We start from the raw sequence: 72,089 nt of genomic DNA, 5'->3' as shown, positions 1-72,089 counted from the left end.
GGTTCCTGCTGGCAGCTGGAGGGAAATCTGGGTCCCGGGGTGCCAGAGGGAAGCCGGTGCCAGCAGCTGGCAGAAGGAAGGCCTACTCTTGCATGAATTTCATGCATCAGGCCTCTAGTAAAATATAAATAAAAATAATAATGTGTTTCCCTTATTTCTTCCTCGTGACAACTCTTGGAAGTGGATAGTCTTACTCTCTTTCTTACTAAGAACAGGAAGCTGAAGCTCAGGGTCCCAGAGCCCTTAGGAGGCTGAGCAGGGCTCCCCTCCTTGCTCTGTCTGAGTTCCAGGCCCACACATGTAACTCCTCCTCCCTGCCGAGGGCTGCAGGCCCCTGGTCAATGGGCCATGAAAAAAGTTTGCAACATCTTCCGTCTATTACTATGTATTCTGTTTAATCAAATGTAATGAGGTTTGTGGAAGCAGTAAACTGAAGGGACTTTCAAGTAGGAACTGTATTTAGCTTCGTTAATTGAATCAGTCTAGTTAGTTCAAATAGAACAGTGGCTGTTTGCCCCGTAATAAGGAAATTGAGTTTCTCATAAAGCTGCTAATTCATGTCCTGTTACACTGCAGAACACGTCACAGGTGTGTCCTGAATCCCCTGGCGTCCAGTCTGGCTTTGAGCAAGTCATGACTCTTTTGCTACCTTCAGGCCCAATTGGTGTGAGGGGACAGCAAGGAACCCTCAGCTACTGAGTCGGGCTGGAGGTCCATGACCACGTGGAACCCTCTCTGTGCCAATGAGCATGGGCTACCAGTGGGGAAACTATCTCAGGGAGGAAGAAGGCTGAACGACACACTGGCACGTCTTGCCTGTCCAGTAGCCATTCCCTCTTCTGATAACTGTGCACAGTCCCCTGGCTCCCACTGACTGTCACCAGAACTCACCCCATTTCTCAGTAATGGTTGGTTTGCAAGCCAGTTTTCTCCGCTAGACCACAGAGTGTCTGAGCACAGCACCCAGCACAAGGCCTGGCACACAGTAGGTGTTCATTAAATGTGCACTGAAGGCAGTCTTCCATGCGGCCACGGTTGGTTTCTGACTTGGAGGCCAGCCCTGCACTGAGCTGGTATTTGTTCCCTCCTGAGACCACCCAGGACACGTGTTATTTGCACGAGTGGCAGGACAGCCTGGTGATCAGGGCAAAGGCTGAGCAGCCAGACAACGGCCAGACAACGTGGGTCACATGCTGGCTCCCCGACTTCAGAGATGGATGGCTTTGGCAAGTGAGTGTCTCCACTGTGGCCCCAGTTTCTTCATAGGAGAAAAGGTTTAATAACAACGTCGGCTGAAGGATGGGTGAAGATTAAGCTAATCACACAATGCCTTGGTAGACCAGTAGCAGCAATATTTTCCAGGTGTTACTTCAGAGTCATGATGTCAATGGCTAGGGGATGTTCCCAGAATGCAAGTTCCTGATTTCTCACGCCACTCCCGATCTGACAGGGTCTTAAGTTCCTTCTGTAAATGTTCCCAAATGTCCTGCAAGGGAATATCCCTTTGAAATGCATCCAAAGGCCATTCCTTTAACCTGCAGCTGAGCCATGGAGAGGGAAGGATGGGCTGTCAGAGAGAACTCCAGGCAGCACATGGAAGGGCAATGGTGTGGAGGGTCTCACAGCCAGGTGGCCTCTCACTGAGGTGGGAGCCTTCCCTACAGTCCGGACTCCTCAAGATCCTAAGTGGAAGGACAGGAGGGCTCAACCTCCATTCACCGGCTTCCGACATGGGCAAACCCCCAACCCTTAGGCTGGAAACCGGAGGTAGAGACCAGACTTCTGGAAGCCCAAGATGCTGGAATTCATTGATATTTAAAAACACTTCCCTGCCCTTTTTCATTATACAGTCTAACATTTAGAGACTCCAAAATCACTACTTATTAGTGCAATATAACTTGGAGAGCTTGGAAGTGGTGCTGGAAAGAAAAACACTGCATTAAGAAGCAACAGTCTGAGGCAATGCATATGGTAAATAGAGAATTCTCCATAAACCACTCAACCCTCTTGGCCTGGCCTTTCACTAAAGAATTGCAGGTTGCCGGTGAGAAATGCCGCCCTGTGTTGCCTGAATTCTACAGTTGCCGCTCGCAAGGTTTACTCGAACATTTGATTATGTATATGGCATCATATCTTGATTGCTTTTTGTAAGTGTTGTCTCCCCAGCTCATTTTAATGGGACAGGTTTATCTGAGATCTGCAGCCCCTCTCACTGCCTGGTCTGGGTCTTGGTCTTGGAACATAGTAGGTACTTTAAACGTACTGTATAAATTGATTGGGAAAACTGGGGGAGGATTAGTTTAACTTTTTTTAACTTCTTAGTTATTCTAAGATAAATTTCTGGGGAAACCCCTTTGGAATGCCTCCATGGAGCAATAAAGAGAATACTTTTTAAAAAAAAATTTATTTTTATATTAATATAGCAACACTATGTAACATTTCATAAAACAGAGGTAAGAAAAGAAAGACCATTCATGATGGCCCCACTGTGAAAAGGCTGTTGTTGGCTGTTCAGCGTGTTTCTTATCTGCCCCTTGTCCACCTACCTGCTTCGGCACACTGTCATAGGTCTAAATGCCTTGGTGTCTGTCTGTTATGCTTAACGTTGTGGTTAGGGTCTTGTGGTTTAGACTTGCTAAGTGATGTCTTTGACCTAGACAGTGTGGCTTAACAGAAGCATGAGGAGTTGGAGGGAAGCAAGTGATCCTGAGCGAGTCATTTCCTTCAAGCCTCGATTCAGGCGTCTGTCCAACAGAAGTGGCGAACCATCCTTGCTTTCCTGGAGGCTCTGTCTGCACAGATGGTGGCCCCAGTGGGAAAGACACAAGGGATTATGGGCTCCAAAGAGGCCACTGCGATCCTTTAAGAGACCTTTAAAGAGACAAGGGAGGGGAAAAGAACAAACTGAACATGAACTTCAGTGAGTGAGAAGAGGTAGATTCCAAAGCAAGAGGAGCGTCTAAGGGTGAATAATAGCCCCCGACGTTTTTCTTTTCTCTCTGTTTGTTATTTTTTACTTCAGCTCTCCTTTGTCATTACACTTCTTATAGCAAATCTTTTAATTTTATTTTAGCATTCTAATAGCGAAGAACTGATGTGGAGATCTGTTTGGCCTGAAGAGAAACAGGTGAGGCTTTTGTTTTTAAAGCAATGCACTGTGGTTTTAAAAACTGGGTTTCTGTTGCTAAATCACCGGAGGGCCACATTGGTGCTTACATGGTGAGTCTGGAGAAAAAGGACATTTTGGAAGGCATTTTTACATGGAGTCTGTTGAGAAAGGGCAATGGTGTTCTTTTAGGCATCAGTGAATCAAGTTTAGGTTAAATGGTGGAGTATGGTGGTGGGCTGGTAGAAAGGATTCTCCAAATTGGATTTCAAATTCAGTGGTCAGTTCTGATTAGTAGTATTTTTATTATTTTAAAAAATACAATATATCTGATTTTGCAAACGGAACTTATTTGCATTAGAATTGGATGGAGCAGGTCTGGATGAAACCAAATATATGACCCAAAGCAAATGCCAACAATATGAAGCTGAGACAATCCTGTGAGTAGTCACCGTATAACTCTGTTTTAAGTTCTTTAAAAAATAAATTAGTTAAATAAAACATTCCTTCATTTCGCCCTCATAACAACCCTGAGGCAGCCTTCTTATTTTCTTTATCATGTAGATAAGGAAACAGGTGAAGTAATTTCCCAAGGCCTCTCAGCCACAGAGAGGGCAACCCAGAGCCCAACCCCATCACCCCAGAGAATAGCCCCCCGCAAACGTGCCCAGAATTATAGACACCTGCATCTCACTGTAGCCCCCTAGTAATTGTGATGCTCCCATTGCACACATGGGAGACGGGGTTTGGTTCAGGGAGCGTGGGTAATTCCCCTGAGATGCCGTGGTTGGCGGGCAGCAGAGCCAGGCCCCATGCTGGACCCTGCTGGATTTCCATGGCCCTGCTCTCCTCACAGACTCCCCAGGCCAGTTGTCGGCAAACTGCGGCTCGCGAGCCACATGTGGCTCTTTGGCCCCTTGAGTGTGGCTCTTCCACAAAATACCACGTGTGGGCGCGCATGCACAGTGCGATTGAAACTTCGTGGCCCATGAGCAGAAGTTGGTGTTTTGTGGAAGAGCCACACTCAAGGGGCCAAAGAGCCGCATGTGGCTCGCAAGCCGCAGTTTGCTGACCACTGCCCTGGGCTAAGGACCCTTGGAAAGTCTGCCCCCTTCACACTGTGGGAGAAACACCCCCCTGCTTCCACGAGCATGTTGGTGATGGCGGCAGCTAACTCTGAAATGCTCTGGATGTAAAGCTCTCTGCCACTTAGAAATCAATCATCAAACTGTTTCTACTTTGAAATATCTTTTATTCTCAGGGGGAGAAATTTGCTAAAGATGGTTATCCCATAGGATCTGCTCCGTCTTGAGGCGTTCAAGGATCCGCAAAGCCAGGAAAGGCCTTCAGGGCGTGGTTTCCCACAAAACTCATGTTGAAATTCCCAGGTGATTGTGTCATGTTTGTCTGGGGGCCCGGGGTGAAGGGTTGGTTCTGCCTATCCAGCGACCTCAACCCCTGTGATGCCCAGGCCCACCGGACAGTTCAGGGTGGCGGGCGAGCTCCTGGCCTAGTCAGGGGCAGCAAAGGGCTTGACAACCAATACACGGGGGTTTCCATTCTGACTCTGCCAGGTGCCCCCTAGCTGGCCGACCCTGGACAAGTGCTTTGATCCCCCTGTGCCTTATTATTATTATTACTTGTCTTTCCACGGTTGTGGTGATAGTGCCTACGCCTCTGCAAGTTGGCTCCAGGGGTTGGAGCAATGGTGTGCACGGTGCCTGGCACAGCAGAGATGCCACATCCGAATCTAACGTCCAGTGGAGGAAGATGCAGCTGCTAGTCCAGCAGGTGCCTGGCTGGGAGGCTCTTAAATCCACGCGTATGTGAGGCCAGTTACCTCGCCGTACATTTACAGGGTGTAGAACAGTACATGACACAGGATTAGAACTCAGTACAATTACCTGCTATTACCATTATTTTGTTTTTTAATTCTCACCTGATGATATTTTTCCACTGATTTTTAGAGAGAGAGGAAGGGAGAAAGAAAGACAGAGAGAAACATTGATGTGAGAGAAACACATCGACTCGTTGCCTCTTGCACACGCCCTGATCAGGGCCCGGACAGGGAGCCTGCAAGCCAACTGAAGTACGTGACCTTGACCGGAATCGAACCTGGGGCCTTTTGGTTCACAGGCTGACGCTCTATCCACTGAGTCAAACCAGCTAGGGTCCTGTTGTTGTTATCATCATCATCATCATCGTCTTTATTCAGAAAGCATTTTGAGCCTGACATTCAGCAAAGGGACCAAATGGCGGTGTAAGAGGGAGCTGCTGCATTCCTTTTCTTTACAAAGTGTCATTAAAAGGTGCCATTGCCAGGACTGGCAGCTTCATTAAGGAGTCTGTGGATGATGGTAATGAGGCTGGCACATTTGGGATTCCGATTGACACTTCTCAAGACAGAGGCAGAAGCCGGGCTGGTGCAGCAGTGCCAGGATATGGCTCGAGATCCGGGAAGGGCTGGGAGCCTGCGGGCGCGCACGGAGAGAAGCCGGGTGGGAGTGTGGGGCCCCAGGGCCCGCTGAGCTCATTCTCTTCTTTCCGGGGCCTTCATGCTCATCGTTTCACTGCTCTGGGACTCAGTTTCCCAAGCCGTAGTGGAGACACCTGCTCAGCTGGGAGTTAGCTGGGCTCCCTGTAGGCACTGGGGCTAACACAAAAGAAGCAGAAAACGGGGCTTGTCAAAGGAAGTGTCAGCATCAAATTTCTTCTCTAGATGGATGGCATTGGAATTGGTGTGGATGAATCACAGGGGGAGCCTGGGGACCAGTAGGGATGCTTTGTCATAACCCTGGCAGCAGATGGTGGGTGTGGGCTAGGCCTGTAGCTGGGAGGGAGGGGGTTGGACATGGCTACCACCTTCACCCAGAATATGAGGACCACTTCCCCATTAATGATATTCTGCGTCCCATGCAGAAGCAAAGCTTTGTGGAAAGAAGCAGTGAAGGACCACCTGAGCCCGGACGCTCGACGAGACTGAAGTGTGATGATGTGGGTACTGGGACATGCCCATCTGTCACTGTGAGCACTCAGGACACCTGGAAGCATGCAGGCCAGAGCATCTGTGGGTTGTCTTCGAAATCCTGAACACGGTTCTGGATTGTACCTACCCTCTCCCTCCCTTTCCTCCTTCCCTCCCTATCTGATTGTCTTCTTGCCTTCTTTCCGTTTTCTATTCAAGCAATATTTATTTCTGTCTGCTCTGTGCTAGACACCAAGGGGACACACAATCAGTTTGATGCCCTGTGGATCCAACTTTGGGAACCACTGGCTGAGACCGAATGCACCCAATGCAGCGCCATGCCTGCAAGTCTGAAGCAGAAGCGGTCTCACCAGCGAGTCCCTGTAATGCAGTCATGACAGCATCGGGTTTTTAAATGGGAGCCATCACTCAGGGTGGTTTTAAAGATTGATCCCAGTTCATCCTCCTGCCACTGCGACACCTGTCAGTCAGGCCACGGCTGCCTCGGCCTTTCTTGGATTCAGATGGGAAGGTGTTTAGGGAATAGGCTTGCACTCAAAATGGAAATAGGTGTTTTACTCTCCCTCTTAACGCAATTACTCTGCGATGGATGTCTTGCTATACTTAAGGGTCTGTCAGCATTTACATTAAGAAGCCTTATTTTCTAAGGCTTAAAATGCCATTAAAATCTGTTCGACTGGGTTGTTCAAATGGTCAAATTATCCAAATTTCTTTTAAAAAATCCATTTGGCTCTCTACTCATTGGTGAAAATATGCGCATCGATGTTGAGTCTTGGTTTCCGAAGCCCTGAAATGTTTCCAAGACTAATAAGTTGACACTTTTCCCCTCCCGGAGTGGGTGTCTCTGGCCATTTTGAGTTTTCTCTGTAAAAGCCCTTTTTGTTTATAAGGAGGTGCTGTGAATCGGGGCAGGAGTCAAGGTTGTATGGGGGTATTTTCAGGATACTTGGTGCTTTTGGATTTTTGAAGAGAAAGAAAAGAGTGAACATGTGCTGAGTGTTACTGGGTGCCAGGAACTGTGCCTGGATTAAAATATTACCTCATTTAAACGGCACAATAGCCCTTGGAGGATGAAACTCATCTCCTCTTTACAACTGAGGAAGCTGAGGTTCTGAGCCAATATGGTAGACTCGTGGGTCAAGATCAGCAGCCAAGCCCATGACCTTTGCACTCTACCACATCCCGTCATCATACATCTTTGAGATACTCATGCTTATCTGAAAGGTCAACCAAGACCCAAAATCAAAGTCCAAACATTTAAGACACTTCACTGATTCCAGTGGTTTTGATGGAACTTGATTTTCCCAAAGTGGGTCTTACTCTTGGCAAGCCACCCTCCCTCCCTTTCCCTCACCAAAAACATTCATTGAGCAAGGACGGTAATGAGCACGATTATCATCACACTTAAATAATTGTATTGATTTATGCAGTAATTTGCAATTAATAACTTCTGATTAGAGCTGTCACACACGTCATTTGGTCTGTGATGGAGCCCTGTATAACCCCTTGAAGCTAAGATCCTATTGTCCTAGGATGATTCCAGCTCCAACAGCTCATCCTGCTGTTCAAGCGGAATCATCGATAGTTCCATCTTCCAGGCTCAGAAATGTTCTTGTTCGGTTGACAGTAGGTATGGCCACTCTGTGCCGGGGACACATCTAGCCTTGGCTGCTGAGCAAGGCTTTCACTGCGCATCCACCCAACTGACCTTTGGGGAGATTTCTCTAATTTCTGTTACTTTTCTGATCAATTCCTCATGACTGGCCAATTAAGCATTCTCTACCTATTACAGTTACATTTTTAAAATATTGATAGCGCCCTGTCCTGCATGCTTTGTATCTTCTGTGATAGGGATGGAGGGTGCTCAATAAATATCTATTGAACTAATAGGCAACGGAATGAGTTGGAAAGAACATTGCCCTTTTCTTCTTCCCCCATCAGGCCTATTCCAATGCTTTTCGTCTTTGAGGACCCAGCTGTGAGGCCATTTCTGCAGGAGGCGTTCTGTAGTCTCCCAGGTTACCAATTCCACTCTGCCTCTATCTGTTTAGGTACTTACCCCAAAGTGTGATTTTACTGCATTGCGAGTGGTCGCTCCCAGTGCCCGGCACATAATGGTGCTCATGTACAGCATGAATGGGTGAACGATGCCTTCTTGAAGCATCTACTTCTTCACTGTGGTTTTTCTAATAAGCTGGGCACCTCGGGGAACTCTCAGACTGAGGCAGCATTCAATTTCCTGTAACAGTCATTTTAAATGACAATAATTTTATTAAAACATTCCATGTAAATCCTGGCAGGTAGTAAACTGTACTAATTATTTCACTCGCAGGAGCTGGCTGGAGCTGTACATGCTAATAGTGTTTCCTCACCTGAAACTCAGGTAGACATTTGGCGAGTCACCTTCCGGTTTTAGGTCAGGGGCAAGTGCTCCAGGGCAACCAGGACGTGAAAGGCTCCGTGAAGCAGTGGTTGTGGGGGCTGGGGGCATGGCCTTTGGATGGAGAGCTACGCATTTGTTATCTATTGCTGCGTAACAAACGATCCCCCAGCTTCGCAGCTGGAAGCAACGTACATTTATGACCTGCCAGTGCTGTGAATCGGGATGCCATGTGGCTTACCTGGTGCCTCTGATTCAGGGTCGCTCACAAAGCTGAAAGCAAGTGTCACCTGGGATCGCCGTAGCTTCAAGTTGGGATTGGAGAGAATCCGGTTCCGAGCTCACTCACATGGCTGTTGGCAAGAGTCAGTTTCTCACAGGCTGGTGGGTCGAGAGCATCAGATGAGGCCTTGATTCTCAATGTACATCCTAAGGACCATCCGCCCCCCCCCCCCACGAACCTTCCGGTTGAGAATAGGATCACAGTTTCAAACTCACCTTCTCACTGGCTATTGGTCAGAGACATTGGTTCCTTGCCACATGGGTCTCTCCTGCTCACTAAGGCAGCTTGCTTCCCTCCGTCTGAGGAGAGAGAGAGACTATGCAAGACAGAAGCCTCAGTCTTGTAAGCAAATCCCGGAAGTGATATCCCATTGGTTCTGCCACATTTTTATTCATGAGCAGTGAGTCAGTAAGTCCAGCCCACACTCCAGGCTTGGGCATGCACAGCGTGAATACTAGGAGGTGGGGGTCATTGGAACCACCTTAGAGGCTGTGAGCCATGACATGCCTGGGTCCAAACTCCAGCTCTTTCTTTTAATCTCTGAAGGTCTTTAAAGATGCCACCTAACTCTCCTCAGAATCAGATTCTTCATCAACCCAGTGCTGTCCATTTTAGAAGGTGGTTGATAGGATGGAAATGATTTTGGTGAACCACATAGCAGGTGCTTGCTAATGGGTCCTTAGAGCTGTTATCAGGCTACTAAACCTTGGCAAATGCTGGGGGGGCTTGCTCCCCAATCTACCTCCTAAGGAGCATTAGCTCCCATGGGCCTTTCTGTTGAGAACAGTCTCACAGTTTCAAACTCACCTGATAGCGAGTTACTTCCGTGTCTTCTTTTTTCCTCTGGAAGGTGGTTCACGGCAGTGAGGACGGCGTGTCCCAAAGTCCTGAGATGGGTGGTGGTCGCCCTCTTACTGTTCGGATTGCTGGTCAGTTAATATTCACCCCATGTTCCTCCCATGGAGGGCAGTTTACCTTCCATCCCATTGGATTGGACTTGGACGGTGACTTGCTTTGCCCAGTGGGATCCTTGTGTGGACAGGACATGAGCCGAGCCTTGAGGTGCGCTTTCTCAGAGGAACTCAGCTTCCGACGCCTCTGCTGTCAACCTGAGCGGGATGAGTCCCGAGTAGCCCACTGGCCCCAGAAGGGGGAGGAGCACTTGGAGCAGATCTACTCAGCCAGGCCCAGACCTGCAGCTCGAGTGGATCTACCCTGCTGACCCGCTGACCCGCAGACCCACGCGTGTGAAAAGTGATTTTGGCATGCACGCCTGAGCTTTGGGCTGGCCTGGGGTGGCTTCTGGAGCTGAAGGTGGCTCAGGGAGGCTGGGGTGGAAATAGACATTTGAAAAGTGGTCAAGACGCAGCTGAAGAGAAGCAGGACCCGGATCCCCTTGGGCCTGGAGGGCCAGAGTGGAGGTTTGGGTGTTGCCTCTCAATGCGCTGGGAAGCAGCAGGGAACGGCATGTGGAGAACACCCTGCAGAAGGGTGAGCGTTCCTCTCCCAGAAACCCACACCTGCACGAGCGTCGCCTGTGCGTGGTGAGCATCCCTGTCCCTTTGCCTCCCACTCCAGGTTTGCATATGGACCTCAAATGCTTCTTTCCTATAAAGTTCCATGTAGGTGTGTTACCACTCTCTTCCCTTAGCTCCCATCAACTTTGTCCTTTTATTGAAAAATTCTCACCTAAGCATATGTTTATTGACGAGAGAGAGAGAGAGAGAGAGAGAGAGGTGTGAGAGAGAGAAACACTGATCATTGAGTAGCCTCCTGTATGCACTTCAACTGGGGATCAAACTCACAACCTAGGCATGTGGTCTGGCCAGGAATTGACCCTCCCCGCTTTGTTGTATGGGGCAATGCTCCAACCAACTGAGCCACCCAGCCAGGGCTCTTCTTTCTTCCTTTCTTTTTGGCCAGGACCTGCCACCCAGTGCAACCTTGCTTTAGGTCTGTCTCTGTCCCAGCGTGGGACGCCCTGAGGGCAGGGAGTGTGACTGGGTCCTCATGCAGATGCATCTCTGTGTCCACAGCCCTCTGCCTCCTTGCGGGGAGGCCTCACTCAATATTTCCTTAGTGAATGAGTGAGCAGTCTCGCTGGCCTTTGTGGTTAATTATCACACAGCATATAATTCAACCTGCCTGTCTCCAGCTTCCCCACCTGCAAAAGAGGAATAATAGTGGGCCCCCTTCCTGGGTTGTGATGAGGATTAAACAGGCTAGTATGGGTTGAGCCGTGCCTGGTAATTAGCAGGCATTCAAAAATGTTAGATCTAACGTGTTGGGAAGCCTGCTAATAAAAGTCCCGCAGGGACTGTGTCCTTTAACTCTGCGGATACCTCCTGAACCAGCTGTCATTAATGTTTCCAGTGTTTTATTTACATTTATTATTATCAGCCAAGGGGACTGAGCATTAAAAAGGTGGAATTACTGGCCAAAGACACTATCGCTGAACCAGGACTTGAACGCACGTCTGTTTGCACTAAAGATGAACTTCTTGGCCACTGCATTGTCCTGTCTCATGACAGGCAGCCATCTTCAAAGCACTCACCTGTCCAGCGAAGGCCTAGCCAGGGCCTGGGCCTGGGTACCTCCCAGCACAGGGGGTCTGGCTCTCAGCACATTGGCTCCAGGTCCCCTCCCAGTAGATAGTTTATCTTTGCACAGGGGGTCTGGCTCTCAGCACATTGGCTCCAGGTCCCTTCCCTGCTAATCCGCTCCTCCGGCCCCAGAATATGTACAGGGTGTGGTGGTGTTTTTTTCGAATCTGAAATTGTGATACGTAATATAGTAATAGTCTTCGTTAATGCAAACCTTACTCTCCATTTCCTCCTCCAGAGAATTCATCTTGAATTGCGCTCGTCTTGAATGAGGGGACCCCTTCGGGAATAGGCCTACATCCCTTGCAAGAGAGATAATCACCCTACAAATGACTTAACCTGCCTCTCAGGGCTTCCTGGGGAGACCAAAAGCAAGAATGCAGATTAAGTGACTCAAACCAGTGTCTGTCCACAGTTCTGAGCCGCACTGGCCATTCCTCCTGGCCTGTGACTGACACTCCCCGTGTTGGTCTTCTCACCCCTGGTTCTCTCTTCTTGCTGCTTGTGGGTTTCCAGGCTCTCTGTGAGGCTTTCTGTCAGATGACACCTTGAGGATCCCCCGAAGTTCAATTCACCCCACAAGGCAGGGCCGCGTGCACCTGGCTCGACCTCCACATTCTCATCAAGGGGTTACTCTAGGAAGCTAGGGATGTGCTCGCCCCTCCATAGGGGACCCCGAGAGGTGCCCTCTGCAATGTGCGTCCATGTGGCTGGTCTGTGACTGCTTTTTTGGGGGCTAGAATTGTGTAGGTTTATGAAAATTTCCTGTCCTGGCCAGCCCCTAAGCCTCTGCAGGATGCCAGTTGGTGATTGCTCCTTTAATCTTTCCCTCTCCATGACCCAGCTCCCCCTCCCCCGAGGGTCTAAGGCAGGGGTGGGCAACCTTTTTGACTCGAGGGCCACAATGGGTTCTTAAACTGGACCGGAGGGCCGGAACAAAAGCATGGATGGAGTGTTTGTGTGAACTAATATAAATTCAAAGTAAACATCATTACATAAAAGGGTACGGTCTTTGTTTTTTTTAGTTTTATTCATTTCAAACGGGCCGGATCCGGCCCGCGGGCCGTAGTTTGCCCACGGCTGATCTAGACTGTGGATTCCTGACCCACAGAAACCACACTTTTCTTACTAATCTGTTGTCGTCTGTCCTTGGGGGGGAGGGAAGGAGCAGGACTTGATCCGATTGATTTCACAGAAAGCCACTGCGAAGAGCTGCTGAGGGTGATGCTGTCCTCACCTTTGTTTCCACGTGAGGAAGCGAGCCCCAGAAGGCCAGTGAGCGGCCCAAGGTCCCTGTGTGAGGAATCCGGCTGCAGCACGGAGCAGGCGACCCCGCCTTCCCGGGATCCCTGGATTAGGTGACGGGAGGCAGCGCTCTCGACCTGTGGGCCCGGCAGGAGCATCTGCAGACCGTTTCCCACGCGTGAGCTTGCTGAGGCTGCCACCACACGGTGCTGCAGGTGGGGCGGTCAAGTAGCAGGATGTGTCTCCTCACAGTTCTCTGCTTCTCTAAGGACACCAGTCCCAGGGGATGAAGGCCCAACCTCATGTCCCCATTTTCACTGAATCAGCTCTTTAGAGACCTTTCTCTAAATGTGGTCACATTCTTAGGGACCGGGAATTAGGACTTGAACCTATGAATGGGGAAGATATAATTCAGCCCATAACTCTTCGCCCTCTGCACTTCCCCCAAATGTATGTCCCTCATTAGTAAGAAAATGCATTTATCCCATCTCCAAAGCCCTAAAATCTTAACCCATCTTAGTCCAAACTCTCATCTAATTATCACTGACGTCAGGCTTGGTGAGAATCCAGTGATAGTTCAGCCTGAGGCAAAATTTCTCTCTCTCAGAGAACCTTTGCAATCAGATACGTTTCCGTTTCCCAAACACAATAGTGGGGCAGGCGTGGGAGAAACCCTCCCGCTCTCAACGGGAGGAATCAGAAGGAAGAAAAGGGTCCCCAGTCCCCATGTCCTACATCCAGCATGTGAAATTCCATTCGATTTTAAGGCTCAAGAAGTATCCACTTTGGTTCCAGGCTCTGTCTGCTGGGCTCACCAGGCCCATCTGGGTCCCACCTAGGAGCTCCCGGATGGCGTGTAGCCATTTCCCGCCGTCGTCCTGGCCAACACCTGCTGTTTTCCTGAGAACTCACCTGGTGCCACAAGGAGCTCACACACGTCAACTGGTCCAGTTCTCTCTCAGCACAGCCCTAAGAGGCCAGCTTGGCGGTGGCTGAGCAACTCCATCCCTCAGAGGAGGAAGGGAAGACACAGGGAGGTGTGTCCCTTGTCCAGGACCACAGGCTCTTCAGTTCAGTTGCTGGGATCTGATCCAGGCAGCTGACCCCAGAGCCTTTGCCCAGCCAGACCTTAGCCTCCCAGGTGGGGCTCACCAGCCTTTGGTCATCTCTGACCTGCAGCGTCAGGGCCAGGTGCTTATCTGTTTATGTGTTAACTAGAGGCCCGATGCATGAAATTTGTGCAAGAGTAGGCCTTTCTTCTCCAGCTGCTGGCACCAGCTTCCCTCTGGCACCCAGGACCTGGGCTTCCCTCCAGCCACTGGCAGGCACCTGGGACTCAGGCTTCCCTAGCAGCCCAGGCTTCGTCCAGAAGGTCACCCGGAAGGATGTCCAGTCTAATTATCATATTACACTTTTATTATTATAGATTTCTCCACCCCCAGAGGGAGTTAGATGAGTGAGAAATCCTTGCCTTAACTTTCTCTGAGTTCCCATGTCTGGCACACACTACGCTCAACAAATATTTATTGGTGATGAGAGAAGGGGAGGGGATTGCAAACAAAACAGACCGATTTAACTCAAAATCACCTTAGAAGGGCCCCATGTGACAGGATTGGATGGCCTCGGCCCTCCCAGGAGCCCCTGGAAACTTCCTTCCATTCGGAATAGACCTCTTTGCTTTGCTTTGCAGAAAGTGCTCCCATTCAGCCGATAATTAGTGTGTCTGTAAGTGGAACCTACTCCAGAAGGAACAGAAAGCCTCAGAGGTTGTATCATGTCATTTATAAGTCCGGTGACCCGCTGCCCTGCTGTGATTCATGGAGCCAAAATAAATGATTTGCTGAAAAAAAAAAATTAACAATCCTTCCGCCGGTAGAACCTCTTAATTCCTGCTACGCGTGTCAGCATATTGTGACTGGAAGCCGTCAGCTTCCAATGACTACCGTTTCCTGTCTCAGGCGCTCCACGCTGCGTGTCAGAGCTATAGGTTGGCACTGATTCTGCAGCAAAGTTTCCTCCTCCGCTGGTAAATTTAACTCTTTCTTTCCTTGTTATAAATATATGTTAATGCCCATGCTTCCCGGAATGCCTAGAATACCCTGACCTGCCTCCCTCAATACACGGGGAAAAATCCACCCACGGTGGTACTTTTTCTCCCAAAGCCGCTGTCCATTTTACGGGGCATAATGTGTTTCGACAGCTGACAGATTGGATGCAAAATTATTTTTACTTGGCAGAGTGCATCGAGCGCGGATTATTTTACATAAAGAACGTTAGCACCATGTTTTAACAAAGCAAACTACATTGCGTACCCTTCGTGTGGATAAACAACCTGGCCACTGAGTAGAACCTGTTGACATGCTATTCAATAAGTGGACATACTGCAGCCATCTTGTGCTCTTGCCTGGGATCCTGCAGCAAATAGGAGTTATCAATCCCGCAGTGACTACACCTGTTTGTGAGATGCAGCGTGGCAAGCAGGGAAACCGAGTTCCATTGACAGGGTGAATAGATCAGTGGCGAAATGTATGCTAACCGTGCCCAACAAATCACGAATAAAGGCCTTGGAGTGGCTGGAGCGGCCGCATGGAATGACTCATCCTTTCCTCGGTAAAAAGCCTTTCGCTGGAGACTGACCGAAGAATTTTAAATCTCTCATTAGCTGTAAGTCCTTGCTCCAAGTGTCCCTAAATGGGATTAAACCCGCGCCGCTCAGATTTCCTGAAAGGCCTGCCCCTTCCACCTGCTCGGTGACGGAGATGGCGGCTCAGGCTGTGTTTCCAGGAGAAAGGGGTGGGTTTGCCTCGAATCTCTGCCCAAGATGCTAGCGCAGGGGTCCTCAAACTACGGCCCGCGGGCCACATGCAAATACAAATATTGTATTTGTTCCCGTTTTGTTTTTTTACTTCAAAATAAGATATGTACAGTGTGCGTAGGAATTTGTTCATAGTTTTTTTTTTTTTAAACTATAGTCTGGCCCTCCAACGGTCTGAGGGACAGTGAACTGGCCCCCTGTTTAAAAAGTTTGAGGACCCCTGTGCTAGCATCTCATCCCTAGGGGTCAGCTTCTATGCCCTGATGACTTATTTCATCTCTTGTGGAAAGATCTGGCTTGGGGACAAGCACGTCCGAGTGGACTTGGTGACCGACCGTGCTGGAACCTCCATGCCGGGAGGGGACTCTGGTTCCGGAGGAGACTGGACACACTCCCCCTGCCCTATTCCAGGGGCTACTTTCCACCCCTGGGACTGCAAGGGCAGGGGGCAGGGGACTGGCGCTCTGGGCCCGACTTCAAACACTCAGGGTGGTTAACACAAGCATCCCACCCACTCCCCCTCCCTCTCCTCTTCACCTTATTTGTTCTTTTTTCAATCTACAAGCATTTATGGGGTAAATATTTTAAGCGTCTTGAACATCTTCCCTGTGGAAGTTTAATTCTTCTTCTTTCATTCAGCAAACTTGCTACCGGTTGCTGCAACCGGCCAGACGGGCTCTCCGACTGCAGTGCTGGGAGCGTCCCAGGTGCGTCTCGTTGCATCTGTTCAGCTTAGCCCTGGACAAAACGCCAGCTCCTCACTGCTTTAATGTTCTGTTCTAAATTCCCAAGCCAATGGATCGATCTTATTGATTTGGCCATTTACAGATGGGGTTGCTTTGAGTTGTTTATTTATGCACTTTGCCCATTTAGGGGGGAGATTGTGTTTGTGGTTCATTGGTTGGGTACCTTTCTGTCTAAAGGCTATTTATATTGTTTCTAATATATTTCTAGTGAACATTCCTCTGCCTTTTAATTTTGTTGATGATGGTATTTGAGAGAGAAATTTTTAAAGTTTTATACAGTCTGGTGTCCTTAGAATTTTTGTTAAGGATTTTGCCATGACCTTTATGCTTAAGGAGTCTTTTTGCTCACCCAGAATTTTACTATCTGCATATGTTTTCTAGAAGGCCTTCTGTTCCGTTGTTATTTTAAATTTGAATTTAAATACAATCTACCTGACATGAGTTAAATTTTTCTTCTTAAAGCCTATCACTTTCTAACTTCACCTATTGGATCATCATCAATCTCTTTCCAATTGGATTTTTAATACTGTGTTATTTTTATATGTGAAATTTGCACACATGTGCACTCACCTACACAAGCCTTTTCACAATTAGCCGTTCTGGTCATATGCTTTCAATTGTTAGTATTATTGTTTTACTAGGGGTCCAGTGCATGAATTCGTGCACCTTGAAAGGAACTGTGGTCTGTGAGGCTCTGGTGGGCACAAGGGTAGGTCTCAGCCTATCCTCCGCCCCCACCTGGCCTCTCCCACCACGGCCCCCAGACTTCTGTCTGCTGGCAGCCTCACTCCCTCTGCCGCCGCCCCTCACACGTGCTGGCAGCACAGGACCCCCTTGCACCCATTGACTGTGCAGAGCAATTGGGGCTGGCGCCAGCAGCGGGTGCTAGCGGGGCCGACACCATCAGCGGGACGAGTGGCAGCTGCTGCCCCAACCACCCCTCAGGAGCAGGGGGAGGTGGAGAAGCCCTCAGGGGTGATCGGGGCCAGCAGCCACCCCTTGCACCCGCTGATGGCGCCAAGCTATCAGGGCTGGTGCCAGGTGCCAGCAGCAGGTGAGAGCACCTGGTGGGACCACGGCACACAGGAGCAAAGAATTTTCAGTAACCACCTGAGGCTCGCCCTGCTCACCTGCTCTACCATCCCACCATGGCCGATGCCCATGTTCCACGCTTTGCCTCCTGCTGCTGATGCCCACCATGTTCCATGCACGCCCCCTAGTGGTCAGCGCACATCATAGTGACCGGTTGTTTGATTATTCCGCCCTTCGATCTATTTGCATAATTAGGGTTTTATATATATACTAGAGGCCTGTTGCATGAAAAGATTCGTGCAATAGGCCTTCCCTCCCCCTAGCTCCCGGCACCAGTTTTCCTCCGGCACCCGGGACCCAGGCCTTCGCTCCAGCCGGAGCCGCCTTCAACCCTGCGCTGCTCTGGCGGGAGCCGCCTTCAGTCTTCGCTCTGCTGCTTGGTGCCTACGTATGCAAATTAACCGCCATCTTTGTTGGCGGTTAATTTGCATATCTCGCTGATTAGCCAATGGGAGGCATAGTGAAGGTACGGTCAATTATTATTATTAGATAGGATAGATAATAGAGTCAGTGTAATGTAAGGCATCTTCCTTACACATTACTTGTTTGAAAATTTCTTAGACGTTTTCACCTAAATCTTCCTAATGAAATTTAAAATCATCCATTTCCCCTGTCCCTGATCCAAAAAAATGAGTATTTTTGATTGGAATTGTGTTTAATATTTATATTAATTTGGAAATAATGAGCTTTCTCTTTCAAAGCAGTGGGAGCTGGGATTTTGGAGCAAACTTTGGGGAGTGCTGAGGAATTTCAACATGGGATTGGGGGCAGCAGCCATGTGAATAATGGACAACTTGGGCAAGAGATGCCTAAAGAGAAGTTTTAAGAAGTTGTGTACTAGAACATAAAACTGCTTTGGCATTTTTAAGGCACAGTAGTAAAGATACTGATTCCTCCCCCCCCCGCCCCCCGCCTCATTCTTTCTAGATGTTGTGTTTCCTCTGAATGTGATGTGTGCTAAGATGGCTCCCAAGGTAATCTGTAATCTGAATTTGTCCTGGGTTGTTTATCTGGCATCTGGTTAATTTATTGAACTGGATTAAAGCTATGGGTATTTTCTTTCAGTTAATTATATAAGATATTCCAGATACATTATCTAATGATTTATAAAATGAATGATTATGAATGATGAATGAGCACATTTCTTCCTCTTTATGACTTGTATAACTTGTATTTATTTTTCCCTCCTCAAGACATTACTGGAATATGCAGAACAATGCCATGTGTGACTGGTTGGAGCTGGTGTTCTTGCATTGTCCTGGATGTGGATGGGGAGAGTGGGGGGTGCAGGCATTGCATGTTATATTGGCTGCTGTTTAGGACACATAGTCTTTAGAATATTAAGAAAGTATCCCTCTAGTCTCTGAATGCTTCAACAGATTTTTTTTCTTAAGACATGGGTGCTGAATTTACAGAACTTATTTTGGCATCTGTAAAGATCATATTATGCATATAATTTCTTCCAACATTGGCATCTTAATTCATGGGATACATTAAATTAATAAGCAGGGATACATGAAGCCTTCTTTATATCCCTAGTAAAATACCTAGAATTGCCTTACTGTGCACTTGGATTAATTGAGCTAGTATTGGATGTAGGTACTGCCTGTGGTCTCATAGTAATGTAGATGTCCAGTTTTTGTTTTTGTGCCATCCATTGTCAGCTTTTGTTGTAAGTGGGAAGCAACTTTATAATGTGAATGAAAAATTTTTCCATTATTTTGTATGCTCTGGATAAAATTATGTGTAACAATAATTATCTATTTCTTGGTGTTATTAAGAACTAGCAAAATTACTTGGCCTAGAGGTCATTTGGGAAGATAATTATGTTAAAAATTCTTTTTCCATGTTTCCCCCATAGCTATAGGTTTATTAAAGTTTTCAAATTCTTCCTGGATTAATTTTTGTTACTTCAATTTTTCAGAAAATCATGTATCTCAGAATATTTTTAGTTGTCTTTATATGGGGCTGTATATTCTATTTTTTATTTTTAAGTCTCATCTGAGATAATATCTAATTTCTCATATCTAATTTTGCATATCCTATATAATAAAGAACTAATATGCTAATTAGACAGGACAGTGGAATGACCTTCCGGAGCAACCTTCCTGAAATGACCAGTGGGCGGGGCTGCGGGGCCGTGAGGCAGCTAGGGCTGCAAGGGCCAAGCCCCTTGCATGAATTTTGGGCATCGGGCCTCTAGTTAGTTTAATAAATTTGATTTAATAATGGCCTATTTTATTTTTTTCTAAATCCTAGTTCTTATAATTATTTGTTAATGCTATTATAGCAATATATAATTAATTAATATTTGATTTTACTGAATATATTTCTTAGCCTCTTTTACCCTTATATTTATTTTGTTTTTCTTAAAATAGCTTATTTTTAAGTTACATACTTTGTTCAAAACAACTTCTTAATTTTTTTAATTTTAATATTTCTTACTATACTTACTGAAAGAATTTGGGTTAAACTGCATGCGTTTAGTGTTCAGTGGTTATGATCCACACTCAAACAGTCTTTGTCCTAAACCACAGTCTCTCTGTCCTTGAAGTATTTATTTTGATTAATTACTCAGTCTTTTTCAGTATGTCTTCAGATCATATTTTCCAGGGGGAATAGAGTGGTGGTATACTTTCTTGCATGGCTGAATAGCTTTCTTTGTCCTTCACACATGATCACTTGGCTGGGTATAAAATTACTGAGTCATGCTATTTTCTTCTCAAAACTCATTAGACATTCTCACTTGCCTCTTGATATGAAATATTTTGAAGTCTGACAATAGCCACATTTTAATTTTCTTTTGTAAGTACCTTGTTAACTCTACCATCAGCCCCCGCACCAAGTTTGTAGGAAAAATTTCCCCAGAGATTCAAAATTCCTTTTGTATATGTTTCTTTAGAGAATGGTTGGTTGGAATAATTTGAGTCTTTTTGAAAAGAAAAACTCAGGTATTTTCAACTCTGAATTTTTCTGTAGCTATTTTCTCAGCCTTTCAGCTCTGCGAATCCTGGTCATGTCCTCTGAAATGCCAGCTTTTCGAACAGTGAGTTTTTGCTCTCTATTCTCCACATCTTCATCTCCCCTCACATGATTGGTATCTCTTGGCCTTCTCTCTTTATATGAGGGATCGGCAAACTTTGCTGTGAAAGACTAAATTGAAAGTATTTCAGTTATGTAGGCCGTTTACTCTCCGTAGCAACTGCTCTACTCTGCTTTGGAAGCACAAACACTACCATACACAACGGGGGAGCAAATGAGCAAAGCTGTGCTCCTTCCAATACAACAGCTGCAAGCTGGATTCTGCCCGTGACTGAGGTTTGCTGCCTTCTCCTCGAAATTCCTGGATGGACTCTTTAATTTATTTTCTGTTTACTGATCCAATTTTCTGCTGTGTAGAACCTGGTCTTTGGTTCCTTCGGCGAAGTATGGCCTCATGAATAAGTGTTCTGCATTCCCATGGCTGACGTTAAATCTCAGCTCTTCCATTTTCTAGTGTTTCGAGTTGGGCCAGATATTTAACTGCGGCGAGTGCCTGAGTCCTCTAGTCTGTCAGGTGGACATGACAAAGAGCCTACTTGGAGAGTCCTTAGAAGCAGCGACTGAGCTAATAGATGTCGCGCACGTAGAACAATGTCTGGGACATCGTAAACCTTTGGTAAGTATTAGCTCGTATTGATTTTTTTCATAATTTTTTTTTCCAGATCTCTTTTTAGATCTCAGGCTACATCTGAACCTGCTATGATAAAAAACATGTATTGCTCATGTTTAGTGCTTTCTATATGGTATTGTACTTTAAAGAGATCGCAAATCAGATGATTCTAAAATTCCCCGAGTTTCCTGTAATAAATGCCTTTCTCAGGTATGCTTTTCATCTCGTTTTCACAGCACTGGTTCCCATTGTTCACACTTCATCTGGGCATGGCTTGTTTTGTTTCATGTTTTCTATTACTTGAGTAAGGATGGAGCTTCCTCCCACGATTATTCCTGCTATTTCTAACCGAATCCTCTTGGATCTTAATCCAAAGGCCCCACTGACATGCAAAGCCTGTTGCAAAATTTTCGGTAAAGAGCAGGCAAATGCTCTACCCAGCTTCTGCTGGCCTCATTATAGTTTAACTGGGAATATTTTCCTGTCCTTGTGCTGGCCACGGTGCATTTTTCAGAGGGGAGACGTGAGTCATTGACCAACTTTTCTTAGTCACCTGTACCCTTGGGGTGGGCAATTTGTCTTTGAGCTGAGTCTGTTTGCAGTGATACCGTGAACCTGTAGTAGGTATTCGCTCTTATTTTTGTTTTTCTTTATGCATATTTCCATAGCAGGTAGGGCTGGGCTTAATCGGGAAGAGCTCCATGAACACCTGGATGGCTTGTTTGGTTTCATGTTTGCTATTACTTGAGTAAGGATGGAGCTTCCTCCCACGATTATTCCTGCTATTTCTAACCTAATCCTCTTGGATCTTAATCCAAAGGCCCCACTGACATGCAAAGCCTGTTGCAAAATTTTCGGTAAAGAGCAGGCAAATGCTCTACCCAGCTTCTGCTGACCTCATTATAGTTTAACTGGGAATATTTTCCTGTCCTTGTGCTGGCCACGGTGCATTTTTCAGAGGGGAGACGTGAGTCATTGACCAACTTTTCTTAGTCACCTGTACCCTTGGGGTGGGCAATTTGTCTTTGAGCTGAGTCTGTTTGCAGTGATACCGTGAACCTGTAGTAGGTATTCGCTCTTATTTTTGTTTTTCTTTATGCATATTTCCATAGCAGGTTGGGCTGGGCTTAATCGGGAAGAGCTCCATGAACACCTGGAAATCGCTCAAATGTGCTTCTTGATGAGACACAAAGGCAAATGGAAAGAGCATGAGCTGCAGAATGGAACAGAAGCAGGTGAGAACGCTGAGCTCTCATTTTGCCGAGTGACTTGGGGCGAGTCAAATGATTGATTCCTTTCAAGTATAAAAGTTGGGATGACAATTTGATGAAGATTTAATAGAATATTAAGTGGGAAGGGCCCACGCAGATGCTCGTTCAATATCCCCAGGATTGCTGCTGCTTCTGCCGTTTGCTCCTTCCCACAGACCGAGGGACACTGCGTTCAAGTCTTTGATTTTTAATCTACAGAAGTTGTGCTGTAGATGAGGATCATTTATAATATGAAATCATCCTTTGTGCACATGTAAAGGTCATTTGTTTAGATAAGAACATTCCCCCAAATATATTAGAAAATATATTGAAACGACATAGAACTGCTTCCATTTGCTCTCTTGACCATTAACCATGTTCATGTCACCTGGTTCAAACTAACATAGCTAGGTTGTATTCATTTGTGTGCTTCTGGTATTATTTTATTATGTGAATAACATAACCTGATTCACCTAATAATTTGGAGCACAAGACTATGCTGGACCTTTTGGAATTGGTAGCGGGGATGAGTTTAAATACCTGAGTTTGCATAATTCCTCTAAAATGACGTTGCAGACCTATTTCTGGAAGTCCATGACAGAACGGATGAAACACAACTCCCACTTGAACTCGGACTCCACTGCTTGAGTGGCTGAGTGACGCTGGATGACTCTTTGACATCGCTGACTTCTCAGTCCTCACTGAATCCCACCACTCAGGCTTACGCTGAGGGCTGAGGAGATAACATTCTCACAGCCCTACGTTAGTGCCTTGTCTGAGCGGAGACTCAGTAGATGGTGATGACTCGCTAGTGTCATAGATCCTGTTGTTATAAGGCCAAGGGCTTTGTAGAGAAAGAGCAGGCTGTTAAGTGTCCTTAGACACCACCCAGGAGGAGAGAAGACATTGGTGCCCAGCCCTGGGGAACCAGAGGAGAGGCCAGGCCCTTCCGGGACAGGTAAAGTCGTGACATTCTCAACTGTCCACCCCACAGGAGGACATGGAGGTCTGCGGTGGGAGTGGGCTTTTAAGGTGATTCCCCATGACCTGTTCCTCCCGGTAGTCACGTCCCTGTGCAAGCTCCTCCTGTTGAGTGTGGGCTGGACTGGTGAGTCCCTTCTAGCAAAGACCATAGGACGAAGGGGATAGGATGTCACTTCTGGGATTAGGTCATTGGAGACTGAGTTCCATGACACTTGGGCACTCCCTCTCTCATCTCCTCACTTGCTTACTTGTCAGAACCCAACCACCGTGCTGGGAGCTGTGGGGCTGGTCTGACTGCCCCAGATCTGGCTAGGAGCAGGGACGACCTCCACCCAACAGCCAGTGAAGAGCTGAGGTCTTCGGTCCAACAGCCTCCAAGGACGTGGGTCCCGCCAATAACCACGGGAGGGAGCTTGCAAGTGATGCTTCCCCGTGAGCCTTAGGGGACGGCAGAGGCTGCTGCCAGCGTGGCTACCTCCTGGAGAGACCTGGAAGCAGTGAGTCCAAATAAGATGCGCCTCTTCTTGACTGTTAGAAACTGTGAGTTAATGGGTACCGCTCCACGCCACTGTGGTTGGGGCGATTCGTTAGGCAGCTACAGATAAGGAATACAAAGTAGCTGGAAACACAAGTGCCCCTTTTGTGCTGACGATAAGGTCTGGGTAAAGGTGGCTTTGAGACCTTCCTGTAGGCAGAGGCGGGTCTGGCCAACGGTTAATGATGGCGGAAAAGAAGGTCTCGCTGAGTGGAGGTTCCGGGGCCTGATTTTGGAGGTTCGGGCATGTAAACAACAGCAGATTGGTGTTGACTGAGGTGGGGACCCCAGAGCTTTGTAACCCATTTCACCTAAAACTCCTCCCCTCTGGGACACACCTGGGAAATCACAGATCTGGAGGAGCGAGCAGGACCACAGACACTTGCCTGGGCAATGCTGCCTCCGACAGCACAGTGGTCTCAGGTCTGGCCAAGGCCCTGTCTCCTTCTGAGTTTTCTCATTTCTTGGTTGGTACTCCCCCCTCCTCCCCTTTTTTATTACAATATAATTTTATTGATTTCAGAGAGGAAGGGGGAAGGAGAGAGAGAGACAGAAACAATGACGAGAGAGTCATTGATTAGAATCAAAATCTTTTGACTTGCCCAAAGTCACACGGCAAGATGAGAGCTCAGCGTTCTCACCTACTTCTGTTTAATTCTGCAGCCCATGCTCTTTCCATTCGCCTTTGTGTCTCGTCAAGAAGCACATTTGGGCGATTTCCAGGTGTTCATGGAGCTCTTCCCGATTAAGCCCAGGCCTACCTGCTACCGGAGAGAGAATCCTGCACGCCCCCCACTGGGGATCTGGCCTGCAACCCGGGCACATGCCCTGACCAGGAATCAAACCGTGACCTCCTGGTTCATAGGTCGATGCTCAACCACTAAGTCACATGGGCTGGGCTCGTTTGGTACTTTGAATGACAGACTGTCCAGGTGTTCTCTGCCCCACAGGTCTACCTTTTATCCTTTTCATTCTGTGTCACGTGCTAAACTTGCTTCTCAGCTGGAAAGTAGCCTCAGGGGCCACATGGCGTGGTGGACAGAGAGGGGCTTGGAGTATGACCAGCCTGGGATCGGGCCCTGGCCCTGGGGCTCACGGACTGGGCAGTCTTGGGGAAATGGCTTAAACGTCAGAGCCCCAGAGCCCTCAGCTGGCCAGGGGCTGACGATGCATTCTTCCCAGGGTTGCTCTGAAAATTAAACAAGACAACATGTGCAGCTCAAGAGCCGGGGAGGTGCTCATTGCTCCTCACCATCAGCAACGTGGTTGCCCCGCGTGTCCGGATGATGTTGATCTGGTGTCTGAGGCCCGGAGCAGGTGCAGGGGTCACTCCAGTGCCACTCTGGCTGGTGAACGCCGCACTCATCGGGGCTCAGCCCAGCCTTGGGACAGACTCACGGGGGAAAGGCAGCCAGGCAGACCCACTGGGAGGCCTCGCTGTGTGACAGCCAGAGCCAGAGCCCGGCTGCTGCCAGTGCAGAGGGAGAGGCTGGGCTGTGAGCAGGAGGGGTGGCCTCCTCCCACTGGGCCCTGGGTGCCTGGAGCGCAGCCCGCCGGCAGGGGAGGGGGTTCTACACACGCTGTCACTGTCATGGTGGCCTGGTCAGCCAGGGCTGCATATCCCCCCTGAACTGATCAGAGGACCTACACGCAGTTATGTAGGCCGTTTACTCTCCGTAGCAACTGCTCACCTCTGCTTTGGAAGCACAAACACTACCATACACACCGGGGGAGCAAATGAGCAGAGCTGTGCTCCTTCCAATACAACAAGCTGCAAGCTGGATTCCGCCCGTGACTGAGGTTTGCTGCCCTCTCCTCGAAATTCCTGGATGGACTCTTTAATTTATTTTCTGTTTACTGATCCAATTTTCTGCTGTGTAGAACCTGGTCTTTGGTTCCTTCGGCGAAGTATGGCCTCATGAATAAGTGTTCTGCATTCCCATGGCTGACGTTAAATCTCAGCTCTTCCATTTTCTAGTGTTTCGAGTTGGGCCAGATATTTAACTGCGGCGAGTGCCTGAGTCCTCTAGTCTGTCAGGTGGACATGACAAAGAGCCTACTTGGAGAGTCCTTAGAAGCAGCGACTGAGCTAATAGATGTCGCGCACGTAGAACAATGTCTGGGACATCGTAAACCTTTGGTAAGTATTAGCTCGTATTGATTTTTTTCATAATTTTTTTTTCCAGATCTCTTTTTAGATCTCAGGCTACATCTGAACCTGCTATGATAAAAAACATGTATTGCTCATGTTTAGTGCTTTCTATATGGTATTGTACTTTAAAGAGATCGCAAATCAGATGATTCTAAAATTCCCCGAGTTTCCTGTAATAAATGCCTTTCTCAGGTATGCTTTTCATCTCGTTTTCACAGCACTGGTTCCCATTGTTCACACTTCATCTGGGCATGGCTTGTTTGGTTTCATGTTTGCTATTACTTGAGTAAGGATGGAGCTTCCTCCCACGATTATTCCTGCTATTTCTAACCTAATCCTCTTGGATCTTAATCCAAAGGCCCCACTGACATGCAAAGCCTGTTGCAAAATTTTCGGTAAAGAGCAGGCAAATGCTCTACCCAGCTTCTGCTGACCTCATTATAGTTTAACTGGGAATATTTTCCTGTCCTTGTGCTGGCCACGGTGCATTTTTCAGAGGGGAGACGTGAGTCATTGACCAACTTTTCTTAGTCACCTGTACCCTTGGGGTGGGCAATTTGTCTTTGAGCTGAGTCTGTTTGCAGTGATACCGTGAACCTGTAGTAGGTATTCGCTCTTATTTTTGTTTTTCTTTATGCATATTTCCATAGCAGGTAGGGCTGGGCTTAATCGGGAAGAGCTCCATGAACACCTGGAAATCGCTCAAATGTGCTTCTTGATGAGACACAAAGGCCAATGGAAAGAGCATGGGCTGCAGAATGAAACAGAAGTAGGTGAGAACGCTGAGCTCTCGTTTTGCCGTGTGACTTGGGGCGAGTCAAATGATTGATTCCTTTCAAGTATAAAAGTTGGGATGACAATTTGATGAAGATTTAATAGAATATTACGTGGGAAGGGCCCACGCAGATGCTCGTTCAATATCCCCAGGATTGCTGCTGCTTCTGCCGTTTGCTCCTTCCCACAGACCGAGGGACACTGCGTTCAAGTCTTTGATTTTTAATCTACAGAAGTTGTGCTGTAGATGAGGATCATTTATAATATGAAACCATCCTTTGTGCACATGTAAAGGTCATTTGTTTAGATAAGAACATTCCCCAAAATATATTAGAAAATATATTGAAACGACATAGAACTGCTTCTATTTGCTCTCTTGACCATTAACCATGTTCATGTCACATGGTTCAAACTAACATAACTAGGTCGTATTTATTTGTGTGTTTCTGGTATTATTTTATTACGTGAATAACATAACCTGATTCACTTAATAATTTGGAGCACAAGACTATGCTGGACCTTTTGGAATTGGTAGCGGGGATGAGTTTAAATACCTGAGTTTGCATAATTCCTCAGAAATGACGTTGCAGACCTATTTCTGGAAGTCCATGACTGAGCGGATGAAACACAACTCTCACTTGAACTCGGACTCCACTGCTTGAGTGGCCGAGTGTTGCTGGATGACTCCTTGACGTCCCTGACTTCTCAGTCCTCCCTGAATCCCACCACTTGGGCTTACGCTGAGGGCTGAGGAGATAACATTCTCACAGCCCTACGTTAGTGCCTTGTCTGAGCGGAGACTCAGTAGATGGTGATGACTCGCTAGTGTCATAGATCCTGTTGTTATAAGGCCAAGGGCTTTGTAGAGAAAGAGCAGGCTGTTAAGTGTCCTTAGACACCACCCAGGAGGAGAGAAGACATTGGTGCCCAGCCCTGGGGAACCAGAGGAGAGGCCAGGCCCTTCCGGGACAGGTAAAGTCGTGACATTCTCAACTGTCCACCCCACAGGAGGACATGGAGGTCTGCGGTGGGAGTGGGCTTTTAAGGTGATTCCCCATGACCTGCTCCTCCCGGTAGTCACGTCCCTGTGCAAGCTCCTCCTGTTGAGTGTGGGCTGGACTGGTGAGTCCCTTCTAGCAAAGACCATAGGACGAAGGGGATAGGATGTCACTTCTGGGATTAGGTCATTGGAGACTGAGTTCCATGACACTTGGGCACTCCCTCTCTCATCTCCTCACTTGCTTACTTGTCAGAACCCAACCACCGTGCTGGGAGCTGTGGGGCTGGTCTGACTGCCCCAGATCTGGCTAGGAGCAGGGACGACCTCCACCCAACAGCCAGTGAAGAGCTGAGGTCTTCGGTCCAACAGCCTCCAAGGACGTGGGTCCCGCCAATAACCACGGGAGGGAGCTTGCAAGTGATGCTTCCCCGTGAGCCTTAGGGGACGGCAGAGGCTGCTGCCAGCGTGGCTACCTCCTGGAGAGACCTGGAAGCAGTGAGTCCAAATAAGATGCGCCTCTTCTTGACTGTTAGAAACTGTGAGTTAATGGGTACCGCTCCACGCCACTGTGGTTGGGGCGATTCGTTAGGCAGCTACAGATAAGGAATACAAAGTAGCTGGAAACACAAGTGCCCCTTTTGTGCTGACGATAAGGTCTGGGTAAAGGTGGCTTTGAGACCTTCCTGTAGGCAGAGGCGGGTCTGGCCAACGGTTAATGATGGCGGAAAAGAAGGTCTCGCTGAGTGGAGGTTCCGGGGCCTGATTTTGGAGGTTCGGGCATGTAAACAACAGCAGATTGGTGTTGACTGAGGTGGGGACCCCAGAGCTTTGTAACCCATTTCACCTAAAACTCCTCCCCTCTGGGACACACCTGGGAAATCACAGATCTGGAGGAGCGAGCAGGACCACAGACACTTGCCTGGGCAATGCTGCCTCCGACAGCACAGTGGTCTCAGGTCTGGCCAAGGCCCTGTCTCCTTCTGAGTTTTCTCATTTCTTGGTTGGTACTCCCCCCTCCTCCCCTTTTTTATTACAATATAATTTTATTGATTTCAGAGAGGAAGGGGGAAGGAGAGAGAGAGACAGAAACAATGACGAGAGAGTCATTGATTAGAATCAAAATCTTTTGACTTGCCCAAAGTCACACGGCAAGATGAGAGCTCAGCGTTCTCACCTACTTCTGTTTAATTCTGCAGCCCATGCTCTTTCCATTCGCCTTTGTGTCTTGTCAAGAAGCACATTCGGGCGATTTCCAGGTGTTCATGGAGCTCTTCCCGATTAAGCCCAGGCCTACCTGCTACCGGAGAGAGAATCCTGCACGCCCCCCACTGGGGATCTGGCCTGCAACCCGGGCACATGCCCTGACCAGGAATCAAACCGTGACCTCCTGGTTCATAGGTCGATGCTCAACCACTAAGTCACATGGGCTGGGCTCGTTTGGTACTTTGAATGACAGACTGTCCAGGTGTTCTCTGCCCCACAGGTCTACCTTTTATCCTTTTCATTCTGTGTCACGTGCTAAACTTGCTTCTCAGCTGGAAAGTAGCCTCAGGGGCCACATGGCGTGGTGGACAGAGAGGGGCTTGGAGTATGACCAGCCTGGGATCGGGCCCTGGCCCTGGGGCTCACGGACTGGGCAGTCTTGGGGAAATGGCTTAAACGTCAGAGCCCCAGAGCCCTCAGCTGGCCAGGGGCTGACGATGCATTCTTCCCAGGGTTGCTCTGAAAATTAAACAAGACAACATGTGCAGCTCAAGAGCCGGGGAGGTGCTCATTGCTCCTCACCATCAGCAACGTGGTTGCCCCGCGTGTCCGGATGATGTTGATCTGGTGTCTGAGGCCCGGAGCAGGTGCAGGGGTCACTCCAGTGCCACTCTGGCTGGTGAACGCCGCACTCATCGGGGCTCAGCCCAGCCTTGGGACAGACTCACGGGGGAAAGGCAGCCAGGCAGACCCACTGGGAGGCCTCGCTGTGTGACAGCCAGAGCCAGAGCCCGGCTGCTGCCAGTGCAGAGGGAGAGGCTGGGCTGTGAGCAGGAGGGGTGGCCTCCTCCCACTGGGCCCTGGGTGCCTGGAGCGCAGCCCGCCGGCAGGGGAGGGGGTTCTACACACGCTGTCACTGTCATGGTGGCCTGGTCAGCCAGGGCTGCATATCCCCCCTGAACTGATCAGAGGACCTACACGCGCAGCCTCCCTGTACTCTTCCGCAGGCACATGCGCCTTCAGGAAAGGTAGGCAGTGGAAGAGGTGGAAAAACACACAAAGGGAAAAAGCGAGGGTTTATTTTATTTGGAAAGGGCCCCAGCTTTTGGTTAAGACCTGAATGGCAGCAGTGGGTCTTCACTGGCTTCTGCGGGGCGCTGTGTGTCCCCTGGTGGTGAGCCCTGAGCGGGGTGAGGAGCAGACTCGCGCTGGTGCAGTGACAGTGATGGTGGCCAGCAGGCCTACATGCCAGCGTGGAGGAGGCAGCATGCTGGCAAGGGACAGCTGGTGCCTTTGACCGTCACATTCCAGGGAAAATAGGCCAGCGGCCTTAGAGTAGTCTTTAATGGAGAGGAGCATGACCCCTCTCCTTGGGGACAGACTTCTGAATCTTCGGGGTGATGTGGATGTCGCCACTGCAGTGACCCGGCCAGAGCTTCCTGCTGCCCCCCATTGCAGTGACAATCACGTGCCAACACACAGTCAGGAGCCAGGCTCTGGCCCTGGAGAGTAGTCTGCGATCGCCTGGAGCACAGTGTTCCACTCCACCGACAGCCTAACTAGACAGCGTGAGCGTTAGCATAACATCCATATTCCAGACCGCTCTGCAGGAGAGGCGGCTCCCGCGCTGGCTTGCAAGCATCACGCGGCATTAGGATGAATTAAGGAGATTAAAGACTCTGCAGCTACCGGAGTCTCTCTCCACCCTGTTTTCCCCAAGGAGCTGTTTTAAAAGCGAGGGGCTAATGGCAAAGAGGGAGTGGCACCAAGGCAAGCCACTCCCACCAACCTCCCCACCCCCCAGGAGTCTGATTCCATACCCTGCGATGTGTAATGGGGGGCGGGTGTGGGGAGGTCATTGAAAGACAACCAGGGTGGGCGTGCAGACGCGTCCAGAGTGTCCCAGGGTGGTTTCTTCGAAAGTGGGAACATGCTTGGAGAGCCGCCCCGGCCCCTGGCTGGATGGAAAGTGCCCCTTCTGGCCGGCGGGGTGACAAAGCCCACGGAGGGTGTCAGATGCGCGTGCTCTGGTGTTTGGAATTTAAGTAAAATCTGTAATTTCCCCCCTGCATTTCCTCAGAGAAATTAGCTATTCTATTCGCTGCATAAATTTTCAGGTTTTGCTAGCACGACACTCAGGGTGTTGAATTTTTTATGACAAAAATGCTGTAATAATTGTTGAACAGATGTACGTGTTGGAGACTGGGCTCTGGCAGACCTCACGGAACCTCGATTAGCAATTTAACCCCCCCCCCCCCCCCCCCCCCCAGGAGTCTGATTCCATACCCTGCGAGGTGTAATGGGGGGCGCGGTGCGGGGAGGTCGTTGAAAGACACCCAGGGTGGGCATGCAGACGCGTCCGGAGTGTCCCAGGATGGTTTCTTCGAAAGTGGGAACATGCGTGGAGAGCCGCCCCGGCCCCTGGCTGGATGGAAAGTGCCCCTTCTGGCCGGCGGGGTGACAAAGCCCACGGAGGGTGTCAGATGCGCGTGCTCTGGTGTTTGGAATTTAAGTAAAATCTGTAATTTCCCCCCTGCATTTCCTCAGAGAAATTAGCTATTCTATTCGCTGCATAAATTTTCAGGTTTTGCTAGCACGACACTCAGGGTGTTGAATTTTTTATGACAAAAATGCTGTAATAATTGTTGAACAGATGTACGTGTTGGAGACTGGGCTCTGGCAGACCTCACGGAACCTCGATTAGCAATTTAACCCTGTGGGCCCCGTCCGCCGGGACAGGAGCCGTGGTTTGGGCCGGCTGGTTCCTTGCCCTGCACGGAGGCAGGAGTGTGTTCTGGGAGGAGCGAGTGCTTTAATGAGCTCTGTGCCCAGCGAGCAAGGAGGACCCCGTGAATTCTCGTCCCCACATTGCCAGCTACTAAGTTGTTCGGGGTGGGGGGGTGAGATTAATACACTAATTGACATGAAGGGACACTTGTCATTGGTGCAGCGGCCTGTGAGCCTCAGAGAGGACCAACAGCTCAGTGTCCCCCGGACGCAGGGAAGTGACAGCCTCCTGCTCTGGGCTCGCCTGGCACAGGCCTGGCCAGGCCCATTTACACCTCAAAGCTCAGTCATGTGGGGATCTCCCTCCACAGGAGACAGCCACGGGGGACTTGCCAAGACTTTGTCCAGCCCGTGATGAAAGCGTGCAGAATGCCTCTGAATCAAAAGGCAAATCAAAAGAAGATGGCAGGCCGCGAGAGAAGGCACGGGGACAGCCGTCATCTGCAGGGCCACCACGGGCTGGTGGCCGCCTGGAGGCTGCCAAGGGAACCGCTTGAGGAGGCTGCCACCGAGACAGTCACCCGAGCACGGCGCTGCCCTTGCTGTGGGCGGGGCCTGCGGAGCAGGAGGGGGTACTGCCTATATCACTTAGCAGAATAAGAATACCAATAAGAGAGGGAGTTGTGGGGACTGGCCAGAATGGCTCAGTGGTTGAGCATCCATCTATGAACCAGGAGGTCAGGATTCGATTCCCGGTCAGGGCACATGCCCGGGTTGTGGGCTCCATCTGTGTGGGGCATGCAGGAGGCAGCCGATCCGTGATTCTCTCTCATCATTGATGTTTCTATTTTCTCTCATCATTGATGTTTCTATCTCTCTCTCCCTCTCCCTTCCTCTCTGGAATCAATAAAAATAATTTAAAAAGTAGTGACTTATTGCGGGGGGCTAAGGCGGAGAGAGGTGGGCAGAGAGGCAGGCAAGAGAGGGGAGAACGGAAAGGTCTTTCACAAAATTTGGTGAAAGAGATGTTGGGTTAGTGAAGAGCACCCTGAGATGAGTGTGTGCGTGTGTGTGTGTGTGTGTGTGTGCATACACGTGTGAGCCCACACACACCCTCAGTGTAAGGATTTAGTGTCTCATAAGGGACTCGGGATCGTGCTGGGGTGGAGCTGAGACAGTTCAGCCTTCCCTGGGGAGGAGGAGTGGCCACAAGGCAAAGGAGGTCCCGGGCCCAGATTCCCAGAAGGCCTCCTCGTCGCTTATGGAGCAATGGACTTGGTGTTTCTCGCCAGCGTTGGGTTGCCCGCATGCAGACTGGACGCTGGCGGGTACAGGCAGAACAGGAGCAACGAAGGCAGGGCCAGGGGTGTCTCCACCGGCTTCTCTGTGCCTGTGACGCCAACGGGGGGTGAACTTCAGCCCGGGGCCCAGCAGTCCCCAGGGTATTCAGACCCCAAGCCCTGAAAGTAACCCGGGGCCCCTGTCCATGTACATTTCAGACTCAAATGAACATGCGACCATAACAGCGAGAATGTCCCAGATACCAACCCTGATGTGTTTTCCTAAACACCAAATCCTTCCGGAAATCGCTTCTGCCTTCTGAGAGGCGTCTGCCATTGGCCTGTGCCCTGGGCCAGTTCCGGAACCTGATTCTACCTCGCGTGTGATAGATAAACATTGAGGTCTAGGGTGGCATTACCTTTCACCGAGGAGGTGATTACAGAGAGGCTCTTAGCCAGGAGTATGTAATTTGGCTAAAAAATACAACATGTGGGTTTGACCATAGAAACTCACTTTTTGTAAAATCTCAAAATAAAATAAAAAACAACCACCACCACCAAGCATTTGAGAGTAAGGCAGTCCACGGACAAACTGCCAACACGTAGTGTTCAAACCGCCTCTCCACCTGGATTGTTGAACACTCTCTTAAGCATGACTGTGTGATGAGTCCTTCAGGGCAGAGAGAACGGTGCGGGGCCCAGCCTGTCGGGGCACAGCAGGGTGCCCTCTGGTGAGAATTCGTCCTGGGTCCAAATAAAGCCTTCCCCAGGGGCAGTGCAGCCCTCAGCATACCACGGTGTGGGGTTTCTGCACCTCTCACAGCTCTGTGGCTGCTCCAACCATGGCGGCACGGCCAGGGTGAAATGGACGGACGGCTCCGCTGCCGTGGGCTGCGTGCTAAGTGCTTCATAAATACGTGTTGTGCTGAGCGCCACAAAACAATTAGGTGGCTTCTATTTAGAATTTATTGCACACTTAATTTCAGTGTAATTATATGCCTCCCGTCATACATTACATGCAGTGGGATTCTGACTTTCACTTCTGACATTATCTCACTGGAGTTTGCTCTCTAACAGAATTCTCTCCAGTCTGGTCCAGGCCAGCTCTTCCTCCTGCTTCCACTCACAGCCTGCTGCTTCCCTGTACGGGGACCCTTTGTTTTGCTTTTTTCTATGATATGCATCAGTCTGTGCTTAGAGAACCATTCTTTTTCTTGCATCAAGGTACTCATGACTCAGAACAGATATCCTCAATCTACAGTTATTTAGTTCAGAGTTTAAAACTTCCCTCCCCAAATATATGTGAAGGGCTAGAACTGGTGGTCATGAGTCAAGACTATCTGTCTGACTCATGACCCCCAGTTCTAGCCGGTCATTATTTTACATAATGCATTTCTATCATGAACCACCTCATGCTCTTGGTAGACCAGGATGGGGCCCAAGTGAATAAATATGCATCTACCTGTCTCTACGGTTCATGCCACGGGCCGGGCAGTGTTGGCATTACATCTCTATTTGGTTCGTGGAGTACCTTTGAAGCAGATGCCCTTACTTTTCTCTCTATTGTTCTGTCCCCCACCTTGATTCCTGCCCATGGGACCCTAGTTCACAATGGCATCAGAGCATGCGGTTTCAGATTCAGTTTTCTGGGCTGCCAAACATGAGGGCGATGGCTTGCCCAGTTTGTCTACTCGTGTCAGAACACAGCAGGTGTCTCCATTCAGCCTCTGCGTTGGCTTTTCTCAGGTCAAGCAGGCACTGTGGCCGAAGCCATTGATTGATGTCTCTAGTATGGCCTTAATACTAAGACCCTGAGATTGAAACCAATTCTCATTCTGGATCTTGTTGAGATTTTATCCTATACCAGGGCTTTAGGTCAATTACCCAACATGGACAAGATTCCCAAGTAGATAGTATCGTTTCCTGATCATAGCTGAAGAGACTGGGGGCTGCAGGGGTTAAGTGAGTGGTGATGCCAGGCAGCTGGGTGGCTCTCCGTTGGATCTTCCTGAATCCTGATCCCGTGTTTTTTCTTCTTGTCACCATTGTCTTTTTTTATTGTTTAAAGTATTATAAATAATAGTACATATGTCTCCTTTTCCCCCCATTGACCATCATGATGTCCCCGCCCCCCCAGCGTCTGTGTTCATTGGTTATCCTTACATGCATGCATATAAGTCCTTCAGTTGGTCTCTTACCCACCCCCCCTACCTTCCCACTGTAGTTTGACAGTCTATTTGATGCTTCTTTGTCTCTGTATCTATTTCTGTTCATCAGTGTGTGGTGTTCTTTATATTCCATAAATGTGTGAGATCATGTGATAGTTATCTTTCTCTGACTGGCTTATTTCACTTAGCATAATGCTCTCCAGGTCCATCCATGCTGTTGCAAATGGTACTGCTTCTAGGTCTAGATCCCAAGAAAACAGAAACACCAATCAGAAAGGATATAGGTCACCATTGTCTTGATAGCATCCCTTGGGCTGGACCTGATTGGCTGAGCAGGAAGTGTCCATGCAAACAAGATAGAGGATGGGAGAACAAGCCAGGTGAGCAACTCTACCCGAGATAGAGGCCTGGGGTGGAGGAGGAAAGAGAGGGTGCACAGTGGGTTTGGCCACATTGTCCAGAGCTAGGAGTCTGGCCTGCAACCCTGTGAATGGATTCTGAACCCTGAGGACTGAGCGAGGGGCGGCTTCTCCTGGACCCTTCAATCCACACCCACGGTCCCTTTGCTGCTGGTAGACCCAGGCGGGGAGAGGACAAGTGGCAATTGGCAGACTCTGCGGGCATGCGAGAGTGTGCCCTTGGTCACGGAGGAGCACTGAGCTCACAGCTCTCGACGGGGGCTGCACGGCCTTTAAACTCCCGGGGAAAGAGGCTTTCTGCGGGCACCTGACACTCGGAGATTTGCTGATGCAACAATTATTTGCACTATTTATATTCAAATGTTCCTTTAAAAAATGCAGCATCCAAATGTACCGATAGTAACCGTGTGCAAATCAGGAAACTTATCTCCTTTTTATAGGCCGAAATCAAATCACACTTTCCATTTTTCTCACTTGCAGAATATTAGATGGCGGTCTCTAAATGACTTGTGTTTATGAAAGAGGTGAATTTTAAGAACAAATTTTAAAACTGCAGAAGCAGTTTAATGGGTGTTTTTAGAAGCGGATAGGGCCCGCTGGTAGGTATGCATATTAAACGGGTCGCCTCGTGGCATGCGTGAGAGCTAGGCCTGAGCATCACCGCGGTCCAGGTTATTGTGTGTGACCCTGGGGACGACAGGACTGTGGGATAAAGGTTTTTAAAAAGCCCACATTGCGAGGCATCCCTGCTTTTTCATCATAAGAACCGATAACTTGTCTCCTGACCTGTAATCAGATCTGATTGAGTTCTCAATATCGCGCAATTCACAGATTCTGTCCCCATTTACGCACACGTTTGTAGTTGTCACATGGTTTTCAGTGTCCTTAATGAGCTGTTAACAAGCTGTCAATTACCTATGCAAATGAGGGGGCCGCCATTGGGAGGCGGCTGTGTCTGGAGTTAGGGAGAGCTACCTTCGGATGCGATGAAATCCATCATGCTCGCTTTAATAGCTGTCTTTACCCGTGTGGCTCTTGTCATGTCTGGGCCTTTTTTCTCTGTAATACCTACCACATAAGAAAGGCCCTCTGGGAACGGCGAAGGCACTTAGAAAGGCCCTTGCCTAACCCTTTCATAACTCTCACCGTGGCTTCCATGTCGCCTGGGAAGCAGGCTTCCTTTTCCATCTCTAAGTTCCTAGGCACAGTCCACCCTCTGGAGCAGAGAAGCTCATTGCCACTCCCGTGCAGATGGGAAGGGTCTCCTGCCCGCCTCTTGGCTCTGCTCCAGGGAACTGGTCGGGATTCTTTGCCCATGTTTTCTCTGCAGAAAAAGTCCCTTTTCCTCGCCACGGCTGGGTGAGGCCTAGCCAGTGATGGCAAACCTTTTGAGCTCGGCATATCAGCATTTTGAAAAACCCTAACTTAACTCTGGTGCTGTGTCACATATAGAAATATTTTGATATTTGCAACCATAGTAAAACAAAGACTTATATTTTTGATATTTATTTTATATATTTAAATGCCATTTAACAAAGAAAAAAATCAACCAAAAAAATGAGTTCGCGTGTCACCTCTGACACGCATGTCATAGGTTCGCCATCACTGGCCTAGGCACAGGTACACAGACCAGAAGCAAGTCAAGCTCAATGCTAGGGACCACATAGGAAAGCTTATGAACTCAACCACGTTTTGCTGAGCCCCGTGTTCCAGGCACTGTGGACACAGAGAGAACAAAACCAAGGTCACTGCCTCACGGAACTGACATTCCAGTGGGAAGACAGACAATCAGTGATAGCCACGCTAACTAAGGAGACGGCGGCAGGGCTCGGGGAGCTGACGCAGGCTACGGAAACGCACAGAAAACAGAGTCAGGGAGAAATGGAGTTGGTGGTGGGGGCGGGGTAGTTGTAATCTAAATAGAATGCTTAGGGGAGTCCCCACGAGTAGGTTGCATCTGAGCAAATACTGGAAAGGAGTGGAGTTGTCGATCATGAGGCTGCCCGGGAAAATGTCTCACACAGAGCCAACGTCAAGTGCGAAGAGCCTACGCCAGAAGCAGGTTCTGGAGCCATGAGGTGTGGGGACGTGGGGTCTGAGGGACTGGTGAGCAGGAGGGAGATGGGCAGATCACACAGGCTTCTATTCATTTCTGTAGATACTTTTACATTTTGAAAATGAGCTGTATGTTAACCAACACCAACTTTATAATCATTCAAAGTGTGTATACATTTTTGGGGGACACCCTGTATGTAATGCTGTTAGAAAGGCCTTGACAAGTCATAAGTGCTCAATGAGAGTTAGCTATGACTAATGTTAGTCCAGGTAAAGGGTCTCCTAGACCTAGCAATTCTACTTCTACAAATAAAACCACAGAAAGTGTGCCTAGTGAGACAGATGTCAAAAATGTTCACAGTAGCACCGTGGTTACATTAAAAAAAAAATTGGAGACAAACTAAAAGCTCGTTCTCTAGATGAGAATATGCACATTATGTCGGTTACAATGAAATATTATAGAGCAGCGAAAATATATGTTACATGTTCTAAAGCAGCGGTTCTCAACCTGTGGGTCACGACCCCTTTGGGGGTCGAACGACCCTTTCACAGGGGTCGCCTAAGACCATCGGAAAACACATATATAATTACATATTGTTTTTGTGATTAATCACTGTGCTTTAATTATGTTCAATTTGTAACAATGAAATTGGGGGTCACCACAACAATGAAGAACTGTATTAAAGGGTCGAGGCATTAGGAAGGTTGAGAACCACTGTAAAGGAATAGATTTCAAAATCAATATGGAGTCAAGCAAGTACATTTCAGGATATGTACATTCTTCACTCAGTCTGTAGAAAGATGTTGGTTTGTTTGAAGTATATGAAAAAACCCTAGGCTCTCACATATATATTTTAGAAAAGGGAGAAGCAGATTAATAGCCTCTTCAGATAATTTTGGATATTCTTCTTTGATACTATACCAAAAGTCAGTACTTGTTAGTTTCTCAAAGCTTTGTTGTAATGTGAAATCAGAAGTCATATCAATAAGCTTTCCATTAATTATTATGTTAAAATCCACTCTCTATTTTGAACTTTGAGTGGAATTATTCATAGACCCATATGTAATTTGGCAATGTTATACACCGTTGTTGTTGTTTTTCTAATGTTGGTTTACTATGTTATGCGAATCTTGTCAATATTGATGCCTTTAATTTTAAAGTATTTTTAAACATCACATTAATGATATCACCAGCAATCTCATCAGAAGAGGTTGTAAGGATGGGGGAGCTTTCAAGCTCATGGTAGTAGAGAGAAGTTGCCTAAAATTCAGATAGCTTCATTTGAATTCTGATATTGTCACTTCTTTCCTTGGAAACAACAGGCTCATTTTATGCGGCATCAAGAGAAAGGTCTGCTAAATGCACAAGTCTGAATAACCATAATTTTTTCTGTCAGTTGTTCTGAGGAAAAGTATTGTTGCATGAAGAAAGTGGCTAGTTCAGCTGGCAACTCAAGCAATCACAGGCATGTGCAACAGAAATGCTCTAAGGGTACTTCCCATTGTTGTACATGGAATGCGAAAAGGAGTCAAGAAATAATAAAATTAATTATTTTTACTGCTTCATTGTGGATGTTCTTAAGGGATATGAAGGGCACTGTTCTTTTTTTTAAAAAAATATTTTTATCCATTTGTTTTTTTAAGAGAAGGAGGAAGAAAGAGGGAGAGAGAAAGAAATACCCATGTGAAAGCAGAACATCAATGGGCTGCCTTCTGTATGCCGCCTACCTGGAATTGAGCCTGCAACCCGGGCAGGTGCCCTGACTGGAATCGAACCAGCAACCTTTGGTACATGGGACAATGGCCAGTCAACAGAGCCACACTGGACAGGGCAAGGACATTGTTCTTTTTAACTTCAGGTGCGTGATGGTGAAGAATACAGCGACTAAGCGTTGGTGCTACTGCTTTGATTCATGCGAAGCCACCAGCAGTTTCGCCCTGCATGTTTCCTGCTCCATCACTACACATGCCAACAGAGTAGAACAGAGGCAATGCTGTCTTGGTAACACGATGGAAATAGTTTTGACCTTGTAGACACCTTGACAGCATCTTGGCTGCAGACCAGTCTTCGTCAGCTGGTGCTCTAGCTCAAGGCCAGACAAGCTGGTTGGCTGAGTGGTTGGTTTGCCTGCTGTGCTCATGTCCCTTCTCAGAGAACTGCTCCAGTTTCAGAAGTGTGGGTAGCAGGTGGCATTTCTCTTCTCCCTCCAGCCCCGGCCAAAACTTCTTCAAGAAAAGGTGAGAACTTGATTTTATTAGAAAGTATCTAACCCACTGGCAAGGGAGGTGGTTTTTCAGGTTCTCTTTCGGGAGAGTTTGAGTAAGTCACAGAGATGCACCCAGTTAGGCAGTAGTGGCATGGGACATGGGGGGCGCATATTGATCAGAAGCCATCTTTGTCCACCTAAATGTTGACAAAGAAGTAAAGGAAGATGGAGAATGAAGTAATGTGGAAAGGAGTAGGGATAAGAGCCCATGAAATGTCATAGAGAGGAGAGGGAGGGAGGGAGGGAGGGAGAAAGGGAGATAGAGAGAGATAAAGAGAGAGAAAGAGAGAGAGAGAGAGAGAGAGAGAGAGAGAGAGAAATCAAGATAGAAATAAAGATATTGAGATTAGAAAAAGACAAAGAGAGATATAAAGGGACAATGAGAGACAAACATAGAGAGATAGAGAGAAACAGAGGATAGGAATCAAGAGAGAAAGAGAGAGAGAGAGAGAGAGAGAGAGAGAGAGAGGGATTTGACTTCCAATAAGGCCCCTTTTGCTTGTGTTAATTTGATTATATATTCTCTAACAACGGAGAACATGACAAAGGCTGTAGGGGAGATTCAGAATGAAGAGGGAATGAAAACCTAGAGGTCTTTAATTATGAGAATGCACCAAGAATCTTAAAAGCCTCAGTAGACAGTCACTTGAAAAACACACACACTTCAGGACTTCTGGAAGACCCGGGAAGTATAGGTCCATCTTTCTTTTCATCCGTTTTTAAGAGGACATTTACCTTTAAAAATAGGTTTCAAGGTCAGAGCCCCAGCTTACACCTCTGACCCAGGGCCACCGTACCCCGAATGCTCTGGAATGCGAGCTGGACTTGACACAGGGGACCAGGACTCAACATAGCCTCTCCGCCATATGCCCTCTTTAGGATTCTTTCGGAAACAATCCCACCAGATTGCCTGCTAATTGCCCTGTGGCATCTCCGTGGTCAGAATGCCATTTCTGGCTTTATTTTCCGTTGACTATTTGTACATCAGCTAATCTTTTTTTTTTTTTCCATCTGCAAGCTCTAGGGGGTAAATTTTGGGCATGATGTGCGGAGCGTTCGCCGTGGGCCGCTCATTACTGTTAATGGGAACGACAGCACTCAAGATCCAGGGCCCAGGAACATTTGCCCTCGGATGTGGTGGTGTGCGGGCGGTTTTTTTAATTGTATTTACAAATAAGGCTGACGTGCACACAGCGGCAGCTCCCAGGGAGATGGCACTTTAGAAAATGGGCAAGAATCAGAGTGTCCCTGTGCCCCCAGCCGATGCAGCACAGAATTGGAGAGAGGGGTGGTGGGATTCTCTGCATCTTTTAAAAAAAAATTGTGGTTACATGCATATCACATCCAATGACGGTTTTTAAATATACAGTTCCGTGGCAGTGAGAACATTCATACTAGTGTGCTAACTTCACCACCATCCATCGCCAGAACATTTTCCTCATCCCCCAACTGGAAACTCCGTGCCCATTAAACACTAACCACCCGGTGCCCCTCCCCCAGGCCCTGGCAACCTCCATTCTACGTTCTGTCCCTGTGAATTTGACTAGTCTAGGCACCGAATATAAGTGGAATCTGACAATAGTTACCCTGTTGTGGCTGGCTTATTTCACTTAGCATAGCGTCCTCAAGGTTTATCTATGCAGAATGGGTAGATAAGGGTGAATGATATTCCATCGTATGCATAGGCCGTAATTTATTTGTTCACTCTTTTATCAATGGGTTTGCTTCTACCTTTTGGCTGTTATGAATAATGCTGTTATGAACCCGGGGGTACCAATATTTGCCTGAGTCACTGTTTTCAATTGTTGTGTGTTACATACCCAGGAGTGGAATTGCTGGATTGTACACTAATTCTACTTTTTTTTTTTTTTTTTAAGGAAATGCCGTACTGTGCTCAGTGGCTGTAGCATCTTACATTCCCACCAGCAATGCGTGAGCATTCCAATTTCTCCACGGCCTTGCCGCATCTGTTACTTTTTGTTTGTTTGTTTATTGTTGTTGTTTTTAGTTTTTTTTTTTTATAATGGTCATCCTAATAGGTGTAAAGTTTCTCTGCATCTTGACCAACACCAGGTAGGTCATGTCTTTTTTCATTCCTTTATATTTTTTTCTCTCCTAGTTCAACTTTCCTCGATTTTCAAAATTCAGAAAACACTCCCTAGGGCACAGAACTGCTCAGATGTCCCCACCAGAAGCTCCGGCAATGCCCTCTGTATGCCCATCGTGTCACCTGTTGCCTCATTTCTACTCGGCGGTACCACGTTCATCTCCCTCCTTAGCCTCTGTGCCCTCTCCCAGCCTCTGTCCCCCAGGGCTGGGCACTCGTAGGCACTCAATGAATATTTATCGGATAAATGAACTCTGTTCTAGGTGACAGATGAATCTTTAAATAGGAAGAACAAAGGAAGGTTTATTACGAGGATGATTGCATCAGCATGCAGAGCATGTGGGAGCAAAGTAACGCGACTGTAAACACGGAGATGGGGAAAGGTAAATTGACTAAATTATTAGTGTCACTTTGATTTCAGAAAGTGCTGCTTCTTTACACATAAGCAGTTACAAATGTAGCCGATAAATGTTAATATTCATAACATGATCATCTTTCAATGAGAGGATTAGGGAAACACAGAATAATAATAGTGGTGATGCCTGGGGGCGGGCGTCCATGGTCACCTGGGCTCATCCGTTTCAGCGTCTCACTGCGGAGCGGGCTCTTTAAGATGGAGGCCCCGGTGCCCCGTTTCAGAGTGACCCTCGATAAGCCTGGTGAAGATCAGGATCGCTGGGCCTTTCCTGATTACTGATCAGTTAGAAGGCACTTTGGAAATTGCAGATCGCTGGCTGGCCCAGGGGGATTACCATCCACGTCCGATAAACGCAGGGGAAGCTGAGTGAGTGAGGAAGGTGAGGTACAAAATATTAGAAGGCTCCAAGTTTCAATTCGACTCTTGGCAGCTCAAGCCATGGCCATTTGTCTTCATTCTTTCTTTTCTTGCTTTTTAGTTTATTCTCTGGGCATTTGCAATTATATTTTTAATCCTCACCCAAGGATATTTTTTTCATTGATTTTTTGAGAAAGTGGAAGAGAGAGGGAAAGACAGGGAGAAATATCAATTGGTTGCCTCCTGCACATGCCATGACCAGGGCGCAGGCTGGGGAGGAGCCTGCAACCGAGGTACATGTTCTTGACTGGAATCGAACCTGGGACCCTTCTGTCTGCAGGCTGACACTCTATCCACTGAGCCAAACTGGCTAGGGCCATTTGCAAATTTTTTAAGGAAGGAATTAGAGTGTGTGTGTGTGGGGGGGCGGGGCATATATGGGGCTAAGAGAACTGTCTGAAATGAGAATGGAAATGGCAGAGACTGGGAGAGTTATGGCTTTGGCACTAGGAGAAATATTGGAGATCCTTTAGCTCGGTTCTCTCGTTTTACATATGATAAGGCTCTGAAAGGAAGGGGCCTTAGCAGGGCCAAGGGTCAGCTCGCTTGGCAGCGGCCCTGGGTGTACAACCCAGGCCTTCATCAGGCTACAGGGTCAAGGTCAGAGACGAGCTTGGGTATAAAAGTGAGACATGTGCTCAGAAATGAGACACGATCATACAGCTGGATCGTAGCAGTAAGAGATGCTAAAAGCACTGGCTCCCACTGACTCTGGCTGCGAGACGGTGCAGGGTAAACTCCCTGCGGGTGGGGCTGCGTCCTGCGGGGCACAGCAGGTGCAGGGCAGGGCCCGTGACACTGAGGGGCCCACAGAAGTGTGTTAATTTCCTCTTGGATCAGAAGGAAAACGTCCATAAAGTAATAAGAAATTATAGTGAAGAATTCCGCCTGGACTACATTCATTTGTACACCAGTCCGGTTGTAAAATAGAATTTCTAATACTTTCATGGAGGAAGGGACACACCAAGCCAAACATGCGTCAGGCCCACAAAGTCAGGATGCAGCCCCGCCTCCAAAATTCCTAATCAGAGCTGCCCTTTTTCATGGCCCGCTTCCCATGGTTCATGGGAGGAAATTCCTTCCTGAGCAAGCTGGATGCCAGATCCAACAGGAGAGACTGACTATGTTTCTATGTTATTTACTCGGGGGGCAAACAGCAGCAGGCTAATTTCAATTGGCTTCCAGTGGTTCTCATCCTTCTGGCCCTTTAAATATAGTTCCTCATGTTGTGACCCAACCATAAAGTTATTTTCGTTGCTACTTCATGACTGTCATGTTGCTACTGTTATGAATCGCAATGTAAATATCTGATATGCAGGGTGGTCTTAGGCGACCCCTGTGAAAGGGTCGTTCGACCCCCAAAGGGGTCGCGACCCACAGGTTGAGAACCGCTGGCTTAGGCGAAAGAGGGTTGACAGACAGCTCAGGTGCAGCTGGAACCAGGTGCTTGAGCGATGATGTTTAGAATGTGTCTCCTCCTCACTAAGCGCCGTTGACCTTGGCGTTGGCCTTGTTCTCTGCTAGGCCTGTGGTGGAGACTGGCCAACCGGCAGCTCAGAACCTCCCTCCTAGGCAGCTGGCACTCCGAGCACCTCCACATGTCCCGGGAATTGGCACCTGGAGCATTCCAGGCACAGAGCTGGGCTTGTATGTGGATCATCTCATGAAATCCTGAATTTCAGCCTGAGATAAGATCTAGTCTTCCTCCTTTTACTGGCAGGTTTTTTTTTAAGATTTTTTAAAAATTGATTTGAGAGAGAGAAGAAGGGAGAGGGGGAGAGAGAGGAACATCGATGTAAGAGCGAAACGTTGATCAACTGCCTCCTGCACATCCCGCACCTGGGCATGTGCCTGGACCTGGAATTGAACCAGCGACCCTTTGGATGGCTGAGCCACACTGGCCAGGGCTAGTCTTACTCCTTTTAGAGGCAAAGGCATTGAAGCTCCAGGGAATGAACTTGAAGGTGGTCCTGAGTTTGTCTGACTTGCACGGAGCCCGCTGTCTATGGAAGAGCAGGCTAAACTCTTAAATTGGCACTGGGCGCTCTGGAATGTGACTATAGCAGTCTCTTCAGCCTTGGGGTCCAGTCTACCCTGCTGCTCCACCAGATCTCTGTGGGTTCAAGTTCTCAGGCTCTAGGAATCTGCATGAGTCGTCCCTGTCTCAGACTGCTTTTCGTCACGTCTCTGCTGCAGGGACCCAGGCCCAATGGCTCCAAGCTGCCGGCACACGGTGGGAGATGGTCATCTCGGTGGTCCCCCACATTGGCTCTTCTTCTTCTCCTGACCGTGGGCATGTTCTCCTGTAGAATGACACCATCCCATAGATGTGATCTCTCCTACTCCAGAGGAAACTTCTGGAAAGCTGAGGTCGGTTTGTCTTCACCTCCATGTCAATTCACCCCGCCCCATTCACAGAACCTGCCATCCAGACGGTGCTCATCAACCATTAGCTCATGAATTAATAACGTGACTCACTGGGCCCCCAAATTACATGAGCACAATGGGCTGCCACGCGGGCAGACGCATACGTGCAGCGTGCAGACAAGGGCAGCGCGTGTGAGAGCGGAGGCTAATAGGACGTGAAATGCACTGAGGGCATTGCACTCTTCTACTCCGGAAAACTTTCAGTTTTAAAAATATGATCTATTTCAACTACGCTGTCTCCTGCCATTTCCCGTAAGAAGAGACGACGGGACAGACAGGTGGAAAGACTTGCCCCGGTTGTTATCAACATATGAGCCTCCCTCCATTTATGCCCGGCGCCTCCTGCCTGATCTCCAGGCTACACAATAACCAGGCCTGACAGATGTGAAAATGACAGGGTGGGGGATAAAGGCCAGTGTCGCAGTGTCACGGTGCCACTAGAAAGGGACCAAGCCAGGATCTGAATCCAGAGTAGAACCAGAAGAGAAATTCATACTCTTTTTTTTTTTAACTGAAACGTACTGTCAGCTGTACATTTGGGACCAGAAGTAGTACCTCTTCACTCTGAGTTCAGAGCCATTGAAAGCGCTTGACTCTACAGCCCCAAAGTGAACGCCCCATCTATCAACTCACCTTCTATGGCATCTCTACCCATCACCGTGGGCCATTCAGGGCCTCAAATGTTCCTCTCGTGGGTGAAGGTTATCTTTGGTATAACAAGAAAGAAAAATCTTTATTATAAAGCAATAAATGCTAATTGTAAAGCAATTTGAATGTACAGTAGAATCAGAAAAGAGAAGGGATGTAGTCAGTTTGTGCTGAAGGGGAAGACAGCATAGCATCTCTAACCAAGCACCCCTCATCAGTCCTTTCTCCTTGGCCTCATCTGCTTGCCGTAGGCCCCCATTTGCTTTGTCATTTACCTTTTTTTTTTTTAAAGAAACTGGCATCATAATATTTTTGCTGTCCCCTGGAACAGAGCAATGCAGTTTGGGCAGAGGTGGTAGGAGGTCGGATTGGTAAATGTGTAATTGTCAAGGTCAGCTGAATTTCTACCTTCCTGTGACCCAGCCTAAGATAGTGCCTCATGTTTCTCTGGACCATCGTGCTATTTTGATGATTATTTTATTGCGCTCATCACCATTTGAATCATCTTCATTCTTTGTTGGCTTGCTACCTTGTTGTCTGTCTCCACTTTAGAAGGTGTGTAAACCCATACTTCTCAGCTGCCATGTTCATACGTGTATCCCCAACTCCCAGAACATCCCTTGGCATATAGTAGTAGAACATCCCTTGGCATATGGTATGTAGTGAGAGAATGAATGGACCATTGTCGAGTCATCACTAGAACCCACAGTCTAGAATGTCTAGCCAGCACGCTGGTTTGCTCTGGCTCTTACTTTCAAACAGATCTGATTTGACATGCCCACTGGGAGCTGGACCCCGAAAAATTACCAGTTCTCCTAGGACAAAGTAGAAGAATATCCCAGGCTAAGGAGTGACCATAAAAGAAAAAGATACCATCCTTGCATCTCATTATTGCCATGGCTTTGAAAGGCTCCCTGGAAAGTTCGGAACTTGTCATCCAGCGATTAGATGGGACTTCTTCGAGAGTGGCAACTGAACATTGACTTATAGATGATTGAAAGTGGATACCTGCACGTCTGGTGGGATCCCAGGCAAGGCTGAACACCCCTTTAAGTCAATAGAAATTGGCATGACAATCAATGGTTTGCACTGAGTGTAAATCCCTCGGTCACATCACTAGAAGTGATCAATGGAACTGCTTTTTTGATGTCTACAAGGAAATGGCGTGCATGCTTAATCAACGGGGAAAGTCTCCAACTTTCCTCAGTAAACTTTTGATTCTTTGGCAATTTACAAATTGGGATGATAGACACAGACGCCCCAACACGAACAGCTTCCTCTTAAAAAATCCTCACCAGTCGCTCACCCATCTGGGAGGCTTTTTGGTTTCCAAAGGCAGCACCTTATAGTATAGAAGGGATGGTCGGATGTGTACGACATATAACAGGTCACTTTCCTTTCATTTACCTGCAATCATTTAAAGAGAGAGAGCAAAGAGAAAAGAGCACTCCACAAACACCTTCCCATTCATCAGTTACCTCATATAATCACTGGAGCCCTTGAAGTGAAATTGAGCTGCTATGGCTGCCTCTTAAGACCCACAATCAGAGCACCAGTTTTCCTGATGAGCTTAACATTCAACGTATCCAGATGCTTCCTTAGGCTAATTAGGACCAGATAGGCCTGGGGAAATGAAGAGGTTGGTTGGGGTAGAATGGGAGCCTCGCTTCTGAGCTGCCTCAGAGTGATGAAGCTTAATGGTGATGCCCTGGCATGGGGAGTAGCCCATCAATGGTTGGCCAGTTGGTTTCACTTGTCAGTCAGCAGGACAGAGGGTGTAGATATATTCTGCCTGTGGTTACCCTCAGTTGCTTTGTAACCATGGCCACGATCTACATTTCTTTTTAATATATATATTTTTTTATTGATTTCAGAGAGGAAGGGAGAGGGAGAGAGAGATAGAAACATCAATGATGAGAAAGAATCATTGATAAGCTGCCTCTTACATTCCCCACACTGGGGATCGAGCCTGCAATCCGGGCATGTGCCCTGACTGGGAATTGAACCATGACCTTTTATATGTTGACCCTCAACCACTGAGCCATGCCAGCTGGGCCACAATCTACATTTCTTACCCTGGTTCTCCCGGATCCATCTACTAGGAGACAGGATATCAGTATCCCATCCCTACCACTTACCAGCTGAATGACTTTAGCAAATAATGGTGATGATGATGACTGCAACAACAATGACAACAGTACCAGCAGCTAACACAAATCAAGCACTCACTGCATGCATAACATTGTCTAAATGTATTCCATGTATTTACCTATATATGCTATCAGTGTCTCAGTTACTAGCAGTGTCTCTATTTCTTGTATAAGGAAACTGCAACATGTACAAGTCAATTACCCAGTTCAATGTCACACAACCAGTTAAGACATGGGGCCGGGGCCAAGATTCTGGCTCTAGAGCCCAAGCTCTTCCCCAGCAAGCCATTCCTCTTCCTGGACCCATCTCCTCATGTCTTTAGGAGGCCTGAGTGAGTGTAGAAGTCAGTGCTTTCCCTGTAAACGACACCAATAGAAATGATAGGGCCATGCCTTTGGTATCAGAGTGTTGGACTGACTGAGAACATGTGCTCCCTGCCCCAACTCCTGCCCTAACACTCGGAACCTGGTTTGAAAGCATGTCTTCTGATGGACGGGCCAGTGGGTCATTCTGATGTGTTAAGGAGAATATTACCATCATAACCTTTCAGCGAACTGGCCTGTGGCTGAGATGATTATCTGCTCGCTCAATGCAGTCACATGTGGCAGTGACAGTCAGTCTGGCATGGACAGATCCAAAACTGCATTCACATGAATATTGTCTTTATAACCCTGGATATATTTTTCTCTATTGCTTTACATTTTCAGTGATTATTCTGCCATTCTGACCTTTTCTGCAATTTGATTTTTCTCCCTATGGATTATGTCCTTTCTGTCACTGTGTCCCCAACACTCAGCATGGTCCCTAGAAAACACTGGTGTGATCCTTTTGTCGGGTTTGAATTTTCCTTATTTAATGTTAGCATCTTCCTTATTTAATGTCAGTATTTTGAAGTTCTGATCAGGTATCTTTCTGTTTTCTTATCTGCCAGTTAGCTACCCTCCATTATAACTTTTGCAGATGGCCTGAGCCACACTCCACGACCTGATGATTGATGTGTTGTAGAATGTATTAGTTAGGATGAGCTAGGTTGTGCTGCTGTAACAAACATGTCCTAAATCTGACTGATGTACAAAAGGCTTACTTCATGTTATCACCACATGGAGTGGCTCCATATCTTCTCACCATGGAATCCTGGATGAGAGATTAACCACCATCTCAATTTGCTGGTTTTATGGAAAAGAGTTCTGAAGGATCTGGCACCAGCAATTGAAAAGGAAATGTGTAACTTTCATTCAAATTATGGGTCAAAATTTATCACTCAGCCCCATGCAAGTCAAGAAGATTAGGAAGTGCAATCCAGAAAGTGTTGGGAAAGACAGCTGGATATATCTGGTAGGCAGCTCTAAAGACTTCCATGTGGTGCTCAAGAAGTCAATCTAGTCTAAACTACAAGAAAGAAACCCATTAAACCAGAATACAAGAGAAAAAGTGACGAGTGCTTTAAATGTCAAAAATCACGACGAAAAATGAGAAAAAGAGAATTAACCTTTTTGCACAGCTTCACGTATGGGTCTCTATTGACCTCTCAACAGTCTTATAAGACAGATGTCATTAGCTCCACTTTTCACACCATAGAAATGTTAGAGAACTTAGGGTTTACATGAGGCCTGTTGGGGCAAAGTCACTTTCCGCTTTCTTTCTGATGAGGGCGAGTAGAGGGACTAATCTTTATCTTACCCCAAGAGCCCAAGGACAGAGTGTGACAAAAAATAGATTCTCAGTACATGATGATTGACAGAGGAGCCATTTGAAGAATTGCTTCCTGATCCAAGAACCAGGTAGACCCACCATATGTATTTAGGTTGGGTCAATAAGTGCTAGCAGGTAAACAAGAACTCCCCCACCAACTGTGGCCAATGCTCTTCAGGGTGGTACTTTATCTCTCTCTCTCTGTGTGTGTCTCTCTCTGTCTCCCTCTCTGTCTGCCCCTCTCTCTCCTCCAACTTAGGAACACATTCTCATACCCACTTGGGAAGAATGCACACCTAAAACAACATGATCCAAGGACCTTTTAAATGTTTTTCTTTTCCTTATCACCCTATTCATTCTTTTTCAAAATACTTACCTTTTATTTCTTTATTTTTCATTTTTCGAAATTTTGGAAGAGAGAATATATAGACTACTTTGTATATGATCTGACAGACACAACCAGAAAAGAATTTTTCATTGCAAATCTGAGATGCCGGTTTTCCCTCCTTATTCAGAATGACCTTTTCATGTTTCCAAGCAGCACAGCTCTCTGAATTCCAGCATGAACGTGTGAACATTAAAAACAGTTATTGTAGAAATAATCGAAGTGACTGAGAACATGTGCTCCCTGCCCCAACTCCTGCCCTAACACTCGGAACCTGGTTTGAAAGCATGTCTTCTGATGGACGGGCCAGTGGGTCATTCTGATGTGTTAAGGAGAATATTACCATCATAACCTTTCAGCGAACTGGCCCGTGGCTGAGATTATTATCTGCTCGCTCAATGCAGTCATATGTGGCAGTGACACCCAGTCTGGCATGGACAGATCCAAAACTGCATTCACATGAATATTGTCTTTATAACCCTGGATATATTTTTCTCTATTGCTTTACATTTTCAGTGATTATTCTGCCATTCTGACCTTTTCTGCAATTTGATTTTTCTCCCTATGGATTATGTCCTTTCTGTCACTGTGTCCCCAACACTCAGCATGGTCCCTAGAAAACACTGGGGTGATCCTTCTGTCGGGTTTGAATTTTCCTTACTTAATGTTAGCATCTTCCTTATTTAATGTGAGTATTTTGAAGTTCTGATCAGGTATCTTTCTGTTTTCTTATCTGCCAGTTAGCTACCCTCCATTATAACTTTTGCAGATGGCCTGAGCCACACTCCACGACCTGATGATTGATGTGTTGTAGAATGTATTAGTTAGGATGAGCTAGGTTGTGCTGCTGTAACAAACATGTCCTAAATCTGACTGATGTACAAAAGGCTTACTTCATGTTATCACCACATGGAGTGACTCCATATCTTCTCACCATGGAATCCTGGATGAGAGATTAACCACCATCTCAATTTGCTGGTTTTATGGAAAAGAGTTCTGAAGGATCTGGCACCAGCAATTGAAAAGGAAATGTGTAACTTTCATTCAAATTATGGGTCAAGATTTATCACTCAGCCCCATGCAAGTCAAGAAGATTAGGAAGTGCAATCCAGAAAGTGTTGGGAAAGACAGCTGGATATATCTGGTAGGCAGCTCTAAAGACTTCCATGTGGTGCTCAAGAAGTCAATCTAGTCTAAACTACAAGAAAGAAACCCATTAAACCAGAATACAAGAGAAAAAGTGACGAGTGCTTTAAATGTCAAAAATCACGACGAAAAATGAGAAAAAGAGAATTAACCTTTTTGCACAGCTTCACGTATGGGTCTCTATCGACCTCTCAATAGTCTTATAAGACAGATGTCATTAGCTCCACTTTTCACACCATAGAAATGTTAGAGAACTTAGGGTTTATATGAGGCCTGTTGGGGCAAAGTCACTTTCCGCTTTCTTTCTGATGAGGGCGAGTAGAGGGACTAATCTTTATCTTACCCCAAGAGCCCAAGGACAGAGTGTGACAAAAAATAGATTCTCAGTACATGATGATTGACAGAGGAGCCATTTGAAGAATTGCTTCCTGATCCAAGAACCAGGTAGACCCACCATATGTATTTAGGTTGGGTCAATAAGTGCTAGCAGGTAAACAAGAACTCCCCCACCAACTGTGGCCAATGCTCTTCAGGGTGGTACTTTATCTCTCTCTCTCTGTGTGTGTCTCTCTCTGTCTCCCTCTCTGTCTGCCCCTCTCTCTCCTCCAACTTAGGAACACATTCTCATACCCACTTGGGAAGAATGCACACCTAAAACAACATGATCCAAGGACCTTTTAAATGTTTTTCTTTTCCTTATCACCCTATTCATTCTTTTTCAAAATACTTACCTTTTATTTCTTTATTTTTCATTTTTCGAAATTTTGGAAGAGAGAATATATAGACTACTTTGTATATGATCTGACAGACACAACCAGAAAATAATTTTTCAATGTAAATCTGAGATGCGGGTTTTCCCTCCTTATTCAGAACGACCTTTTCATGTTACCAAGCAGCACAGCACTCTGAATTCCAGCATGAACGTGTGAACATTAAAGACAGTTATTGTAAAAATAATCGAAGTAAGTCTAAAATGCACTTACTCCATTGGCAGGGCAACTCCTTTTTTGGAGAAGTCCAGGCTTAATCATTCAGGGAAGCAGGAACTAGAAGTGGAGTCTGCATCCATCCAGTGACCATCCAGAAATACTTTTGAGCACAATTTTAGTGAGAATAGTCTCTCTTCAGCAAAAACTTCTTGCACTCAGCATAGTTACAAAGCATTCATCGTTATCTTATTGAATCCTCACTCAACTGCATGAGATTGGATGAGACAGGGAATCCTGCTTCCACCATCACCCAGGGAGGAGACGAGGCTGAGGGATGGGAAGGACTCATCTACAGTCAGCGGCTGCTCACGCAGGCCTGTCTTGTTTGAAGTCAGCCCCTGAGCTGTTCACCTTGGTGCCCAGTCCTCGTGTGTGCCAGTCACACAGTCGTGCTACGCAGAAACAGACCAACTCCCCACTTGTTGGTAAGGGGGAACTGTGGTCCAGGGATGGGGTAACTCATCCTGCTTATACTTTCAAGTTCCTTGGACGCAGGCTCTGGATTCAGACAGACTGAATTACGTCTCATCTCTGCCATGGCTGATGCATGTGAAGCTCAGCGTCCGTCCTCATCAACACATGGGGATAGTTCTGTGTGTGCGTGTGTTCTTCATGCCTACATGAGGGTGGAAGAGCTGATATATGGAGAGCCTGCCTCGTCGGTGATGTTTAATCCTTTATTGCGTAGTTATTATTAATCTACTGGTTTTATGGAAAAGAGTTCTGAAGGATCTGGCACCAGCAATTGAAAAGGAAATGTGTAACTTTCATTCAAATTATGGGTCAAGATTTATCACTCAGCCCCATGCAAGTCAAGAAGATTAGGAAGTGCAATCCAGAAAGTGTTGGGAAAGACAGCTGGATATATCTGGTAGGCAGCTCTAAAGACTTCCATGTGGTGCTCAAGAAGTCAATCTAGTCTAAACTACAAGAAAGAAACCCATTAAACCAGAATACAAGAGAAAAAGTGACGAGTGCTTTAAATGTCAAAAATCACGACGAAAAATGAGAAAAAGAGAATTAACCTTTTTGCACAGCTTCACGTATGGGTCTCTATTGACCTCTCAACAGTCTTATAAGACAGATGTCATTAGCTCCACTTTTCACACCATAGAAATGTTAGAGAACTTAGGGTTTACATGAGGCCTGTTGGGGCAAAGTCACTTTCCGCTTTCTTTCTGATGAGGGCTAGTAGAGGGACTAATCTTTATCTTATCCCCAAGAGCCCAAGGACAGAGTGTGACAAAAAATAGATTCTCAGTACATGATGATTGACAGAGGAGCCATTTGAAGAATTGCTTCCTGATCCAAGAACCAGGTAGACCCACCATATGTATTTAGGTTGGGTCAATAAGTGCTAGCAGGTAAACAAGAACTCCCCCACCAACTGTGGCCAATGCTCTTCAGGGTGGTACTTTATCTCTCTCTCTCTGTGTGTGTCTCTCTCTGTCTCCCTCTCTGTCTGCCCCTCTCTCTCCTCCAACTTAGGAAATTGCGTAGTTATTATTAATCTACTTCCCTCTCTACCATGATGATTTTTTGATACTGTGGTGAGTTGCTTTGGAGAGATTTTTGTTTGAAGCTAATTAGAGTTGAAAAGTGAGAGGTTGGCCTTGGCCAACATAAGACGGAGGTGTAGCTGAGTCAAGGCAATCTGCATCCCGTGACCTTTATGTCTAGGTCAAGAGAGCTCAGCATTCAAGGAGGACATAGTCCTTTGACCGCCGTGCGGCTGGCGAAAGCGATTTGTCATTAGCTCGTAAGACCATAGTAGGAAGCCTGTCCAACTGGCCTTCCAAGGTGATGAAAGTTATTCTACCAGAGCATCTGCCCCATCCACTAGAGAAAAAGCACAGCCCACAGCTCTACCCAGAGAAAATCCATCGCCGAGTGTCCCTTTTCCTGGCCACTGAGGATGGCCACAGATGACACCCAAGACAGAAGACCTAAAGGGGAGCACGGTGGAGAGGCAAGTGTGTAGCCCAGGGAGGCCTCCAGCCAGCTCCACCACGTGCCAGCAGGGAACCTGGCAAGTCACGCCCCTCTCTGGCTCCTGGACCTTAGTATTTGACAGTGAGAAGGACACCTGCAGTCCTGCTCTGCCACTTGCTATGCTTGTGCCATTTCTGTGGGCCCAAGTCTCCTGAGATAGAGGATAACCATGTCAGGCCCCAAGGAGGCTATGGACAAGGTCATGTGCTGGAGGGTAGGTAGAGCTCGGGAGCAAAGTCCCGGGATGAGGCTCTGTTCATGGTAATGACGATAGTGACACTGAAACGCATTTCGTGTTGATTTACCTGACTGTGAGCTCCTGAGGACAAGGGCTCTGTTTTGTTATCTGTCTACTTTGATGTCCAAGACTATGTCTAATAAACAGCAGGAGCAACAGTACACAAGCATGTACTGAGCACCCACCCTGTGGCAGGGGCTTTTTAAGAGCTTTGGGTACGTTCACGTATTGAACCCTACAACACCCTCATGATGTGGCTTCTGTCGCCTTCCCATGTGGTAGATGTGGAAACGGGGCACCATGAAGTGAAGACAATTGCCTACGGTCACCCAGGTATGCTGAGCTCCTGGAGGCACTCACTAAGGCTGAATGGAGGGAGGAGTGGCTTGGCCTGACCCCTCTCTGTTGACCTTGACCGTGGTCCTCTGTACACTCCCATCATCACGTCTGGGTGCTGTGGGGGTTGGTGGGCTGGGTTTGGCAGTGGCGATGGGGGTAGTGATTACCATGAAGAGGGCCACGGGTGCTGTCACACGTGCACAGCCAGAGCGAAAATGACAGGAGATTAATAGGAACTAATGGGATGGGGAGCCATGCATTTACGCGGCATTCCTCACGAGAGAGCCTCGCAGCCAGTGAGGTGCAATTAGCCGTCCAAGCCCGATGCGTAGGCAGGAAAGGAACCAGGCTCGCGGTGGGTTTATTTTTACACCCGGGCCCGCCCTCGGTTCCCGGGCTAGTTAGCACTTCGGAAGCCACAGCTGACTCGGCACTGCCTGTGAGCTCTGATGCGCTGCCGCTCCGCTCGCTGCACAGCCCTGATGTCGAACACGCGAGGCAGACAGCTGCCCGAGGCGTTCTCCGTAGAAGCTCTCATGTCTCCACACACTCAGCTTCCCGCCATCACGCCACGCCTCTTCCCTCCGTCAGCGAGCGAGCATCCTGGCAGGTGCACACGCCGCGCAGTGCCATGGAAATGTCCTAACAGACACACGGGGCAGAGCGGGTGGCCCTGGAATGCACACGGGGCACCTGTCCGGCGGGCCTCCTCCTCCAGGTAAGCACATTAAATACCACTAACCTCCCTTACAGCATCTATGGCATCTCGGACCAGAAGAACCTGCAACCATCACCTCAAAGGAAATTACCGTAGTTTTCTGTGCTGCCCCAAACTCCCAGACGCTCACGCGCCCACATGTTTGATTTCTCTCCTTCCCGAAGATGGACTGCATCTGTTCCCCCGAATACAATAATTATTTTATTGCCTTGGTTTCTATCTGGGCACACATTCCATTTCCCAATGTAAATAATCATCTCCACCTTTAATAAATGCGATGGAGCCCGCCTGGCTGGGAGAATGAACATCTCAATACCTTCAGACACACAATGACACCGTATCAATATTTAAACTCATTTTATGCATGTATTCCAGGTTGTCCAACTTCATTAGGGCCATTCATCAAGCCTCTAGCTGGAGTGTATTCCCATTGGACTTGTAGGCCCGGGGGCCTACCAAACAGAAATTTAAACTAACTTGCCTTTTTAATTCACATTATTCTCAAATATTCTCTTTTCTAACTCCCTGGCATGACTAAGGCATTTAGACTGGGCCATGATTCGGTACATGTCAACACTTAACTGACACAATCCCCATTAGTATGTCAGAATATGTGAGCCCCAGTAAAATACGGTATCCATTCCTCCCTCTTCGTTGATGAATTACCCTCCAGTTCTTGCCTGCACTTGGCAATAATTTGAGTTTATTGCTCAATGTTTCCGTTAAATATTTACAAACATTTTAAACTATGTATAAATGAAATCTTCAATGTTTTGCAAATCTCATCCTCTCCCTCAACTCCAAAATAATAAATCTCTTGGTCTATTTTTTATATTTCCGAACACTGGAGTCTGGGGATGAGGATATTCTTGCAAATCAGATCAGCCCCTGTCCCGGCCATCTCTACCGATCGGGCCAGGTTTCTTTCCCGAGATGAGCACTGGGTAGCTGACGCTGAAGTCCACTCTGCAAAGCCAATAAACAATTAAGTCCATGCTGAGGAAATGGCAATAAAACCTTCTCAAAAAGGGCAGCGACCCGAGAAGGTTGGAGAGGAACCTCCCTCCATGGTGCCACCTCACCAGGCAAAGCCAGTGAAAGGCACAGTCACATTTCAGGGGCAACCAGGCGTCCGTGAGTGAAGTGGCCAAGTGGCCGTGTAGGAGAGAGGGTCGTTGTATTCGTTTCCCAGGGCCACCAGAACGAAATATCAGAGCATGGGGGGCTCAAACACACATGTATTATTTGTAGTTATGGAGGCTGGACATTCAAGGTCATATTGTCAGCAGGGTTGGTTTCCCAAGGCCGATCTCCTTGGCTTGCAGACGGCTACCTTCTCATGGTGTCCTCCCATGGCCCTTGCTCTGTGCACCCACTCTCCTGCCTCTCCATGTGTCAGAATTTTCTCCTCTTCTGAGGACACCTATTCTGTTGGGTGAGGGCCTGCTCTAAAAAGCCTAATTTTAAGAGTTTTTGTTGATTTATTTATTTTTTTAGAGAGAGAGAAAGGAAGGGAGAGAGAAAGAGAGAGAGAGAGAGAGAGAGAGAGAGAGAGAGAGTGAGGGCCTGCTCTAAAAAGCCTAATTTTAAGAGTTTTTGTTGATTTATTTATTTTTGTAGAGAGAGAGAAAGGAAGGGAGAGAGAGAGAGAGAGAGAGAGAGAGAGAGAGAGAGAGAGAGAAAGAAACATTGATGTGAGAACACAACATTCATCAGCTGCCTCCTAAATGCCCCCGCAGGGATGGAGCTGGAAACCTGGGCATGTGCCCTGACTGGGAATTGAACTAGCAACCTTTTGGAGCACTGGATGATGCCCAACCACCTGAGCCACACGGCCCAGGACTAAAAAATGCCTCATTTTAGCAATCACCTCTTTAAAGGCTGTATCTCTAAATACAGTCGCATTCTTGGTTGGGTAAATCTTCAGAGTTAGGCAAAATCTATCTCCCTTCGGTTCATGAGGCATGGGCGGTGCTCCCTCTCTCTGAATGAGCATTGACACAAGTGCTCTCTGAGGTTCTTGGATGTTCTGCGGCCAGTTAGGCAAAATCTATCTCCCTTCGGTTCATGAGGCATGGGCCGTGCTCCCTCTCTCTGAATGAGCATTGACACAGTGCTCTCTGAGGTTCTTGGACGTTCTGCGGCCCGCCTAGCTTCTCTGAGTTCCTGCTTCCTCGGGGGTCAAGCGGGAATAAAGGCCACTGACATTGCAGAGTTGATTGGAGGGTGAAGCGACCTAACAAGTGAGGAGCTGTCTGTCTGACATAGGCATTCAATGCATGTCAGCAAATCAGAATTGAATGGCAGTGTGTGTGTGTGTGTGTGAGAGGGAAATTGACTCACAGTTTTGTACACGCAAGAACAGAGTGTCGCCTTTTCTCTGTCTTCCTCCCCCTCCCCCGGTTCGGGGACTTTGCGGGGCTATCATTTCATATTGGGTGATTGTGTTTGCACATCCATGATGTGCTCAGTGTGGTAAGAGAGCATGATTTGAGTTACTTCCAAAGTGAAGTGCTTCTGTAAGAAAAAGTTGAAGAGCTCATATTAAATTGTTCTGTACTGAGCGTGCCCAAACCCTCCATGCTTTTCGGATTCAGCACTTCACAGCTTTAAGAGCCCTTCATTGTGGAACTGAGTGGGGTGTTCTGGACATGTGCACTGGGGGCCCATTTAGAGTCCCTCGATTGCGCAGCCTTAGCCTGCCCCTGCGAAGCTGGCGTCGGACCGGCCTCTGCAGTGTCTGTGCCCACAGGGGTGCCTCGGGCTGGACGCCTCCAGACCCATCCAGCACAGCATTCTGGTTCTGGTTCTGAACAGAGGTCTGGGTCCCAAGCAGAAGGGCCTGATGAGGTCAGGGAATGTCAGCTTTATTTGCACCAGGCCCACCCCACAGCGTTCCTGCAGAGCTGAATTGCCTATTGTGGGGAAGACAAAGACCCACAGTCACTCCAGCGCTCCCTGGTGCCAGGTGCGAACGCCTACACCTGTGTGGTCTGTTTACGCACAGCCACAGGGTGCAGGAGTCAGGCAGTGTGAAGGCTGAAGCTCAGAGAGATGAAGAAATGCTGTCACAGTCAGCAGGGAGCAGCCCCGGGCCCGGAAACCCAGGCTCCATGCGGCCGTGCCCTCTCCACGGCTGGCAGGCGATGTGGGGAAAGTGCAGGCGATGTGGATGTGGGGAAAGTGCAGCCTTGGGAATTAGAAATGGAGCTCGGCCTTCCGCCAAGCCTTCCGACTGGAGGCCCAGAGTTGCCTGTGCTCACAGGAAATTGGTGCCATTTGCTGATAAAAAGAATATTCTTGGATTGCTCCAATGTCAGTTTCAATGTCGTTTTCATTCATGGAGAACACACAGCTTATAAATATAAGCCATTAGTTCCTGGAGCAAGTTCTGCCAAGAGGCAGAGCCGCAGGTGGAGATGGAGGGACCGAGGCCTTGGGGCAGCATGTGGCTGTTCCGGGCGTCAAGGGAGGCTGCTGCCTGCTCACCTCCATCCCCCTGGTCCCAGCCTCCCTGACCCCGCATCCTAAATTAGACACCTGACCTACTCTCTCAAAATGCCCTATTTTCCTTTCCTCTTTCTTCTTCCTTTCTGACTTGCAAATATCATGCTGTGTAAAGCACACGTTCATTTCAGGGACTTAGTTTCATATCTGAAACACCCATTTGCTCTTCCCTAGAGGGTGGGGTTGGCATCTGTTTTGTGGGAGAGTAAACTTAGGGTCTAGTACAGATCCTGGGACATGGCAGAAACTCAACAAATATGATTTGAATGAATGAATGAGAACAAATCTCTTTATTTCACGACTCAGGGGAACTGGAGAGGGAACCTGTTTTTGGACCTACAGTCCAGGACTTGAATTAGTATTAAATTATTTCCCTTCTTTCCTGGGTGAGCATGAGCCAGTCTCTTGATTCTTTGGGCTTTGATTTTCTTGTGTTGAAAGTGGGTAATAACACCTGTTTCCAGGGTTCTGTGAAGATGAAAAGAGACAGTGTCTGTAGCTATGGACTTGGTACATAGCTACTAGTTTGCTGACTCTGTCCAGGGATCTCTCCTCCAGGTCTCACTGCTTCCCGAGTCCAGCCCTTGGGAGGCAAAGACAAGACTTTTTTGGGGGTGGTTGGTGATGAAACAGTGGCCTTTGGTGAAATGAACACAATGGCTGAGTTTACTCAGGTGATGCTCCAAGGGGACCCTTCACCAAATCCGCCCTCTCCCCCTTGGGGTAGCAGCCACTCATGGGCCAGTCATTGGTGGACACAGGTAAAGACTTAACTCTAGTGACAGGAGACTCAAAATAAAGATGAAATAAAAGTGAGTCAAAATAGGACAAGGTCAGTATTGATCTCAGCCAACCAGTGCTGCATATAGCAGCTCATGCTCTCCTCTTTCTCTGCCATGCTTTTCTTGGCACAAGCTACCTCTGAACACCCTACAGCGTTGCCTTGTTCCTGCTGGTCTGGTAATAGGGTTAGCATGAGATGTCGGCCCCCTCCAGTGAACCCAGCACCAGAAGGGCATATAATTAAGGAAGAAGTAAAGGACCCGCACAAGTTCATGCAAGCATTATGAGCATCACATTGGGAGACTCAAGGCAGTGATGACTTTGTGTGAGTCACAGAACGGCGATGTGCCATTTGTAGAGGGGTGGATATCATGGGGAAGTTGGCACAGCTTTATCTTTTGTCTTCTTCACATTGCCTTTGGCACGTCTCTGTTAACCCTATGACCTCTGTGAGGCAGAAAAAGAGCAAAGTCAACCCAGCGGTGTTGTGGGTCAGTGAGGAGCTGTCACCCCAAGGACAAGTTTGGGATGCAGGTATCACCAGTGCAAGTCAAGAGCCGGGCCCTTGTGAGTTTCTGTCTCTACCTCCTTCCACATCCTCAGAGAATGGAGGGAGGCAGCAAACCTCTTTGAGAACAGCCAGGCCTTGAGACTTGGACAGAGAGCTACTCTAGGGCTTTGGGTAATGAAGTCAATGAGGGTGGCCACCCCCAGACTTTGGTATCAGAAGTCATTATGCTGGACACAAGCCTCACTCCCTACACTTCTGAGATGGGTAGGAGTGAGGACATGGGATGCATGACCATGGCAGATGGACTCTAACCCTAACATTCAAGGGTATTGGGGCTCAATGCAGAAACAAGCGGTTACAATGCTTAATGAGATGGAGATACTAGGTACACAGTACATAAAGAATTTAAGAGGTAGAGTAAAAAAACACAATGAATATTTTAAGAATAAATTAGTGAGGCAGATCATTGAAGAAATCTCTGAGAAAGAAACAAGCATGAATAAAGAGTCAAAAAGTATAAATGTTGAAATGAATGGAGACAAGGGGCTCACATGTCAATATAAATATAAGAGGCAGTCATGGAAAGAAAAAATAGAGGAGAGAAAATGCTAAAAAACAATAATGACAGAATGAAAGAAACAAAAGGTTTATATTAAAAGCTCTCATGGAATGACAGAATAAATGACAAAAATAATACTTTTAAACAACATAATTATATCTAAAATCTCCAAAGGAAAGTTTAAAAAAAGCAATGAGCTCAGGGAGAGAAAGAGAACACGTACAAAAATCATCTTCAGAGTAAAATCGTATTTCCCAACAGCAACACTAAACTGAGAAGGAAAATGGAGAATTATTTTTGAAATGTTGAATAAAAATAGCTTAAAAATATCTTTACATTTCATACCCAGCAAAACTATCTTTTAATATCAAGAGAGTAAAGTGATATTCTTTTTTAAAAAAAATATATTTCATTGAGTTTTTACAGAGAGGAACGGAGAGGGACAGAGAGCCAGAAACATCGATCGGCTTCCTCCTATACACTCTCCACTGGGGATGTGCCCACAACCAAGGCACATGCCCCTGACCAGAATCGAACCTGGGACCCTTCAGTCCGCAGGCCAACGCTCTATACACTGAGCCAAACTGGTTAGGGCTAAAGTGATATTCTTAAGCAAACAAGGTCTCAGAACATTTACTACCTAAGCCAGAAGGAGGATGCATTGAGAAAAATGGATATAAGGGTGAGTATGTAACTTTGCACACTTTACTGTGTATGTGTGTGCACATGTAGGTGTATGTGTGTGGGTGTGTATATGTGTGTATGTATTTAAAGCAATACCCAAAAAGAATCAGGTAAAAAGATGCTCCTCATTCTAATAAACAGTTAAAATTTGACATATTACAGCCTACTACCAACATGTTTGTTGGGCTGGGAAGAGGGAAGGGGTTTAGGAAAAGTGTCTGAGTAACAGAAATGTAAAAACCACCCACATACTTTTTATTCTGAGGAAAGGTACTGTTCTTCGTTCTCTCTGATTTGCCTACCATGCCAAAACGCAATTTCTCATCCTGGATTCTCTACTTTATGGCTGTGTGATCTTTGCAACATTTTTCAGACTCTCTGATCCTTGATGTTTCATCCCCGGGTCCTGGATGATGAAACCCACCTTGCATGACACTTATGTGTGAAGTTTAGGTGTCGGGGGTGACCTGCACTGCACATCGCCCTGGACACTGCACGGGGCTGGCTCTCCGTGCTCACAGATAGGCAACGGCCATTTTTATGCGTGAAAATGTAGTTTATGCTTCACCCACATTTCCCCCCAGACCTTGTACCAGTGGGTAACGGTAAGGCTTTCTTGTCTTCCGGGGCTAGGGAAGTGGAAAGGACTGGCAAGAGGGAAGTCAGATCTAAAAGTCACATTTCTTCTACCTATTTATATGTTACAAATACAATCTTGAAGACTTTGCCAACCGTTGCTTTTCCAACCCAATATGCGTGTGTACATGGCTCCAGAGACCCAGGCTCCTGCAGGGCCATTCATTTCCCGGTCTGTTCCGGGGAGTGGAGCATGAGCGCGGACACATGTTCATTAGGGTATCTTAATTGAAAACAAAAATCACCATGGATACAACAAGCAGGATTTGAAAAGAGGAAAACATGCCGGTCCGTTTTCACTTGGGTTTTGTTTTATTTCATGTTATTTTTCACGCTCCCAAAGGCCGGGTGCAGTAGCCTCAGGATAAGAAATAACAGCCGGAGGCATGTCCTTCTGGAACCTCCCCTAAGGCGGGGTGAGTCTGGAGGGACACACTGTGTTCTCGGGCCCCACCCAGAATGGGTTGGGGTGCCTGCACGTGAATGACTTGGATCCCCCAAACAGCTACTCCAGGGGTGCCCCGGAAGATGGTCTTCGGGGAACAATATCTCCCTTTTGGCTCCTTTCTCTTATTGCCCTTGTTCAAGTGACAGGGTTTCAAACTTCCTGTCTCTCGTCTGGGTGCGAGGCTGGGGGGCCCTAGAAGTCTTTCTTTTCCCAGAGAGCAGAGAGCCCGCCGAGGCCTCCGGCACTTTCCGCGGCTGCCATGCCGTTCTGCTCAGGATCCTGGGGTGACAGAAGGACCCCGAAATGCCATCCAGGACTTTGTGGGAGTGAACACGGAGAGGTGTGTAGTAGGTCCCCCTTTCTCTCGGCCCCTTCCCCTTTATTCTTTGATTAAAGTCTTTTCTCTTACTTATGTCCCCCATTAAGATGTCTTGGTGTCACTTAGGGTGTTAATTGAGAGGAGGTTTAAGCTCATCAAAGCAATTATAAGTGATAGTTAAAAATTTCTATATATGGCCTGCGCTGGAATGGGCCCGGTGGGGTGCCGTTTTTTCTTTTATCCAACTGACATTGGTAATAATAGATGAAATTATTACTAAATCGCAGCTGCAGAGATGATATCATGATTTTTGTGTGTGCAATCTTTGATGAAAAATTAATTTTTGAGAGGGATAATTTACAGTGATTTAAATAGTATTATCCTGAAGTCCCTGCCAGTAATTAACAGCAATCCTGTTGGAAGGGAGCGCTCTGCAGCTGCGTCTGGAGATACCTACCGTCTCTGTGACTTCCCTGGGAGTGAAATTATCGTGTGTGGACTTCATTTTTACCGCACAAGGACCGTTAGAGGGAAAAAACCTGACGTCTGACGGGGACCCTTGTTCTTTGAGGCCCAAACCCGGTTCTGTGTGTGCAGCCCCTCCCCCACGCCGGCTTAATCATCTCTAGACGGTGGGCCCGGGTCCGGCTGGTCTTCATTTCTTAACCACATAAAAGTGCGCACGGTAGATCCCGTGTACATGCCTCTGTAGTGCTTACCTACAGGCTAGGTAAGGACAGGTTTAACCCACAGAGCAGGTGGCTGGGCTCAGCCTTGGTTCATCTTCAACAAAGGCCTGACGTTCTTCGAAATCCACTTCTGTCATCACAGCGGCGAAGGGACTGTAAGGAGAGAGAGGATGGAGCTGAAAATAGATGTTCTTCGCGCCTCTCTCGTACTTTCAATGACAGGCGTGAGGAGGTGAGGGCCCTGTGAGTGTGTGTGTGTGTGTGTGTGTATGAATGTGGGCGTGTCTGTATGTGTCCTACATATGAAGACCTGCAGGAGAGGTTAAAAAAAGAAACAGAGGAACATTTAAGTCGAAGGAAAAAAATAAATGAGGGTCCGGGCGCCTGGCACGCTCCTCGGAGTCTCGAGTTTCGCTTTACCGTTGAGCGGGCGCTGATTTTTGACAAGATACAGGGCACCGGGTTTCAAGGCGGTTGCAGTTCCACTTTGTCATCCCCTCCCCGAAGCTTTGGGCTGAGAAGGTGGGGGGTGGGGAGCGGTGGGGGAAAAGGGATGAGTAAGGGGAAAGAGCGGGAGGAAGCAAGGGAGGGCGAGAGGCAGAAGTGACATGCGGGCCTCAGAAGTTGTGACTCCAGGGTCTGTTCATTAACACAGAGCTCAGCCTCCGCTTCTGCTGTGGGTGCAGTTTTATTCCCAGAAGCAGACATCCTCCCGCCGCTGCCACTGGGGGAGGGAGCCAGGGGCGGAGGGGGAAGGAACAGGGGGGAAGGAAGGTCCTGGGAGAGCAGAGCAGCCAGTCCTCGGGTGCAGGTGTGGCGTGCGCACCTGGGACCGCAGCAGAGACGCGTGGGATAAATCAGAATAGATCCCCGCCCGCTGCCTGGGGCCCATTTCCCTCAGCAGCGCCAGCCTTAGGTCACCCTGTTTACACCCAACTGGCCAAAAGGAGGGGACCTGGGGAGGGAGAGGACTTGCCCGTGCAGGACCCTGAAACTGGGGCAGCCCGAGGAGCCAGGCTGCCTTTCACAGCCATGAAATGAACCATCGGCATCTTATTGTCAGTCGGCTACCATGTGCCAAGTGCTCCTGACCGTGACGGTGCTGGCCATGGGCATCCTTCCATGTACGGGGACAGGGAGGCGTGGGGAGGCGTGGGGAGGTCAGCAAACGGCCCAAAGCCACATGCCTCACCAGCCACAGGGCTGGGACCGAGCGGGGCCCTGGTCAAAGGCGGATCCTACGCTTGCCCACTCTCCACCTGCCCCACTGCCCCAGACTCTCTTCCCAAGGTGGGAGAAGGTGGGGTGCGGCCCCATAAAGAGCGCAGAGTGAGCCATGGGGGCCAGCGTGGATTCTCCCAGCTCTGCTGCTCCCCCTCCCCCCTCCCCCCGCCATATGATCTTGTCCAGGTCTGGGGTTCAAGAGGACAGCTGAGGCCCAGGGTGTCCACTGGGAGATCACCAGCACCTGGCCCCAGGCGGGGACCCTGGAGGCGGGGCGAGTGACCTCACTTCCCGCCTGAGCTCCGCTCAGCTCAGGCGCCTTCCTCTGGGCTTTGGTTTCCAATTCTGGAAGCCACGGGTTTTAGAATCAGAAACTCAACCTGTCCATGCTCTTCAGGACCAGGCCCTTGTGTCACCAGCCTCCTGCCGCGGGCGCCTCCCGCCAGGAGCCCCTTCCCAGTAGGGCGGCTCGTTCACCTCTACCTGTTGCTCCCAGGCAGGTCTCACCACCACTCGGAGTGCCCTGGTGGCAGGTTTGGCATTCATTGCATTCATTTATTCACTCATCCTGAGGACGTGGCAGGGCTCAGGCGCTGTGTATGGCGTCAAGAACGCAGAGCTAGGAAGACCGTCCCTCCTCCTGCATCGCTCCCGGCCTGTGGAGAGACTGTATGGATGATTGAATGAAAGACTCCATGAGTAAGTAAGGGAGGGATTAAACCTGATGGGCCTGAGGGGGCCATTGGCCACTTCCTCTGTAAGGGACAGGCAGGAAGTGCTTTAGGTGCGGCCCTAAGACCTGTGGCAGCTGCCCGGCCTGGCCACTGTAGCTTCAAAGCCGCCTTGGTCAGCAAATGGAAGGAACTATGTTTCAATAAAACTTTATTGACAGAAGCAGGCAGTGCCTGGGCCCACAGACCAGGGCGGTGATGGCGAACCTATGACACGCGTGTCAGAGGTGACACGCGAACTCATTTTTTTGGTTGATTTTTCTTTGTTAAATGGCATTTAAATATATAAAATAAATATCAAAAATATAAGTCTTTGTTTTACTATGGTTGCAAATATCAAAAAATTTCTATATGTGACACGGCACCAGAGTTAAGTTAAGGTTTTTCAAAATGCTGACACGCCGAGCTCAAAAGGTTCGCCATCACTGGACCAGGGCCTGCCGACCCCGACCCAGGAGCCTAGACCCCACCCACTGAGCAGACCAGCCTGGCTGTTTGAGCTGCTTCAAGGGCCAGATGGGGAGGGCGGGGTGGGCTCCTGAGTGACTCAGGGCAGGCGGCCCCTCCGTCCATTCACGTCTGGAAAGGAGAGGATGGTGTGGGTGGAGGCGGAGGAGTTCACCGGGGCCTCTGTTTTCCCCAGACCTCCCAGGGCCCTGCGAAGATGGGCAGGAAGGCTCCTGCTGACAGGGCTGGAGGGCGAGGCCGCGTGGGCAGAGCGGAGCACGGAGCCAGGCCCGCCAGCAGCCCTGATCTGCCTCTTCGCCAGTGTCCCCGGGAGAGCACGCCAACACGCTGCTCTGAGGACCTCGATGCAGCCCGCCCCATCGGTTCCCAGTGCACATTCCCTCCACCGCCCCCTGCCCGAGGAAGAGGCTGAGCGGGAACCTGGGGAGGTGTGGTCAGAGCTCCCGGCACAGGGCCCAGCTCTCCTGCGAGTGGGGAAGGACATGCGGTGCGACGAGAGCCACAGCTGTCTAGCAATAACTCACCTCACTCACTCTAGACGAGAAGTTTTCTTACAGACCGGGGGACACTGGAGGATGAAGCAAGGCTATAAAAAGATAAGATGCCTCGATGGGTCCGTGACTCAGAAAAGAAATACATTGTGAGAACAGACCAAGGACAGGACACGCTTTGATTTGGTGGCTATGCCTGGACCCTGACCCCTCTGGGAGTTTTTCTCAGGACGCTGACTATTCTCTGGTCCCAGGAACGGGCTGAGCTGTTGGTAACATCACAGAAGATTAGCCACCTGGTGGTCAGACTTTGAGCTCCTGAAGGCCAGACTGCAGACTCTACCCTCCCCTTTCCATGTTACACTGTAGCTCACAGCTGCACGGAGCTGTCTTCTCCCTCGTGTGTATATAACCAGCCAACTGGCAAGGGTGGGTCAGAGCAGATCTTTGTGGGCGACCGACTGCTGTCCATGCTGCCGGCATTCATGGGATAAACGCTCATGTAGGATTCAACCCTGTCTCTGCTCCATTGGCTCAGCTGGTGACAGGCAGCTGGACCCCTGGGTTGTCCGGTTACACTCTCTGATGCTCACCTCCACCAGCCAGCTGGTCGTTGCCCCAATGCAGGGCCCCGCGTTCAGGAGTGGAGGTCAGGCAAAGAGATGTGGCTGGCTCCGGCGTGGGACCCAGCTGGGGCTGGGGAAGGAGGACCTGGGTGGTGGGCACAGGTGCTCCAGGGGCAGAGGCAGGTGTCCAGAGGCCTAGAAGCTGTAGGTCCTGTTGTTTCCAATTCACAGGCGAGCCTCATGGGGGTCAGAGAGGTGAGACAGCACACGAGATGTCCTGTCCCCCAGGTCTGTGCCTACCAGGCTAATGCACACCCAGGTGTATGGTCCACTCATGTCCCTCCCAGGTGTGAGTGCCTTAGCCACCCTCCAACACTCTGTTCACAGGGCACCTCCTCCTTGAAGCCCTCACGGATTGCACAGGCCTCTTCTCACCTGAGTGACTGGCCGACTTTATCTGCACCTCTCAGGTGTGTGGGTCACCATCCCTCTCAATTAGGCTGAATGCCAAGAGCAGGGGCTTGTGGGCCCCTCTCAGTACCCACCACATAACATGCTTCCACATGACATTCATGCCCGGGGTATGCGTGTGGGACGAGTGACTGAAAGAGCCTGGATTAAATCGGGAGACCAAGTAGATAATGGTCTCCTTGTCACCTCAGGTCCTCAAGAAAGGAACTCGTTTCTCTTGGAAGGAGAAAGGGAGAATCCTCAGAGCAGACTTTATCGGCAGGGGCGGTGGGCTTGAGTAACCAGCCCACGTTCACATCCCGCCTCTGCCCCTGAGCAGCTGGATGGTCTCCTAGCTTCCCCGATCCTCTCTCCCCATTGGTCAGGAGGGATCACGCCACTTCAGAGAGTTCAGGTAAATGATGAGGACTGTGCAGGCCTGGACATCATTGCCACTTCCTGGGACTGTGGGCTTTCTCAGCGCTCATAGGCCTCAGAGTGTGAGCTCCAGGAGAGCAGGAAATGTGTCTTTTTGTTCATTTCCGCATCCCGGACCCTAGCACTGTCCCAGCATTAACTAGGGCTTGTCCCGAATCCAGGAATTAATGAGCTGCTTGTTTGTATGTCCCGAAATCACTGGCAGGCAGGGTGAGGCGAGGCTGGCATGTGCTCCACCCTGCGCCCCAGGCAGGCTGCCTGGCCTGTCACTGCCCAGCGGTGCACCCCAGGCCCCCGGTCACAGAGGCAGCCCTGTGAGAGGGGTGGGCTGAGCCTGCACAACTTAACCCCCACCCCCGGCCCCGCTCCCTTGAGGCCTCCCTAGACTGTGAGAACCCAGCTAAGGGCCTGGCAGGATCGCTGCCATCTCAGGCTGGCTCCCCGAGGGCAGGAGCTCTGCCAGCTCTCAGGTCAGACCTGCCCACACAGGCTGGCGTGTCCACAGCTCCGGCTGGGCCCACCCTCCAGGGCCTCCCACTGGGCATTGTGTCTGCCTCTTGTTTTGTTGGGCTTTTGAAGGGGCCACACTGTGAGCGGCTTCTGCACCGTGGCCCATCCCCACCCCTGTGGGCACGACGGGGATGAGCTGGTGCAGGCCTCCCCGGGACTGGCGTGAGGTGGGGCCCAGATGGGCCCAGAGCCCGAGAGGGCGGCTCATCATTGCAGCCGTCACCCCGCCAGGGCAGTGTGACTCAGGCTGAGCCACCAGGGCAGCCGAGGGCAAGCTGGCGGCTGTTTGTCACCGCGGCACCAGCTCGCCCTCCTCTCACACCCAGGCGGGGGCTCCTCGCTCTTGCCCTCTGTCAACCACCTTCCCGGCTGGAACAGCCCTGGGCCCGCGCGGGGAACAGTTGCAGGGGGATTCTACAACTGTGTTCTCCGTTTGATTTTAAGGTCAGACACACCTGTGGGCCTGTCTTGAACAGACCAAGGATTGAGTCCAATCAAGGCCATAATTTTTCAAATGCTGCTTGACTTTGTGAAGAACCAGCGACTGAGAAACCTTGGGCAGGGTTTGCGGGAGCAGGGCCGCCACCCTGGGTTCCGTGGACACTTGCGGCGGTGCTGCTCTTTGTTGTGGGAGGCCGTCCTATGATGAGGCAACATCCCTGGTCCCTGCCCAGTAGACACCGGTAGCATCACCTTCCCGACTGTGGCCACCAACATGTCTGCAGACACCCGCTCCGGGCGAGGAGCACTGCTGGGAGGCGTGGTCTGAACTCCTCAGGAAGATGCTCTCATTCTGCAGCCTGTGGGGCTGGGGAGGGGACTCCGTGGGATCAGGCAGTCTGTCCCTAACATGGGACAGACTTAAGAGACAGTGTGCACTCTCCCCGAACACCCGCCCCTCCAGCCGTAGTTTCTGCATGTCCCCTGCTCTGAGCGTTTCTCCTTGGTGTCCTCTGGCACCCTCGCCTTTTGAAGTCCTACTCATTCATTCAGGTCCACTCCCATCCCAGGACTTAGCTGAGGGAGTTACAGATCCTGGTGGACGGGCACCCGTGCTCTCTTCTCCCGCTGCCTTTAGAATGACATTGGGGCATGGGTTCTGGTCTCCCCGGTGTCGGGTCAGTGATTTTCCTGTTGAGAGTCGGCGTTTCATAGTCATCAAGGAGATGAGCCATGCATGTGAGCTGCTCGGGGCGTGAGTTCCTGAGAAGAGGGTTCCAACTCTCTAAGCCTCAGTTTACTCACATGTAAAACAGAAGCTAAGAAGAGATTCCAGTTTTCCCCGTTTCTGCCAATTAAAGACCCGACATATGGAGACTGTTGGGTTGGTACGAGCTACCGCTGTTTTGTGGCTGCCTGAAACAGGAGCTGATGAGACCCTGGGGCCAGGGTTAGCTCTTGGCCTAGCGATTGGCCCACAAGAGATGTCCAACGATACATAGGAAGTTGGACTGAGTTATGAGTCCTTCTGAGGTTTGAACATATGCTTCTGTCTCCATAAATTGCCTATAAACTGGGCTAGAAAGATTGAGCTCATAGCATCACTCTGAGAACTAATGAAAGGAGGCACTGTGGGTGGCAGAAACCTGAGATGACCCTGTGACACCCATCCCCTGGTGGACTCGTCCTGTAGAGCCAATATGAGCCTTCCTTTGAGATGTCTTAAAATGGGTTTGTTGTGATGCGTTTAGGATACATACATGGAGGGGGAGAGAATGGCATCTGAGCCCAGGAATTGCTGGCAGCCATGGTTTCAACCTCATGGAGACGGGAAGCATGAGAGCAGGAAGCCAATTTGCTGAGAGAATCAGGGGTAAAGAGAGAATTCCTACGGCATTCTTATCCCTCATTCTGCTTGCACCCCTGGATGCCCCTCTTTGAGGTGATGTGAACCACAGACCCCCCTGCTTTGCCTCGATAGTCTTGGTTGTGTTTCTGTTGCTTATGAAACAGAGACAGTCTTGACTACGAAGGAAAAATGTCTCAGCATCAAGTTAGTGTAAGGCAGTGCCACACCTCAGACAGACTAGGTTCAACCTGATGCCCTGAGGCTCCATTTATCATCTGCGTGGCCTTGGGTGAGACACTCTACCTCTCTGGGCCTTATTTCCTCATTTTCAGAATGGGAGAATTAAGATAATAAAGTCCCTTCTGAATTTGGAAGATGTAGATTGGCTTTTTCTTCCTTTCCCCATAATCAGTACAGAGAAACTTTGCCTGAAAGCCAATGTATTAAGCTCATACTGCATATTTATATTTGCACATTTTTGAAATTCTTAATTCCATGAAATACATTGCAGATATCTTATTACAGGACTTCTTTCCCTTGAGCAATGCATGTGTCACGGCATGAGGATGTGGTGCAAGATAGGACAATCGATGTTCTTGCAAGGACTCTTCACCCTAGAGGAGAAGAGGTCTTGCCTTTTGGGTCATGGAGCAGCCACCATCCCTGACACATGAAGAAAATCTGGATTTGCTAGGAGAGAAGGGCACTGAGCAATAGCAAAGAAGAGAGAAGGACCTCAACAAAGAGTTTGATGACGTGGAATATTGATGTGACTTAACCTAGCTTCATCCTGAATCAATAACATACTAAATATATCTTCTTTCTCCCTCAAGCTACTTTATTTATTTTTTAAAATATATTTTTATTGATTTCAGAGAGGAAGGAAGAGGGAGAGAGAGATAGAAACATCAATGATGAAAGAGAATCATTGATCGGATGCCTCTTGCAAGCCTCCCACTGGGGATCAAGCCCACAACCCGGGCATGTGCCCTTGACTGGAATCTAACCTGGGATCTTTCAGTTCACAGCCTGATGCTCTATCCACTGAGCCAAACCCTCTAGGGCCAAGCTACTTTATATAGGGTGTTTGTAACAAGGGCCTAAAAAGTGTCTACTATTAGATAGCCAGGTGTTCTGATTTGCCTTATTGTTGTGCTTTTTTTCATGGTGTAGTTATTGATGTCATCTAACTTGACTCTCAAGAGCATCCTGGTTGAATGATAAATTCCGTGCTACTCAACTTGGTGCACAGGCACCAACACGAGAGTTCTGAATGGTTAAGAGAACCATATAATCTGGGGAAAAGTTATGGTAAAAAGACTAGAGGAACCAAAGAATGTCTTACAGAGAGGTGAACTCCTGTTTTTCCAGTACTCAGAAGGAAGGAGAGGGTGGGATGGAGGGAAGATGGGTGCAGGGAGATCACGAGGGAGGAGGATCCCAAAGATGATGGAGCCACAGCACTCCCCTTGGCTCCCTGCCTTTAGCGGATTTCCTGGGAGGACATGGTCCCTGCTCTGCCATTTCCCTGATGTCTGTTCTGTGTCCAGTCCCTTCCTGGGGATTCTAAGTCCCAGATAACCTCACAGATGCGGTCCCTCGGGCAAAACCAGAATGCTAGTCACAGCTGGTCTTCACCTTCGGGTCAGAAATGGCCTTGCTGGCTGGGTCTCTAAGGGGTGCAGCACAGGGCTACCGGGAGCCTCCTCCTCTTTGGAAGCGTTTTCTGTTCATGACCTGCTTTACAGGAAAAGACAGGGGGGGACCATTTGCAAGAACATTATTTTCCTTGTGGTTTTGCTTGGTGCCTTCTAATTCGCCTGCCTTCCCTCTTGGCAGGGGTCAAGGTGACCTTTGTATTCCCCCCAGTGGTGAAACTAACGTGGAACAAGTGATA

The sequence above is a fragment of the Myotis brandtii genome, unplaced genomic scaffold, assembly GCF_000412655.1.
Source record: "Myotis brandtii unplaced genomic scaffold, ASM41265v1 scaffold273, whole genome shotgun sequence".
In the NCBI taxonomy this organism is placed as follows: domain Eukaryota; kingdom Metazoa; phylum Chordata; class Mammalia; order Chiroptera; family Vespertilionidae; genus Myotis; species Myotis brandtii.
Note: the sequence above shows the minus strand (reverse complement) of the source record.